This window comes from Oncorhynchus clarkii, chromosome 24, assembly GCF_045791955.1.
Source record: "Oncorhynchus clarkii lewisi isolate Uvic-CL-2024 chromosome 24, UVic_Ocla_1.0, whole genome shotgun sequence".
In the NCBI taxonomy this organism is placed as follows: Eukaryota; Metazoa; Chordata; class Actinopteri; order Salmoniformes; family Salmonidae; genus Oncorhynchus; species Oncorhynchus clarkii.
The window spans coordinates 17161482-17233570 of record NC_092170.1 but is presented as its reverse complement, the minus strand read 5'-3'; the positions used below and the strand labels follow the sequence as shown (position 1 = coordinate 17233570).

Below are 72089 nucleotides of genomic sequence, written 5' to 3'. Positions count from 1 at the left end.
GATCCAGGTCCTCTGAGAAAACAGAGAGAGAGAGAGAGAGAGAGAGAGAGAGAGAGAGAGAGAGAGAGAGAGAGAGAGAGAGAGAGAGAGAGAGAGAGAGAGAGAGAGAGAGAGAGAGAGAGAGAGAGAGAGAGAGAGAGAGAGAGAGAGAGAGAGAGAGAGAGAGAGAGAGAGAGAGAGAGAGAGAGAGAGAGAGAGAGAGAGAGATGGGTAAATTGAGATGACCTTACATTTATCTCTGATAACAGCTGCCAAAAAGGCTGAGTGGATAGAATCACCAGAACACTGGTGTTGCTCGGTCTCCAAGGTAACATGCCCTGTCTGTAACAACACAAGCTGTACTTGAATCGTTCTGAGTAACATAGAACCATCTTATTTAGGGTGTCACTTATGCCATGACGGACCTGAGGATTGCCAAGCTTACAGTCCATTAAAACACTGGCATCTGAACTTTGAGGAAGTGCAAATAAAACATGGGCAAGGTCTAAGAGGAGTCCTGGTCTTGATGAATAGACCACCTACCTGGCCTGGCCATGCTCTTGCGGACAGTGAGGGGGTCTTTGCGGCGCCACTTGTGTAGCTCCTCCTGCATCTTCTCTATCTTGGCTGGGTTGAGGGCCCACAGGCAGCCCTTACGGGAAGAGTTGCTAATCTTATTCTCCACCTTCTCAAAGCACTTATTCAGAGACAGATTGTGGCGGACCGAGTTCTTCCATCCATCTGGAGCTGTCTGAAAGACAGAAAGGAGAGGAGAAATGTACAGTAACAGTATTTAAATTTTCAATGGGATATTTTTCCACTCCAATTTTTAATTGTTCAATGTTTATAGCCACAAACTATACAGTAGTATATGTAAATAATCAAGGTATTACATTGAAGTATATTTAACATATTTATGAATTTCTTAAAGGGGCTATCTGCGATTGATGCATCCATTTTTTGACATTCCAATTAATGATATTTACCCATTCATCCTTGAAGAATATAGCTTAGAAGTTAGTTCAGAACCCAACATATACGCTTGTTTTACTCCACTGTTTGTAAACATTCAATGCAAATAAACAATATACAGCTTAAAAATATAATGTGATGTCATGGATGGTCAGTCTCTGCATCCATAGCTCTGTCCAGCCCCAACCCTCAGCTTTTTACCGAAATAGGGGTTAAAAGTAATTAAAAATCAAGTCAAAAGTCAAGAGGAACCAAAGCAGGGGTAGGGCCACATTGCACACACACACACACGCACACACGCACACAAACACACACACACACACACACACACACCCCAGAGGCAGTCTCTCAGTCATAGGTTCTACAGTATGTTCGGCTGAAGAGTAGCCAAAGCTGCTGCAGTGCCACGTTGTACATTCCTCCTCTTCCTACGCCAGACAGACAGACAGACAGACATACAGAGAGCCAGCCAGGCAGCCAGCCAGCCAGCCAACCAGACAGACAGACAGACAGACAGACAGACAGACAGACAGACAGACAGACAGACAGCAGGCCAGATAGCCAGCCAGACTGACAGCCAACAAACAGCCAACCACTTCATGGGTCTATAAGCATCTTGATGGATGGGAAGACACTGATCAAGCCCTAACGGGTATCAGCCGGGGTGGCCCACGGCTAGCCTCGATAAACACAGTCTGAGTCCCAAATAGCACCCTGTTCCCTAGTGCACTATTTTTTACTAGGTCCTAGAGGCCACGCCTGAATTCTCTATAGAATAGGGGTTGATGATGCCTAACAATTGGCTGGGGACGAGGCTAGTCTACGGCAAAGGCTGCTTCTGCTTTGGCACACAGTTGGATCTATATACACTATTATAGTATCATTCATCATTCATCTATGGAGCCTCTAAAGAAAATATATGGTTTATCTCTCTCTCCCTCTCCATGTCCTTCTATAAAGGGCTTATCGCCAGATATGAGAGGATTGAAGATCAGCAGGCGTTGATCTCTCAGTGATTGAGTCTTTCAAACCACATGTAAATACAAGGAATTTACTTTACAAGTGTGGTTAAGCCCAATGCATGTCACTTGTGTGTCCTTGTATTCATTCGTTTTGGAAAGTTAGGTGATGCAAAGTTCATACAAGGATGTATAGCAATGGTTATAACAACTCTGCCTGTGACATTTCACAGATAAAATACATAGGATGAAAATAATGAAAGAGTTATGAAGACAGAGATGACTGTTGTGTCAGCGAGAAGCCATAATGTCCTCCTGCTGTACCTTGAAGTAGGGGAAGTGTTCAGTCATGAACCTGTAGATCTCACTAACCGGGAGACTCCCTGTCTTACTGTTCCTCAGAGCCATGAAGATCAGAATGCTACGGATTGAAGACAAACATTGTAGTCAGTGTAGTCAATCAAATGTAGTCCATATTATATTATTATTGCATATGATAACATATATCATATTATTTAACATCACAGTGTTGTTTATTCATTACATATACAGTAGGGTTCCAAAAGGGTTAATCGACTGTCCCCATAGGAGAACCCTTTTTGGTTCCAGGTAAAACCCTTTTTGATTCCAGATAGAGCCCTTTTGGGTTCCATGTAGAACCGTCTGTAGAAAGAGTTCTACCTGGAACCAAAAAGGGTTTTACCTGGAACCAAAAAGGGTTCTCCTATGGGGACAGATAGCTATGATTCTAATGTACATCATTCATGACAACGATCCATGATGACATCCACAAAACAATAAAAGGAAACAAGTTGTTATTATCATATTAACTCAGCCGCTGAGGAAAACGTCAGAAAATAAGTATGGTAGATAGAAATTACATTAAAACCTCTTGAGTGTAGGGGGCAGTATTTTGATGTTTGGATGAAAAACGTACCCAAATGAAACTGCCTATTTCTCAGGCCCAGAATCTAGAATATGCATATAATTGTCAGACTAGGATAGAAAACACTCTAAAGTTTCCAAAATTGTCAAAATATTGTCTGTGAGTATAACAGAACTGATATTGCAGGCGAAAACCTGAGGAAAATCCAACCAGGAAATGCCTTCCCTCCATTTAAAGGAATATCAACCAGATTCCTTCCACATGGTGTGAACAGTCTTTAGACATAGTTTCAGGCTTTTATTTTGAAAAATGATTGAGAAAGATCACATCGCGTCATTGGATGGCAGGGTGCCAGCAGCGTTTTGCATGCTCCAACAAGTGGAGCAGACATTTTCTCTCTCTCTCCTATTGAAGAAGCTACTGTCCGGTTGAAATATTATCGATTATATATTGTAAAAACAACCTTAGGATTGATTATGAAAACGTTTGACATGTTTCTACGAACTTTACGGATACTATTTGGAATTTTCGTCTACCCCGTCGTGACCGCTCGAGCCTGTGGATTTCTGAACATAAAGCGCCAACCAAATGGAGGTATTTTGTATATAAAAATAATCTTTATGGAACAAAAGGAACATTTATTGTGTAACTGGGAGTATCGTGAGTGCAAACATCTGAAGATCATCAAAGGTAAGCGATTCATTTTATTGCTTTTCTGACTTTCGTGACCAATCTACTTTGCTGCTAGCTGTTTGTAATGTTTTGTCTGCTGAGAGAGATGTCCTAATATAAACGCTTGGTATGCTTTCTCTGAAAAGCTTTTTTGAAATCTGACATGCCAGGTGGATTAACAACAAGCTAAACTGTGTTTTGCTATATTAAACTTGTGATTTCATGAAAATTAAATATTTTTAGTAATTTAATTTGAATTTGGCGCTCTGCAATTCAGCGGATGTTGACGAAAATGATGATTAGCGGGATGGGTGCGTCAAGAAGTAAAATGAATGTAATTCAAGCACAAATGGTCTTAGTAGTGAATTTGAATAAGAGGCAGTGCTAATGTATGTGGAACCAGTGTAGAGCTTGGGTATGGGCTACCTCACACACACACTCCATCCACCTCACACACACTCCATCCACCTCACACACACCCCATCCACCCCACACACACACCATCCACCTCACAACTCACACACACCTTATTCACCTCACACACACACACACACACACACATCTCATCCACGTCACACCTCACACACATCTCATCCACCTCACACCTCACACACACTCCATCCACCTCACACCTCACACACACATCTCGGTCTTGATTAAATAAGGTCTTGATTGAATACGGTCTTGATTAAATAAGGTCTTTAATATATAATTAATGTTACGCCAAATTCCAAAACCTGATTGTACGGATTGGTAATAGATTGTGATTATGCACATGTATGGAGTATCGAAGTAGCGTGTTCACCTGTATGAGTAGATGGGCTTGGGGAAGAGGGACTGCATGCTACTGTCCTGATGGGTTGGAGTGGAGAGGCACTGGAGAGAGTACTGAGAACTTTTGGATTGTCCACTGGTAGAATACACACCTGGTGAGAACTAGAGAGAACACATTGTTACAGCAGAACTTGTATTACTTTAGTAACAGAGTGAGTACACAGTGAGGTTTTTCCAAACCGCACAGCTGTGTTCTGCCAACCCTATACTGTTACAAGTTCACGGTATGATATAACCAAGCCCTGTTGGCAAAGTGTTATTTTCCTTGGCAAGGTGTTTGACAAGTTATCTTTTCAAGGGCACTAACTCTTGAAAAGATATGCAGTACCGTAGGTAGTTTCTGTGTCAACCAACCTATACAGCACCAACATTCCACCCAAACCAACAGTTTGTAGACCTAAAAAATATAAATGAGTTTTGTTCTTTGAGAGAATATTAGTCAGTTAACCGGACATTTATGAATTATGAAGCCTTTAAGTGCTTTGTGTGCTTGTTTTGATTACATAAATGCATCAAAATTCAATATTTTTAACGTTAGCAGATTAAGATTCTCTCATAGAACAAAACATATACCATAAGATCTCCTAAACCCGTGTTACCATAGACCTTATTTTCTGTGTTTATCCAAAAACCCTACAAAATCCCCTCCATTAGTGCCTACAAAAAGACACCATTACTATTGCGCTTTATAGCCTACCTAAACCACCCTATTGAGTTAAGCTCCTCTAAGAACCTCCCCCTTAAGTTAACCCCTCCCCCTGTACTTTAGTCCTGCCCACTCACCTGCTGCAGTGGGGCTAGGGGGCTGTAGGAGGCATGGCCTTGGGACAGGAAGCAGGAAGGTTCCTTGGGTGCAGCCAGTGGTTCTGGGTAAGAGTGCTGGGAGCCCTGCTGTGTTGAATGAAGGGAATTAATGAATATAAATGCATTATACAAGTAATGAAATCTGAGGAAACACATTGGCAGCATTGTGATCAAATCAAATCAAATCAAATTTTATTTGTCACATACACATGGTTAGCAGATGTTAATGCGAGTGTAGCGAAATGCTTGTGCTTCTAGTTCCGACCATGCAGTAATAACCAACGAGTAATCTAGCTAACAATTCCAAAACTACTACCTTATAGACACAAGTGTAAGGGGATAAAGCATATGTACATAAAGATATATGAATGAGTGATGGTACAGAGCGGCATAGGCAAGATGCAGTAGATGGTATCGAGTACAGTATATACATATGAGATGAGTATGTAAACAAAGTGGCGTAGTTTAAAGTGGCTAGTGATACATGTATTACATAAAGATGCAGTAGATGATATAGAGTACAGTATATACGTATACATATGAGATAAATAATGTAGGGTATGTAAACATTATATTAAGTAGCATTGTTTAAAGTGGCTAGTGATATATTTTACATCAATTCCCATTATTAAAGTGGCTGGAGTTGAGTCAGTGTTGGCAGCAGCCACTCAATGTTAGTGGTGGCTGTTTAACAGTCTGATGGCCTTGAGATAGAAGCTGTTTTTCAGTCTCTAGGTCCCTGCTTTGATGCACCTGTACTGACCTCGCCTTCTGGATGATAGCGGGGTGAACAGGCAGTGGCTCGGGTGGTTGTTGTCCTTGATGATCTTTATGGCCTTCCTGTGATGTGTGCGTGCGCCTTTTTGCTTGTGTGCGTGTGTGCGTGTGTGTGTGTGTGTGCATGTGCGTGTGTGTGTGTGTGGATAGGAGCTGTAGGTATGATTGAGAGATCTGTCTATGGGGAACTGCTTACGGGTGGGGCTCTCCTCAATGGCCATGTACATTTGGGTATGGTACTACAGTTCAGCTGTTAGCGTGTACCATGAATGAATAGCCATTTAGAGTATGAATATCACTGTATCATACCATCAGTCTGGAAGCTTGGAAACTCCCGTTGTATGTATCCCAGCATGTCTGTTCCTCACTGGTAGATGTGTCTGTGATGCTATCTGGAGACTCCACCTCTCCGAGACTGATGAAGGGATGAGACCCAGGGGGACCAGGGGCCAGCCAACCCGTGGCAACCCCACCGTTGCTGAACTGACGACGGTAGGGGTGGAAGCGGTCAGCTGACACTGACCCTAAGTTTGACCTTTGACTCTGTGTTACCATGGCTCCATCAATGCTGTGCCTCCTGCAGGTCTCTGCAGCGGCATTGATCTGTCTGTAGGTGGCGCTTTCTTTCTCACGCTGGGCAGTGGTAAATGACACAGAACTGCTGTCATCACACTGAGGAGAGATTAATATACAAATTGTTAGCTGGTTATTTAGCAACATCCAGAATCTCCTGGCTGGCATCTGCAATCATGAAACAATGCAAGGAAATAGCCAAGAAACACATACATTTTATCTCCTGGCATTGCCTGTATCCCAAATGACATCCTATAGGGCGCTATTTGGGACGCAGTTATCATTTGGGTTTAAACACAACATGCCTGTTTTGGCGGCTATCCTTATAGATAGAGATCTCCAGTATTTACTGGCACATTGCTGCCCCAGGGGTGGGAAATTCATTAGTCCAAAAGAAGAGGAACGTGATTAATGTCAGGATAAAACTTAACACATTTCCTCCAGGGCATCTTGTCCTTGAAAAGGTCTTGTGTATGTGATAAGTAGATAGTTGACTTAAGCAATAAGGCCCGAGGATGTGTGGTATATGGCCAATATATCACGGCTAAGGACTGTTCTTAGGCACAATGCAACGCGAGTGCGTGGATGCAGCCCTTAGCCGTGGTATATTGTCCATATATCATAAACCCCCGAGGTGTCTTACTGCTATTATAAACTGGTTACCAACGTTACCAGTGGTATACGGTCTGATATACCACGGCTGTCAGCCAATCAGCATTCAGGGCTCAAACCACCCAGTTTATAAATCCTTTTAGATTCACTTAAAAACAATCTCCATGTTGCAAGCAGACCTGGGTTCAAATAGTATTCACTTTAAAAAAAATACTTTATCTGTCACAATGAAAATGACCAATGAAAAGCAACCAATGGAACCAAAAATTACTACTTGAACCGAGGTCTGGTTAGTCAAACAGCTATGGGCTTATGCACTAAGATCACAATGTGGATTCTGGAATTACCTCTGGAGGAACAGCAGCCTAATGCAGGTGCAGGAAAGGAGATGAGATGGGTAAAGCATGCATGGCTTTGGGCTGAATCAAAATGGAGGGAGTGTATTTCTAGGTGAAACTGTAAAATAAACTGTTTTCAGTGGATTCTGGTACCTGTGAGTGCACCATCTGCTGGAGGGAGGACCCTGGAGGCTCACAGGTGCGTAGGGAGGAGATCTGAGGGGCTGGTGTCGTTGTCAGGGACCTGTTGGCACTGTGAGTACACGTGGAGCTGGGAGATTCTGTAGACATGATGATGTGCCTATGAGGAAATCTGCACCTGGGAAGAATAGAAACGTGTTTGAGTTTGGGGCGTGGTATACACTGAGGTTATAAAATATTAGGAACACCTTCCTAATATTGAGTTGCACCCCCTTTTGCCCTCAGACAGCCTCAATTTGTCAGGGCATGGACTCTACAAGGTGTCGAAATCGATCCACAGGGATGCTGGCCCATGTTGACTCCAATGCTTCCCACAGCTGTGTCATGTTGGCTGGATGTCCTTTGGATGGTGGAACATTCTTGATAAACATGGGAAACTGTTGAGTATGAAAAACCCAGCAGCGTTGCAGTTCTTGACACACTCAAACTGGTGCACCTGGCACCTACTGTTCAAAGGCACTTAAATATTTTGTCTTGCACATCCATGTCTCAATTGTCCCAAGGCTTAAAAATCCTTCTTTGATCATCTACACTGATTGAAGTGGATTTAACAGGTGACATCAAAAGGGGATCATAGCTTTCACCTGGATTCACCTGGTCATGGAAAGAGCAACATACCATGTTGCTCTTGTCCATGTTTTGTACACTCAGTGTAGTTGAATGTGTGTTATGAGTCACAATCACATTTCCTGTGTTATTTGGAATTGTAAATGTGTCATGCCTAGCTTTCACAGGTTCATGACATGTACTGTATGCACAGTGGCTTGCATGATTAATCTGTGTGTGGTTGACGCTTGCCAGTGCCATCCATGCGTTACATCATATCCTTATTGTATCTTTCATAGTCTGTGTCATTCATAGTATGAATGTACCTTTCAGGTAGGCTACAGCATTTAACCCCAGTGTAACATCTCAGCGGTCTTCTGGGCATCTCTGAGTTATCATTGTTAACAGACTAGGGGCTATACAATATGTGATCATTTAGTGTACAGTTATGGGTACTGCAGGCTCGATGAAAAAGTAGCCCAGGCACAGATTAAGCCTAATCTTTGACTAAGAAGCACTTTAAATGGAGAAACATTTAGTCTAGGACTAGGTTTAAGGGATACTGTGAGATTCTGGCAATTAAGCCATTTTTCTACTTAGCTAGTTAGCATTGGCTCGCAAAACTACTGTTGAAGTCAGAAGTTCACATACACTTAGGTTGGAGTCAATTAAACTTGTTTTTCAACCACTCCACAAATGACTTGTTAACAAACTATAGTTTTGGCAAGTCGGTTAGGACATCTACTTTGTGCATGACACAAGTAATGTTTCCAACAACTGTTTACAGACACAAATACATTTAAACTCAGTTTTTCACAATTCCTGATATTTAATCCTAGTAAAAATTCCCTGTCTTAGATCAGTTAGGATCACCACATTATTTTAAGAATGTGAAATGTCAGAATAATAGTAGAGAGAATGATTTATTTCAAGTGTAATTTATTTCATCACATTCCCAGTGGGTCAGAAATTTACATACACTCAATTAGTATTCGGTAGCATTGCCTTTAAATTGTTTAACTTGGGTCAAATGTTACGGGTAGCCTTCCACAAGCTTCCCACAATAAGTTGGGTGATTTTTGGCCCATTCCTCCTGACAGAGCTGGTGTAACTGAGTCAGGTTTGCAGGCCTCCTTGCTCACACACGATTTTTCAGTTCTGCCCACAATTTTTCTATAGGATTGAGGTCAAGGGCTTTGTGATGGCCACTCCAATACCTTGACTTTGTTATCCTCAAGCCATTTTGCCACAACTTTGGAAGTATGCTTGGGGTCATTTGCGACCAAGCTTTAACTTCCTGACTGATGTCTTGAGATGTTGCTTCAATATATCCACATAATTTTCCTGCCTCATGATGCCATCTATTTTGTGAAGTGCACCAGTCCCTCCTGCAGCAAAGAAACCCCACAACATGATTCTGCCACGCCCGTGCTTCATGGTTGGGATGGTGATCTTTGGCTTGCAAGCCTCCCCCTTTTTCCTCCAAACATAACGATGGTCATTATGGCCAAACAGTCCTATGTTGGTTTCATCAGACCAAAGGATATTTCTCCAAAAAGTATGATCTTTGTCCCCATGTGCAGTTGCAAACCGTAGTCTGGCTTTTTTATGGCGGTTTTGGAGCAGTGGCTTCTTCCTTGCTGAGCGGCCTTTCAGGTTATGTCGATATAGGACTTGTTTTACTGTGGATATAGATACTTCTGTACCTGTTTCCTCCAGCATCTTCACAAGGACCTTTGCTGTTGTTCTGGGATTGATTGGCACTTTTCGCACCAAAGTACGTTAATCTCTAAGAGACAGAACCCTTCTCCTTCCTGAGTGGTATGACAGCTGCGTGGTCCCATGGTGTTTATACTTATTTACTATTGTTTGTACAGATGAACGTGGTACCTTCTGGCATTTGGAAATTGCTCCCAAGGATGAACCAGGCTTGTGGAGGTCTACAATTTTCTTCTGAGGTGTTGGCTGATTTCTTTTGATTTTCCCATGATGTCAAGCAAGGAGGCACTGAGTTTGAAGGTAGGCCTTGAAATACATCCACAGGTACACCTCCAATTGACTCAAATTATGTCAATTAGCCTATCAGAAGCTTCTAAAGCCATGACATCGTGTTCTGGTATTTTCCAAGCTGTTTAAAGGCACAGTCAACTATGTAAACTTCTGACCCACTGGAATTGTGATACAGTGAATTATAAGTGAAATAATCTGTCTGTAAACAATTGTTGGAAAAATGACTTGTGTCATGTACAAAGTAGGTGTCTTAACCGACTTGCCAAAACTATAGTTTCTTAACAAGAAATTTGTGGAGTGGTTGAAAAACAAGTTAATGACTCCAACCTAAGTGTATGTGAACTTCTGACTACAACTGTAAGTTGTCTCTATGGCACTGACAAGGTGCTTTTCCATCTTCATCAGTTTACAGTTCTGTTATCAGATCCCAGCAGAGGTGTGAGACATGTGGCAGAGGTTCCAGGAAGCGTGACCTCATACACACACTTATACACATCAATGCACGCACAGACGCACGCACACACACACACACACACACCTCAAAGCTCATTAAAATGGGCAACAGACCGTGAAGATTAGATCACTCACAACCAGCTATTGCTGAGTTGGGTTGAAGGGTGAAATCAAGACCCTTGTGTGTGTGTGTGTGTGTGTGTGTGTGTGTGTGTGTGTGTGTGTGTGTGTGTGTGTGTGTGTGTGTGTGTGTGTGTGTGTGTGTGTGTGTGTGTGTGTGTGTGTTTTGCATATCCCAACTCCCCCTGAGACACCCTCAGAGAGTGGGGTCAGGTCCAGGGTCACGGCCAGGGTCAGCCATTATTGACGGTGACCTGTTTTAGAGAAGTAGAGCGCGCGAGAGAGAGAGATTCAATACAAAAGTAAAAAAGGAAGTGAAATGTCAGAGTTGAGACAGCCTTTGTTCTGTTGCAGCAACTGCTCCTTTGCCCTGCTTGACACAAACCTCTGATTGGCCGTTTGGAGTTGCACTGACGAGGAAGAATGGTTGATCATGAGAAAAAAACACTGTGCTGTCATTTCTTTGGCCATAGAAGGTTAACTACATTCAAGGTGGAGCGGGATCTGTGGGAGGTTAAGGACTATAGTGTGACATCCCTGTTTGTGTGTGCACTGTGACCTCTGACAAAAGGGCTGGACCTTCATGGCATAGGTGAAGTGTACTTACCATGTGACAAGTACACTTTCACATTCACCTCATGTGCATGTATGGCTTTTTCAAGTTTTATGTGTGCTTGTTTTTTTAAATGGTCAAATAAAATAAAATAAAACTAAAAACAGCAGGGTCATTCGTTGGGAACTAACCAATATACTGCAATACATCTACAGAATTAACCTTAATGTCAAAATGATTTAACTCTAGGAACTGTGTATTGATAATGCTCCCCACAACCAGAAGCTAATACTGACAAATGTATGTGCCGTTCAGATGAACAAACGCTGCCATTGTCTGTGAGTTGATGTGGGAAAAGGAATGACATCATAACTCTACAGAAAACTACCATTTTAAAAATCAGATATTAAAATGTCCACAGTTTGTCCTGGGGATATTCCCACAATTTACAAGCCAAAATGTATGAATGAATGGTTCCCATCTGATTTAAAGACAAAAAGATATATGTGAATAATTTGATACACCAATGTTTAGTGGTGTTGGTTTTCCTATAAGTGTCCAGTTCCTCTTTAAAGCTTTTCTAAAGCTGAATGGTGTGTTGGTTTCTGACAAGACCTGGATTCAAATAGTATTTGACATAATTACGGGTTCTTTATTTGTGTTTGATTGAGTATGCCTGGTTTAATGGGCCAATAGAATAGTTCCAATACTGCAAAACCCACCCATCTGGCACTCAAAGCAAGCTAGAGCAAACGCTCAATGTATTTCAAAGGTTTTAAATAGTATTTGAACCCAGGTGTGCTTGTTTCTGAGCATGTTTCAGTGGTCCCAGTCCTGAGGTGTTGCCATAACTAACCCTCACCTTTACACCATTTGATTGGCAGTTCTAATGGACCAAGAACGTCTACCTTTTCACTTTCATCCATCATGTAATTAGGAAGTACTTCTTTTCATCTCCTTCTTTTCTTCTCCTTTGCTCTGTCGGTTCCTGTGTTGTTATAACTAAAGCCCAGAGTGCCAGCAGTGAGATGAGGGGAGAAAACGAATATTATCTCAAAGAACAAATACTAGGGACTTAACCCTCGTTCACTTTACTTACAGTTTTGTGACCTGTTGACATCCGAAGTCCTCCATCACAGACGTTATAAGCTTCTGTGCAGTATCTCTATGCTCCTATATGTCATGTCACAGACAGTAAGACATGGGTGGGCAACTTCTGACTCAACGCTAACACAACTGTTTCAACTACTACACGTTTAAATTGAAGATCATGATTAGTTGATCTGTTGTATCAGGTGTGTTAGAGCTGTGCTGGAACCTAAGCCTGCAAATACTGGGGCTACTGTTTCCTGCCCCTTAACTATATGCCTTTCTTGAGGAATTTAGATATACATTACATACAAAATATATATGCAGGGTGTTCCTCCAACCTGTTTACCATGAATTAGTCCTTTTGGGGAAGTTTTTCCTGGGTAACCCTATCACTGAATTAATGTCATTATTGAAACACACCATTGGGTAGGCTCATGAAACCGGGCTAAAACATAATCCCAGAGCCTCTCCTCTCTGTACAGGCTCTTATGCCTGCATATGAATGTGCTGGCTGGGCTGTTGTCAACCATGTGATACAGTAATATATGCAAATCACAGCGCTCCTGTTAGGTCTTTGTTTTACTATTATTTAGTCAAACAAACACTGGCAGTGTTCCAAAATGCATACTTGTGTTCTATCTAGAGCGTATAGCAAGTACGGAAATCAACTGTCATTTTCAAGTGCGATTCCAAACATAAGAACGTGAAAAGACAAGTATGTGCTAAGTTTACCGGATGTTCTATAAGCGTACTTGGGAGGTCTGGAAAACAAAGTACACATGGAAGCATACTTTTTTGTTCTTTTCGCCAGGGAGGCTATCCCATAACACCTTGCGACACAGCGAAAATGACAAAAACTTCTGAATGAATGGCGGACTGAATTCCCCGCTTGGGAGAAAATGTTCCAGTTCAATCTAGGCTTGCTAGACAGCCAAGTTATTTGTGCATTCTTACATGATCAGTCAATACATACATGTAGTGTCTGTTTACCTAACGTTAGCTAGCTAGATAACTTTCTTCTTGTCACTTTGCCCTCCCTTGTGTTTCACCATTGCATAGAAAGAAAATGTATGTGGAATAATGATATGATAAATTAACAGTAAATCGGTGAGAACTTGACCAAGCTTATGAATATGTAACACTGTTTACAAAGCAATTGCACATTAAAAAAGGTAGTTGTGGTTCTCAGCAACTTGAACCAGCACTGAAATTTGAGCAGTGAGGTTAATGTGTCCTCCCTTGGCCTTATGTTTCTGCTCTATTCTCCTCAGGTTGGAGCACATCCCACCCCATCACCCAGACAGATGGAAAGAACTTGGGAACCTCCCGTCCATCAGGAAAATCACCCTATCACAGGACTTTAGTCAGGAATTTATTCAGCAGTGTGCAACATTACTATGTTAGAAGTAGATCCACACATTGTTCTCTATCATGCAAAATTGTCAGCTCATGGTAATATATGACGGTCATTGTAAAATACAGACATGCGTGATTTCTGCCACAGGGTACTGCACTGTGCGCAGGTTTTTATTCCTGACCCCAACTATTCATCATCTACAATTTAGACCACAATAAGCTGAATGAGGTGTTAGTGAAAGACTGGAACAAAAACCTATAAACTCCTGTCCTGTGTATTAACAACCTGTAAACTCCTGTCCTGTGTATAAACAACCTGTAAACTCCTGTCCTGTGTATAAACAGCCTGTAAACTCCTGTCCTGTGTATAAACAACCTGTAAACTCATGTCCTGTGTATAAACAACCTGTAAACTCCTGTCCTGTGTATAAACAACCTGTAAACTCCTGTCCTGTGTAAAAACAACCTGTAAACTCCTGTCCTGTGTATAAACAGCCTGTAAACTCCTGTCCTGTGTATATACAATCTGTAAACCAATGTCCTGTGTATTAACAACCTGTAAACTCCTGTCCTGTGTATAAACAACCTGTAAACTCCTGTCCTGTGTATAAACAACCTGTAAACTCCTGTCCTGTGTATAAACAACCTGTAAACTCCTGTCCTGTGTATAAACAACCTGTAAACTCCTGTCCTGTGTATAAACAGCCTGTAAACTCCTGTCCTGTGTATAAACAACCTGTAAACTCCTGTCCTGTGTATAAACAACCTGTAAACTCCTGTCCTGTGTAAAACAACCTGTAAACTCCTGTCCTGTGTAAAACAATCTGTAAACTCCTGTCCTGTGTATAAACAACCTGTAAACTCCTGTCCTGTGTATAAACAGCCTGTAAACTCCTGTCCTGTGTATAAACAGCCTGTAAACTCCTGTCCTGTGTATAAACAGCCTGTAAACTCCTGTCCTGTGTATAAACAGCCTGTAAACTCCTGTGATGATCAAAGCTTTTGAATGTTAATCTCCTTGATGTCCCTCACTTCAGGATGCTAAAATGTTTATTCTTCTGAGCTATTTGCTTTATGTTTGTATTCTTACCTTTGGTTATTTCTTATTGTCACCGCTAAAAAAAGCATCCATAACATTTCTTGCCAATTACATTTTCAGGCTCAAGATTAATGTTATGTAAGTGTTTCAAAATAAGAAGTCTGTTTATTCTCTGTAAACTACAGAAACCTTCAGTTCCCAGGCACCATGTCATTATGTCATTATGAAACCTGTCATTCATCTGTCGTAAAGATGTCATTATAACCTTTCCCCCTTGGAGATGTATTGACAGCTGTCATGCTAACAATTCTAACCTCTCAGGACTTCTCTAGATTATCTGATTGTCTCTGCGCCTCCCTCTGACCTAGATTACCTTGTCTCTAACTTTGTTATGCTATATAACCCTAGCCTCTGTCACAGGCTTTCACCTCACCATCGGTAGCACAGCCTGGGAGTGGAGGTTAATATATCCCTAACCCCGACATGAAGCATATATTTGCTTACAAGAGCGTATCACTTAGCATTTGGCTCTACAGCACCTAATCTATATATTTGAAAATCACAGATGCTTGGATGACAGTAATGACTGAAATCTGTTAAATATTTTATCATTAATTAGTTCATCATACAGTAGGGATAGTTACTCAGTTCATTGTTGCTGACACAGGGCCAGTGGGCCACTAAAGCATGTTTAAAGTCATTAGTCGGTGTCCTTTCAACCGTTAAACATCAGAGATGCAGGTAAGAAGACAAGACTCATCTTTGTTCAACGACACAGCTTTTCTTTTGACACTAGTGTCACCCCAGCAAACACACAACCACCACACAAGGTCCCCTCCTTGTGGGCCTTAACATGCTATACATTAGGTTTTTCAATGCAATTTCACAGGCATGTCACAGGTTCGCCATACTTGCTCAAAAGTTTCCAACCTTTTCACATTCTTGACCATTTAGAGATGCTCAACTCACCCTCTTTGACTCGACAACAATCTTGTTCTGCCTTATACAGTAGGCCACAGTATCTTCTTTAAATCTCGTAGAGTCAATCAATCATTCCAGTCCAGTCTGATGAAGAAGAAGAATTTATTAAATTCACTTGGCTTAGCCTATACACTTTGAACACTTTCCAGCAGAACGATTCGTCTGTTGAAGAATACTGTTGATGTGATATTGAGTCAGAAGAGTGTGGTAGTAGGAAGCAGAGCTGAAGGGCTGGTTCCAGCCTTCAGAGCATTAATCTCATCCTCATTCTCTCTCTTTTTAACTGTGTCTCTCTCTTTTTCTCTCTTTCTGTCTGGCCCTCAGCCAACCCACGGCAGCCCAGCAGAGCGCTATGAGATACATGGAAGGAAACCTGTCACAACAAGTTCCAAAGGCCTAGCTACTGTACTGCTGAAGTCACCACTTCTGTCTCTCTCTCCTTCTCTCTTTCTTTACCTGACTCAAAGAAGGGGACTTGTGTGAATGGGACATCAAATACACCTTAATCACATCCCCTATCCACTGGCAGAGAGTGGGTAGTTATTGGTTTCAGAGCTCGCCCATGGCAAGAGGACCTGTAGGATAGGATCTGGTTCACTCTGTGTAATTGCACCAATTATAAGAGCCTGTATAGCACATTAGTTCAATTAGCTAGTTTGGTCTATTGACACTCATTTTTGCATATTTAACATTTTTGACAGTTTGATGCACCTGCATAAAAAAAATCATCACCTGCATAAAATAGCATTAGCTAACTAATGAAACCACTGGATTAGACGTACCCAGGTGTGACCAGGTGTGTCACGGACGCGGCGCCAGGCAGTCAGGTGCTGAGCAGACGGCACAGGGTCAGAGAAGAAGTGCCAGGTGTGTCACACTGTGAGGCCGGTCACATGCCAAGGGTTAGATAGACTGAGTGGCTCTGGGTAGAGGAGAGGTGTCGACCCTTTGAGCCTCTCATTGACAGAAGACCTCTCAATGAGAAAGGAAATGATGGACTGAACCGCTGAAGACCTCTTCCAAACTTTTATACTGACATATGGACCAAGATCCACACCTGAGCCTAGAGAGGGAGAGAAGGTGAGGAGGGGGGAGGGAGCTGGAGAGAGGTGGGGAGAGGGAGAGAGAGAGAAAGTAAGAGAGAGGAGTGGAAGAGGTATGTCAATACAGGTAAATTCCTATCCTACCCTTCAAGTGAACCAGGAAAGTAGCACCCTCCCTCCCTCTCCCTCTCTCTCTCTCTCTCTCTCTCTCTCTCAGCTACCTTATTATTCAAACCATGTCCTCATCAGGAGGGCAAGGCTGAGGTGAATGATAGATAGACAGAGGGATAAATTACTGATGAATAATCTCTTAGGTTACAGTGGGAGGTCTCAGCCAACCTCTCAACACAGTCAAGTAGCCGCAGGGGGCGCCTCCTGACAGAACCAGGGGTTTCTGAAGAGGTGTAATGTGGGAAAATGTTCTGAAGTGCACTTTACTGAAATTACACCAAAACCCACTACCGTCTGGGTAAAAAAAAAATGTCCTGGAGCACTGAGGCGTCCTTGTTTGCTGTTGTTTTACTAGAATGGTCTCTTTTCGGGCAATGGAAGGGGATTGGAGTGAATTCAAGTCTTGTATCATTCTAGCACATGCTCCAGACAGGCTCATCAAAACAAACTGACCCCGCAAATCTCTGAAATGATTAATGTTGCAAAATTTAAAAAAAAATTTGCCCACATGTGTAAGTGCTATGTTATTACATGGTAACAGAGTGTAGTGGGTGCTAAAGAGAAACAGACATGTCTGAAGTGAATTATACCCTGTTCCTTGTTACAATTGTATCAACCAGTTCCTAGACAACTACGATCCTTAGTTTAGAATTATATCAACCCTGGGATTCCACTTGTGTTACATATCTACAGTATGTTACAGTGGGGCAAAAAAGTATTTAGTCAGCCACCAATTGTGCAAGTTCTCCCACTTAAAAATATGAGAGAGGCCTGTAATTTTCATCATAGGTACACTTCAACTATGACAGACAAAATTAGAAAAAAAATCCAGAAAATCACATTGTAGGATTTGTAATTAATTTATTTGCAAATTATGGTGGACGGGCGGGCGACTCTGGCAGCGCCGGACGACCCTGGCAGCGCCGGATGGGCGGGCGACTCTGGCACTGCCGGAGTGAAGGGCGACTCTGGCAGCGCCGGACTGGCGGGCGACCCTGGCAGCGCCGTACTGGCGGGCGACTCTGGCTCTGCCGGAGTGAAGGGCGACTCTGGCAGCGCCGGAATGAAGGGCGACTCTGGCACTGCCGGAGTGAAGGGCGACTCTGGCAGCGCCGGAATGAAGGGCGACTCTGGCAGCGCCGGACAGGCTCTGGCAGAAGACTCTGGCAGAAGACACTGGCAGCGCCGGACTGGCGGGCGACTCTAGCAGCGCCGGACTGGCGGGCGACTTTGGCAGCGCCGGACTGGCGGGCGACTCTAGTAGCGCCGGACTGGCGGGTGACTCTGGCAGCGCCGGACTGGCTGGCGACTCTGGCAGAGCCGGACTGGCGGGCGACTATGGCAGCGCCGGACTGGCGGGCAACTCTGGCAGCGCCGGACTGGCGGGCGACTCTGGCAGCGCCGGACTGGCGGGCGACTCTGGCAGCGCCGGACGAGCGGGCAACTCTGGCAGCGCCGGACGACCCTGGCAGCGTCGGACGGACGGGCGACTCTGGCAGCGCCGGACGATCCTCTTAAAGAAGAAGTTACAGGTCTGTGAGAGCCAGAAATCTTGCTTGTTTGTAGGTGACTAAATACTTATTTTCCACCATAATTGTGATTTTCTGGATTTTTTTTCTCATTTTGTAGTCGGGTGTACCTATGATGAAAATTACAGGCCTCTCTCATCTTTTTAAGTGGGAGAACTTGCACAATTGGTGGCTGACTAAATACTTTTTTGCCCCACTGTACATAGGTATAGGGGCTACTGAGGGTAAGGTGTTGCCAGTTAACTCTGATGTCACGGTCATCATAATGAGGAGACCAAGGCGCAGCCTGATAAGAGTACATAACTCTTTTAATGAGAAGAATGAACACTGAACAAAACAACAAAACGAACCGTGAAGCCATATGACTAGTGCAAACAGCTAACTAAACATAGAATAACAACCCACAAAATATCCAAGGAATATGGCTACCTAAATATGGTCCCCAATCAGAGACAACGATAAACAGCTGCCTCTGATTGAGAACCAATCTAGGCAACCATAAACATAAAAACACCTAGACAATACAAAAGAAGAACATTCATGAGATGCAGAAAAAATGCAAAGATGCTGGAGGAGTGCTTGACGCCATCTGTGAAGCATGGTGGAGGAAATGTGATGGTCTGGGGGTGCTTTGGTGGTGGAAAGTGGGAGATTTGTACAGGGTAAAAGGGATCTTGAAGAAGGAAGGCTATCACTCCATTTTGCAACGCCATACCCTACCCTGTGGACGGTGCTTAATTGGAGCCAATTTCCTCCTTCAACAGGACAATGACCCAAAGCACAGCTCCAAACTATGCAATAACTATTTAGGGAAGAAGCAGTTAGCTGGTACTCTGTCTATAAAGGAGTGGCCAGCACAGTCACCGGATCTCAACCCTATTGAGCTGTTGTGGGAGCAACTTGACCGTATGGTACGTAAGAGGTGCCCATCAAGCCAATCCAACTTGAGGGAGGTGCTTCAGGAAGCATGGGGTGAAATGTCTTCAGATTACCTCAACAAATTGACACCTAGAATGCCAAAGGTCTGCAAGGCTGTAATTGCTGCAAATGAAGGACACAATTATTGTTTCAATTAAAAATAATTATTTATAACCTTATATTTCCTATTCATTTTGCAACTCATTTCATGTATGTTTTCATGGAAAACAAGGACATTTCTAAGTGACCCCAAACTTTTGAACAGTAGTTTACATATCCATCTCTCTTTGGTGAATGAGAACTTTCAATCAATCACAGACTCTATTGCTGTGAGTTTTTGCTTTGGTTATTTGGCTCAGGTGCTGACAGGGGTGCTCCCTGGACACACCTGCTTACCTGAGAAAACCTGACAACAGCTGCCCTGGAAATAATACAGAGCTGTCAATCAGAGCTCTGCTCTCATTCTTATAGAACAAGACTGTGGGTACTGTATTGGTAGCTTGATGATGTTTGATGCCAATGTGAGAGGCAGGTGAGAGAGGTAACATGTTGATGACCTGCTTTACTCAGAAAGAGAGGAAAAATCGTGTTCCAGATTCCAGTTATTGTGTCCTTAAATATTATGATTTATGACTTTAAACTCTGGAGAGAACATACCCAGCCCGCAGGGGAACCTATACAGATGTATAACTTAGTGATTCCACTCTTGGCTGATGGTAAAGGAATATAAATTATATACTTATTTACCCTCCCAGTGATTCAATGGGAACATCCAAAGTGGCACCCTATGTGCTTTTTGATCTGGGCCCTATCAAAACTAGTGTACAATGTAGCAAATAGGGTGCCATTTGGGACAGATGCAATATGCTATTAAACAGCAGCTGTCTACCCAGCAGACATATTATAACAATATTATGCAGGTTTCTTATTTTACCTCTCTCTTTGAAAAGAAAAATGGGCATAAAAACACACCGTAAAAATATATTGTGTATCTTGTGAATGACCTATATGCTCCACACAGGGTCAAATGGTTCAAAGGTCAAGTAAGTCCATTTATGAAGCTTGGCCACCAGAAATACGCTAAACCTCATAAAAAAGACATATATGTTACCTTTATTTAACTAGCAAAGTCAGTTAAGAACAAATTCTTATTTACAATGACAGCCTACCGGGAAACAGTGGGTCAATTACCTTGTTCAAGGGAAAAACAACAGATTTTTACCATGTCAGCTCGGGGATTCAATCCAGCAACCTTTCGGTTACTGTCCCAATGCTCAAACTAGGCTACCTGCCACCCCATCAATAATCATCATCCATCCACAATCAATTACTAATTTCATAAGCTCTATCCAGTAACACCTGCACTGTCTGAGATGACAGAGAGAAAATATATTGCATATATTGCAAACATATGGGATAAATACATGGCTAGTTAAACACCACTCAGAAGGGGGTGTGGTGGACCTAAAACTAAAATGTATATTTTGTTCATATATGAATAAATGAATGAATCAATCAAATGTATACAGCCCTTTCTACATCCGCAGTTGTCACAAAGTCATTTTCAAGTAATCCAGCCTACTAGTGGCCTTACTGACCAAAAAGTATAGAAATAAACCCAAAGTGTCCCTCTTTGGAAACAAAGTAGGAGATCTATTGAGTGAGAAAGAGAGAGAAGGAGAAAGAGAGAGAGAGAGAGAGAAAGAGAAAATGAGAGAGAGACAAGGAGGGAGAGAAAAGGAGAGAGAGACAAGGAGGGAGAGAGGGAGAGAGAGAGAGAGAGAGAGAGAGAGAGACAAGGAGGGAGAGAGAGAGAGAGAGAGAGAGAGAGAGAGAGACAAGGAGGGAGAGAGAGAGAGAGAGAGACAAGGAGGGAGAGAAAAGGAGAGAGAGACAAGGAGGGAGAGAGAGAGATCTGCTAAAAAGGTCTGAAGGACGATGATGATGACTCACCCGTTATAGGAACTGTGGTAGTTAGTTGCCCGTCACACTCCTCAATTATCCGCAATACGGAGTTGCTGGAAGGAACCACCTGACTATGCATGGAACCACCCTAACACCCGACTATGCATGGGACCACCCTAACACCCGACTATGCATGGGACCACCCTAACACCCAACTATGCATGGACCACCCTAACACCCGACTATGTATGGAACCACCCTACCACCCGACTATGCATGGGACCACAATACCACACAACTATGCATGGAACCACCCTACCACCCGACTATGCATGGGACCACCCTACCACCCTAGTATGCATGGTACCACCCTACCACCCGACTATGTATGGAACCACCCTACCACCCGACTATGCATGGGACCACCCTACCATCCGAGTATGCATGGAACCACCCTACCACCCGACTATGTATGGAACCACCCTACCACCCGAGTATGCATGGTACCACCCAATTATGCATGAAACCACTGAGTCTTTCTCTTGTTTGTTTGCTTCTGAGTGACACTACCATGGAATGATCACGGGAGAATGGTACCTAGATTATAACCCAAATGTTTTTATATCTCATTATATTACCGGCCGCCCTGATGACCCTAGGTCATGGAATGGTCATCCAAAGGTCATCCTGTCCTACTGTCCAATGAACACGGCCCCATGCCAGTGGTTCCTTGGATTCATTCTATAAATTGTCATTTAATTTGATTAATTTCCTTCTTTAACCTAATTATTATTTTGTACTGTATTTTCCTTTATTTTTTTACCTACTGCTTTGAAAAGACTCGGAATTATCTGAAAGCTTTATAATTGAAAACAACAATAATAACATTGAAATAGAAAGGATTTTCCTTCTGTACCCTTGTCTCCGTTCAAACCCAGTGGGGTCTCCGCCAGTGGGCATAATCCTATGGATGTCAATGGGATTTGAGCCCATCATTTTTGCCCAAATTCATATTCTGCAAACCTACAGGAAGTGGGTATGAAGGGAGCCCTGCCACAAAATGTATGAACCCAAGAAATTAATGTGCAAACCAAATAGTAATGTCATCATCATACATGAACTATAATACAATTACAACCAATACAAATAATAAAAACAAATTTAAAATACATTTTGATTTCGTTTGAGATGGCCTGTGATTGGACACTTGAAATGATTCTCCTATTTTGAAGGCTTGAGTTTTTTCTGTGTGCAGTATTTAATACAGTAGAAAATGATACATAAACACTGTCGAAACAATAGTAAAAATATACATTTTGTGCAGCAGCTTTAAGAACGTTTCATAATAATATGCCACTGATGCTTTTCCTGACTTCAAAAATAACATTTGTATTCCAACACAGATTGCCTTTCACATTAAATAGATGTTTGTTTGTTATTGTTTTTGATATAATAACATAATCATAGATCTCCCTCTTGTGTCCGCTCCTCTAAGCTTAAACAGATTTGACAATCCGAAAAAGGATCAAATACAACCTGCATGTTTTAGCTGTACAAAAACCATTGATTCATCTAAATTCATTTAATTCAAATCAATCTAAACTTTGACAGAGGGAAGGAGGAGTACCAGTCCGACAGGTAAACAGATACGGTGTGTATTGTTATATGGAGTGTGTATACAGTAGTAGCCTAGAACACCCTGAGTGGGTTGACCATCAGCACTGTCTTCTGTTCACAGCCTGTCCCAGATAGACGTGTACATACAGTATCTCTCCCCTCTTCCCATCCCTTCGCTCTCTTCCTCCTCTTCTTTTTGTTCTCCCCTTCCTTCCCACCTTCCTTCCTTCCTTGCCAGTGTCTCCAGATCAGGGAGTGTGTATGATGGTAACATTGGCCCAGTCAGGGAAGGTGTTGAGATTGAACATGGCTGCTCCCCAGGTGTTCAGTGCGATGTTGATGGTGATGACACCAACAATGTTCAGAACGAATCCAGCCTTCGCCTGTTGTCAGCATGGTGAAAAACAGGTAGAAACATTGGTCACAGACGGAATGATTCCCAACCATGTATTCTACGAGCCTGGATCCAAAGTGAATTGCTCCGTTTCACTTCTGGTTTCAATGATTCTATCAATGAATCACATTTACTGTATTTACAGAATTAAACTATTTTTATATCAGCAATTGTCACAAAGTGTTTTTTACAATGAAGAGATGCCCAGGCTGAAACAGTGAAACAGAACAATTCAGTTTGGATCCAGGATAGTATTTCACTCTCTACACAAAGTACTGTATGGAGAGGGGTGAGGGGTGAGGGGTGAGGGGTGAAGGGTCATAGGTCGTACCATGTCCATGACTTTGAGGTTGCCATAAGAGAAGGCGATGGCATTAGGGGGCGTGGCCACCGGCAACATGAAGGCCAGCGAGGCACAGATGGTGCAGGGCAGCATGACGTACAGTGGGTGGAGCTTAATGGCTACGGCCTGGGAACAGACAGACAGGGTCATACATGAGTCAAAGAGGTGAAATTAACATATAGTGTATGCTTAATATGCTGACCAAACCACTCACGGGCCTTTAGTTTTCCCGGTGAAATGGAACCAATGGAATGGTCCCAAAAGGAGCACCACTTAAAATCATTGATCCAGGTTTTCTAAGTGGGACATGTGTGTTACCATGTGTGTTACCATGTGTGTTGCCTGGGTGTGTGTATGTACATTTCTAAGGGATTCTGTCTTACCATAGAGGCCAGTATAGGCAGGAACAGTGTGGTAGTAGCTACGTTACTGGAGCACTCAGTGAATGTGGCAGTGAGTAGACACAGGAGGAAGGAAATGGCAAAGGGAGGGATGGACTGCAGGGGGGCCAGACTTTCTCCTAGCCACTGAGACAGACCAGACACCTGCACACAGAGAAAAACATATCCACAATTTTCATCATTTTTGTTTAAAAAAAGAAAACACAGACCGACCGATTTGGACAGACTGACCAACCTACAGACAGACGGTACCTCACTTCCCCGGGCCAGAGCGAAGCCTCCTCCCAGTAGCAGGAGAATGTTCCACGGCATCTTCTGTTGGACCACGTCCCAGTTCAGCAGGGTGGGAGGGGCCTTCAGGGGCTTTCCTATAGGGACAAGACACACACAGGAGAATGACACCAGGTTTACCATCAAAGTCCTTACAGCCTTGATTCCAGGCACTCCTACAGGAACTTGATAGTATGGTAACTCAAGACTAAAGTCCCGGAGATCTGTGTATTTACATGGTAGTTAGGAAGGTACAGTGTTATTAAAGTGTACAGTATCTCTGTCCAAATCTATATGGGCAGAGATTATACTGTTATGATGTACAGGACTCTGTCCTAGATAGAACTGTACTAACTTACTTACATTGATACTCATGGAGTAAAGGCCATCGATAACTCCTAGACACTAACATGACCACAAAAACACTCTATGCCAGGAACGGAAAACCAGAAGTCAAGGAGCCATGACAAGGCACCTCAAAGTCTGCCTCGCAAACTCTGCTGCCTCGCACTCCGAACTCGAACTCTTCACTAAGTGCCTTTAATCATTGTGACACCCATTTATTTACCAAACACATTAAGTTGCTGCCGTTTTGAGGTAGGAGCTGCATTACTGGAGCACTTCGTTTTGACCTTGTCACTTATCAGGAGTAAGAACACTAAACTCAGTTTAGGTTACAGAGGGAGAAAAGTCCATATGTATTTATATGAATGAATGAAATCTTATTTGGTGTCAAATCGCCAGTTGGCAACCCATCCCTTATGGCATTAATTGACACAAACAAACATTACAATAATTCACTGTGAAAATTCAGTGATTCTTGTCGTTCCGGTGTTCTCTGCAGTGCGCATTGCATAAAGAGTGAATTAAATGTTTTAAAGGGCAGAACAGAGAATACAGCCGTGTAGGGCAGGGCTGACCTTGAGGCTAGCGCTATCACGCTGCAGCCCTCTGATGTGTCTCGAGTATGTGTGTGTGTGTGTGTGTGTGTGTGTGTGTGTGTGTGTTTGTGTGTGTGTGTGTGTGTGTGTGTGTGTGTGTGTGTGTGTGTGTGTGTGTGTGTGTGTGTGTGTGTGTGTGCGTGCAAGCGTGTGTGTGTGTGTGTGTGTGTGTGCGAGCGTGTGCAAGCCCTGAGAAGTAAGGGTGCTATCAGGACGATTACAAAGCACTGAGTCCTGAAGATTATATCTCTATACCAGGGGTTCTTAAACTTTTTCAGCCTGGGACCCAAATAAGTCCTTCCTGGGACCCAAGCTCATGAAAACATGTGAGATTTGTTTGAGGGGCCTCCTCTCCTCGCAGGCAAAACATTTTATAGGCCTCCTTCCTGGCGGCGGAGAGAAAGGTTTTACAGCTTATTTCCTGCAATTCTACACATTTTTCCATGACTTATGCCATATTTATATGATATCTGAGCGAGAGTGATGGCTGTGGAGGTCAGGGCCCCTGGCGAGTGCCCTGCTTGGCCGGTCGGTATTCGACCATGACTACTGCAAGTTTAGATAGCTGGCTAGACTAATTTACTAATCTAAAAATTGTTAGCTGACATGGCTAATTGAGTGACTGTCAGAGACTGTTGTCACATTGTGGCTCAGTTGGTAGAGCATGGCGCTTGCAACGCCAGTGTTGTGGGTTTGATTCCCATGGGGGACCAGTATGAAAATGTATGCATTCACTACTATAGGTCGCTCTGGATAAGAGCGTCTGCTTTATGACTAAAATGTACAAAAAAATATCTGACAATAAGAGAAAAACTGCTGATGACCAATCAAATTTCAAAAGTGCACCTTGTGTATTCTACTATTCAAACTTTCAACAGTGAGTTGAGACCCTGACTGAGTTCCCCCCCCCCCCCAAAAAAAATAAATACATTTATGTCACGACCCACCATTAACATGTCCGAAAGTCTGCTCTATACAATAGTATCACAGACAGACAGGTAGACACACACACAATGTCTCTCTCAATCACACACTCGTTAACACACCAATGTACTCTCACCACTCATAGATATATTGACAAAACACACACATGCACAAACGTGCACACACTCACACATACCATCCTCAGAGTACCCGCCACATCTGGGTAGTTGCGATGGGATCATAAAGAACAGTGTTGACATCAGGATGGCCACCGTGCCATCAGTGACGTACCTGGGACATAGAAATCTACATATAAACAATGTCTCTTGGTCCCATTTCTCAATGTGTTCATATGTATTGATATGGTAGTTACATAGACATGTACTGTGTAATTACAGTTTATGTCCACATTATGTGTAAAGCTAAATTGTTAACTTACATGAGAGTAAGAAAGCGGGAAAGAGCAAAGCCTGGGATACACAGCAGAATGCTATCAGATAAAAAAAAGTGAGGGAGAACCAGGAAGAACCACAGGGAGTGACTAGCAGACACAACACCCAGGAGTTACAACACAGAACATACTGTTATCTATCACTCACGGTCTGTCCTTGTTGAAGAGCACAGTGGCCCAGCCGGGCATGAAGCCTGGTTCTCTGGTGAACCAGAGCAGGACCAGCAGGACAAACAGCACCAGGACACAGCCCTCAGCGAAGCGCATACTGCCCAGCTTCTTATACTCATTCTTTATCACCCCGTACGCCTCCTTGTCACCATCTTTATTCATCCCACAGCCAAACGACTTCTTCATGCTGTGGGTGAATGGGCCAAATAGATCTGAGACATATCAGAGATCTCTATATAGTGTCATATAGGTCTCTGGGTCTTATATAGGCGTGTATCTACTTTGTCTATATGGCAATGTCTTACATAAATGGACAATGAAGTATCTATATACAGTGCCTTGCGAAAGTATTCGGCCCCCTTGAACTTTGCGACCTTTTGCCACATTTCAGGCTTCAAACATAAAGATATAAAACTGTATTTTTTTGTGAAGAATCAACAACAAGTAGGACACAATCATGAAGTGGAACGACATTTATTGGATATTTCAAACTTTTTTAACAAATCAAAAACTGAAAAATTGTGCGTGCAAAATTATTCAGCCCCTTTACTTTCAGTGCAGCAAACTCTCTCCAGAAGTTCAGTGAGGATCTCTGAATGATCCAATGTTGACCTAAATGACTAATGATGATAAATACAATCCACCTGTGTGTAATCAAGTCTCCGTATAAATGCACCTGCACTGTGATAGTCTCAGAGGTCCGTTAAAAGCGCAGAGAGCATCATGAAGAACAAGGAACACACCAGGCAGGTCCGAGATACTGTTGTGAAGAAGTTTAAAGACGGATTTGGATACAAAAAGATTTCCCAAGCTTTAAACATCCCAAGGAGCACTGTGCAAGCGATAATATTGAAATGGAAGGAGTATCAGACCACTGCAAATCTACCAAGACCTGGCCGTCCCTCTAAACTTTCAGCTCATACAAGGAGAAGACTGATCAGAGATGCAGCCAAGAGGCCCATGATCACTCTGGATGAACTGCAGAGATCTACAGCTGAGGTGGGAGACTCTGTCCATAGGACAACAATCAGTTGTATATTGCACAAATCTGGCCTTTATGGAAGAGTGGCAAGAAGAAAGCCATTTCTTAAAGATATCCATAAAAAGTGTTGTTTAAAGTTTGCCACAAGCCACCTGGGAGACACACCAAACATGTGGAAGAAGGTGCTCTGGTCAGATTAAACCAAAATTGAACTTTTTGGCAACAATGCAAAACGTTATGTTTGGCATAAAAGCAACACAGCTGAACACACCATCCCCACTGTCAAACATGGTGGTGGCAGCATCATGGTTTGGGCCTGCTTTTCTTCAGCAGGGACAGGGAAGATGGTTAAAATTGATGGGAAGATGGATGGAGCCAAATACAGGACCATTCTGGAAGAAAACCTGATGGAGTCTGCAAAAGACCTGAGACTGGGACGGAGATTTGTCTTCCAACAAGACAATGATCCAAAACATAAAGCAAAATCTACAATGGAATGGTTCAAAAAGAAACATATCCAGGTGTTAGAATGGCCAAGTCAAAGTCCAGACCTGAATCCAATCGAGAATCTGTGGAAAGAACTGAAAACTGCTGTTCACAAATGCTCTCCATCCAACCTCACTGAGCTCGAGCTGTTTTGCAAGGAGGAATGGGAAAAAATGTCAGTCTCTCGATGTGCAAAACTGATAGAGACATACCCCAAGCGACTTACAGCTGTAATCGCAGCAAAAGGTGGCGCTACAAAGTATTAACTTAAGGGGGCTGAATAATTTTGCACGCCCAATTTTTCAGTTTTTGATTTGTTAAAAAAGTTTGAAATATCCAATAAATGTCGTTCGACTTCATGATTGTGTCCCACTTGTTGTTGATTCTTCACAAAAAAATACAGTTTTATATCTTTATGTTTGAAGCCTGAAATGTGGCAAAAGGTCGCAAAGTTCAAGGGGGCCGAATACTTTCGCAAGGCACTGTAAGTGAAATATGAGCATAAACCATTACCTTCTATTGTTTTACTATGCTTAGTCATTATATTGCATTTTTATGTTTGTGAATGTGTCACCTTTCAATATGGATTGCAGGCACACAATCATATTGCTTCGGCTTCCTGCCACGAGACGGTGTAATGGATATTGTTGGCTGTAGATAAAACATAACAGGAAAGAATGACTCACTTGCAGCCCAGGTACATAAACTGCAGCCACAGCCAGGAGATGATCAGCATCAGAACCATGTTGGGGAAGGAGAAACCAAACCAGCTGGCAAAGTTGATGATGTCTTCATTCCCTGGGAACAGCCTGTGGGGAAAGAATGATAGAATGATAGAATTAGAACTAGCATTAGTTACAGGAACATTCTAAAGGGTACTCAACTGTAGGTACACCCAATATGGCCGCCAGGCCGGTGCACATGCCACAAAAAACTGCTTTGAACGGGAATGTGCAGGGAATTCTAATGCTATGGAGGAAGTGACAAAGATGTTAGCTAACTCCCAAGCCAGGGAAGGAATTGGAAACATGATCAGAGGAGCCACTGTACAGTCAGTGTATCCATCCTTGTGCTTTAGCTGTTGTAAGTAAAGTAGACTGGGCACTACAGTACTCCCAGAGATGAACCGTTGCTTATCCGGTTTGCAATACTGTATCCACACACAATAACCATTTAATGAGAGCTACTCAGATGGGTATCTTACTGTATTTACTTGTAATACTACCCACGCATATTAAGCATTTCTAAACAGACATATAAACGTACTCGTCGACCTGTCCCTTGAGGATGAGGTTCGGGGTGGTGCCGGTGAGGGTGGCTGTTCCTCCGATGCTGGCAGCGTAACACACACTGAGACTCATGCCTTTATCTAGGTTCAGGTACTTAGCCTCCCTCTTCAGCCTCCTCTCCCTCGCCTCCAGGCTCTCCTCCACCTCTGGCTCGGGCTCTGGAGGGGGAGATCCATGGGTCAGCCAATCAAAATGTTCAGGGTTTAGAGGTCAGTCTATCAGAAGTTTTCCCAGGGGTAACTAAGGGTTTAGGGCAAAGATTTTTCACGTTGTTTTCAGGGAGAAACAGGGATTGAGAGTATCTGGTGGTGATATTGAACATGATGTTCAATGCATCCGTAAACTTTGTATTATATCTCAGCCAGATGAGACGATAAGTCCAAACAATCTTGTCTCGAACAGACAAAATCAACAAGGTCACATCCTGAATTATCATATCAATGACATATCAATATCTCTTACTTAACTGTGTTCCTCTACTAAGATGAATGGTTGAATAATTGACAGAGGGGTGTTTCAGGGAATCCACAACAGGTGTGAATGAGGTGTGTTATTCCTGGGCTGGAACAAAAGCCTGTACACCCTGTGGGTTTCAAGGAACATGATAGAGGAACACTGATGTTGAGAGAACACATACTGTATTCTACTTACCTAACTTGACCCCATTCTCCCTGGGCTTGACATCCTTTGTATATGTAGCAGCACCTCCATCATCTGCCAAATAAGGGAGATATAATTTATTACAAAAACAGAAAGATGTGGAATAGCTTGTGATTGTGAAAGCTCATGGTCAAACTAATGGACACATAATCTTGTGGTACCAGGCTGGTCACACACACACACACACCCCCCCCCCCCCCCCACCCACACCACTTTCTCCTAACAACACACGCCTATGGTAATGCTTTTTTCCTTGTCACCCATCTCAAAGGCCTGGTTTTCCTGGTCCTTAGGTATCCCAGTTCCAGTCCAGGCCCCCCTGATGGCCATCAGGTCCATCTCCCTCTCCTCTGCCTGGGCCTCGGAGTCACACAGCTGCTTCAGCACGGCGTTAGCGATGGGCAGCATCATGGCAGTGGAGGCTGTGTTACTGATCCACATGGACAGGAAGGCTGTGGTGCCCATGAAGCCCATCATCAGACTGGAGAGACAGTGGAGAATAGAGAGAGAGAGAGAGAGAGAGAGAGAGAGAGAGAGAGAGAGAGAGAGAGAGATGTGTAGTGTTTACTGTTAATTTGTATTGTTTATTTCACTTTTGTATATGATCTACCTCACTTGCTTTGGCAATGTTAACACATGTTTCCCATGCCAATAAAGCCCCTTGAATTGAATTGAATTGAAATTGAGAGAGAGAGAGAGAGAGAGAGAGAGAGAGAGGGAGAGAGAGAGAGAGAGAGAGAGAGAGGGAGAGAGAGAGAGAGAGAGAGAGAGAGAGGGAGAGAGAGAGAGAGAGAGAGAGAGAGAGAGAGAGAGAGAGAGAGAGAGAGAGAGAGAGAGAGAGGGGGGGGGAGAGAGAGAGAGAGAGAGAGAGAGAGAGAGAGAGAGAGAGAGCGGAGGGAGGGAGGGAAGGAGGGAGGGAGGGAGGGAGGGAGGGAGGGAGGGAGGGAGGGAGGGAGGGAGGGAGGGAGGGAGGGAGGGAGGGAGGGAGAGAGAGAGAGAGAGAGAGAGAGGGGGAGAGAGAGAGAGAGAGAGAGAGAGAGAGAGAGCGGAGGGAGGGAGGGAGGGAGGGAGGGAGGGAGGGAGGGAGGGAGGGAGGGAGGGAGGGAGGGAGGGAGGGAGGGAGGGAGGGAGGGAGGGAGGGAGGGATGGTTGGATGGATGGATGGATGGATGGATGGATGGATGGATGGATGGATGGGGAAAGAAAATGGAGATAGAGTGGAAAAGCAAGAGTGAGGAGGATAGAGAGGGAGATAAAAAAACATTTAAAAATAAAACATTTAAGACACTTAATATGAATAAAACATTGGGCTATCAGAACACTAGACCAAACAGCTCTGTGATAGAATCATTAAAACAGGTCTCTTACAGAGCAGGCCTCACCCCTACTAGGAGCAGTACTCTGAGGGCGATGCGTTTGTGAAGGTTCCAGTATTCCACAGCTATAGCCACCAACAGCCCTCCGACGAACAGCATGTTAGAGTCCTTCATGTACTGGTTACACACCTGGATGAGAGACAGACAGGGGGGTTCTGAACGAGTGTACTGGCCTGAGACAGGTTCTGCTTAGAAATACCATAATGTACTAATAATGGGATCAACAGTAAGAAGTTTATCAACAGTACTTAGGTGCTTTATTCATACGTCCTCAACACTGTATCTACTAAACAAAGATTTACATTTCACATTTTAGTCAACTGTTGACCTGTTTATTCTGATCATAAAACAGAATGTTGTTGTCTCCATTACTGAGTCTAATGGGTGGGTAAGAACCAGTCATTAGGTATGGAGGTGGTTGAGTAGAGAGGGGAGAGGATAGTGGTGTTGGTACCTCGCTTGACTCCATGATGCCCATCATAGGGAAGAGGATGACAGGCAGCAGACCGGTCACAGCCAGAGGCATACACTCTGTACACCAGTACAGGGCCATCAGGATGATCACATAGCCACAACTAGCCTCCTGTACACACACATGAGACAGACAGGGACTGTGAGAGTGTTGTTGAGGTAGGACAACATGTACAAATGCACACAACACACAGTCATTCCTCTCTCAGGACCAGTTTGTTCTTAGTAAATAATCATCTGAGACAACAGCCAAGAGCATCAAAGGACAGACAAGCTGTATAACTATTTTAGAACATAAAGAAGTGTCCTTGTGTGCAATTCAATAAATCTATTCAATAAGTCAGTTATAGTTCTTGCAATGCATAGTTAATAACAATCAATTAAAACAAATATCATGCCTACTCAAATGCATATTACTGTCATTTCTAAAGGTGCTCCAGTTCTCTCCAGTTCTCCATGGCCATAGTATCTCCCTTGTAACTTAACATGATCACTTTGTTGTAGGCCTAATCTTTAACCACGATGGAGACGTCAAGAGAGGTTGTGTCTGCAGGATATAAACTGTAGCTGGGCCAGCAATGAGTTGGCATAATTATGTAATTTAGTTACAATGCCCTTCAGTTAACCAATTAAAGCTAGAATTCTCAGTTGCTACATCCATTTATTGGGATTAAGTATTAATTATGTACCTGATGATTTTTGAAGAATATAACTTATGATCTTAGTTTAAGTGTCATACCCCTTCAGAACCCAAAATATAAGCTTGTTTTACTACACTGTTTGTAAACAATGTCAATGCAAACAAACACTGTATAGCCTCAAAACATGCTTAAACTTATAATTGTTATATCGTGGATGATCAGTCCTTGCATCCCTAGCTCTGTCTATGAATTTGAGAGTGGTTATACTTCTCCAGCTCCATCCCTCAGCTGTTTACCAAAAGTTTTAATCAGTGACGGGGGGGTAGTTGTATGAACTGCAGATTGCCCTTTTAATATCAATTTTGATCAAACAAATCCATTCTTAGAGGGGAGTCTTTCATTCCTGATGGTTTATTGTCCTGAAGTACAACCGTAACTCACAGCGAACTCTGAACCAGCAATGTGCATGGCTGATGAAGTTCTTATCTACAGTGTCTACACACACTAAATTACCAGTCTACAGTGGATTCCTGGATATTCTGAAATAATTAAAAATGTCACAAATACAATAGAAATGTCACATCAGGAAATACACACAGATGAGTAACCAAAACATGCAGTGAAGCTTCAATAAACATATAGAGTTTTCAAGGAATTTCAGCATTACATTTGTGTACAACCAGGACTTGAAATGCTACAGAATAACTTCTGAACTTTCAATAGGTTTAAAACAAACAAATCACAGCCTCTGCACAGTTAGACACAAACAAACAGACACACACACACATAAACACACGCATACACAAACACTCTTACCGGTCCCCCAACTATTAGGGGTAAAGGTAGAATCAACAGAGGGATGAAGAATATGATCAGGTAATTCCGATACCTCCATAGTCCACTTAGACACACCACCATGGCTGGTCCAGATATCCAGAGGGTAGCGCAGGTACACAGAGAAGAGAAATGGATATATTAAATAGAAAATCTAATTGGAGTGCGGGGGAGATGTTACGAGATAAATGAGGACACTACCACAAAGAGAGAACAGGAGATAAAGGTGCAGTATATATATCACACAGAGAGAATAAAATATTAACTTTGGAGTGAGGTGACTGGGCTGAGGAGGGAGTGTGTTGTACAACACAAGACAGTAGTGTAACTGAGTGAGTGAGTGAGTGAGTGAGTGAGTGAGTGAGTGAGTGAGTGAGTGAGATCACCTTACCAGTGAAAGTTTGAAATTACAGATTCCTATTGCAGGATATGCTGTATAAGGATGAGCATGGTATTATAAAGTGTGAGTGTACAAATCTCTACAATCCAGGGAAATATTGTGTACTGTTATTTTGTCCAAACATATTTAAGATGGATAAAAAAAGCATGAAAAGGCTAAATAAAACGACCCCCCCCCCCCACCCAGCAGAGAGAGAGAGAGAGAGAGAGAGAGAGAGAGAGAGAGAGAGAGAGAGAGAGAGAGAGAGAGAGAGAGAAAGAGAGAGGGAGGGAGGTGAGGGAGGGGAAAGGAGAGGAGAGAGAGAAGCCTACCATCAAGAGGAACATAAATTTCAACATACCAATTGGGATCTGGCTAAAAATACTTGAATCAGTTATAGAACCCATTGCCCTTTATGGTTGTGAGGTCTGGGGTCCGCTCACCAACCAAGAATTCACAAAATGGGACAAACGCCAAATTGAGACTGCAGAATTCTGCAAAAATATCCTCTGTGTACAACGTCAAACATCAAATAATGCCTGCAGAGCAGAATTAGGCTGATACCTGCTAATTATCGAAATCCAGAAAAGAACCGTTAAATTCCACAACCACCTAAAAGGAAGCGATTCCCCAACTTTCCTTAAGAAAGCCATCACCTACAGAGAGATGAACCTGGAGATGAGTCCCCAAAGCAAGCTGATCCTGGGGCTCTGTTCACAAACACAAACAGACCCCACAGAGCCCCAGGACAGCAACACAATTAGACCAACCAAATCATGAGAAATCAGAAAGATAATTACTTGACACATTGGAAACAATTAACAAACAACAAAGCAAACTAGAATGCTAATTGGCCCTAAACAGAGAGTACACAGTGGCAGAATACCTGACCACTGTGACTGATTAAACTTATGGAAAGCTTTGACTATGTACAGACTCAGTGAGCATAGCCTTGCAATTGAGAAAGGCCGCAGTAGGCAGACCTGGCTCTCAAGAGAAGACAGGCTATGTGTACACTGCCCACAAAATGACGTGGAAACTGAGCTGCGCTTCCTAACCTCCTGCCAACTGCATGCCCATATTAGAGACACATATTTCCCTCAGATTACACAGATCGACAAAGAATTTGACAAAACATACCCAATTTTGATAAACTCACATATCTACTGGGTGAAATACCACAGTGTGACATCACAGCAGCAATATTTGTGACCTGTTGCCACAAGAAAAGGGCAACCAGTGAAGAACAAACATCATTGTAAATACAACCCATATTTATGTTTATTTATTTTCCTATTTGTACTTTAACTATTTGCACATTTTTACAATACTGTATATAGACATAATACGACATTTGAAATGTCTTTATTATTTTGGAACTTCTGTGAGTGTAATGTTTACTGTTAATTGTTATTGTTTATTTCACTTTTGTTTATTATCTACTTCATTTGCTTTGGCAATGTTAACATATGTTTCCCATGCCAATAAAGCCCCTTGAATTGAATGGAATTCAATTGAGAGGTGAGAGTGAGAGAGCGGGAGAGAGAGATGTCCAATTACATAAGCCTACACTGACCACTCTGACTACACGGTAAAATCCAGAAAAAGGTGAAAACAAGATCATTTTCATGTTCCCTGTTAAGGTATACAGTCTTGCTGAATAAATGTACACTGAGTGTACAAAACATTAGGAATGTTTTCATGACCAGTTGAATCCAGGTGAAAGATATGATCCCTTATTGATGTCACCTGTTAAATCCACTTCAGTCAGTGTAGATGAAGGGGAGGAGACAAGTTAAAGAAGGATTTTTAATTCTTGAGACAATTGAGATATGGATTGTGTATGTGTGCCATTCAGAGGGTGAATGGGCAAGACAAAAGATTGCAGTGCTTTTGAACAGGGTATGATAGTAGGTGCCAGGTGCACCGGTTTGAGTGTGTCAAGAACTGTAATGTTGCTGAGTTTTTCATGCTCAACCGTTTGTATCTCCCTTTCCTTCCTTTTCCTTTCCTGACTGTATCAAGAATGGTCCACCACCCAAAGGACATCCACCCAACTTGAAGCATTGGAGTCAACATGAGCCTGCATCCCTGTGGAACATTTTCAACACCTTGTAGAGTCCATGCCCTGACAATTTTTTACAAATGTGATTTATTTTACCTTTATTTAACTAGGCAAGTCAGTTAAGAACAAATTCTTGAGGCTGTTCCGAGGGCAAAAGGGCAACTCAATATTAGGACGGTGTTCTTAATGTTTTGTACACTCAGTGTATCTCCCACCCCATCCCACCCCCAGCCCTTTAGGCACTGCTGGCTTTTCAAGTGTTACCTATTGCTCTGTTGATCTATTGGGCACCCTGTCACGTGATCATCACATTCACCTGAGGCTGCCTCACCCATCCACCTCACCCTTGTTTGGGTTGTGCCAAAGTCTATTGAAGAGAAAAACAATAAGAGCTGAGCAGATGGCCTTGTCAGCCAAATACCTGTATATGGGCCTCTCCTACAGATACCTGGGTGGTTTTCAGTAACCATAAACTAAATTAAAATGGGAGTTACAATGTGAATGTTTCTAACATGATACACTCATGTTCCTTTTCCATTGTACAAATGTCGCTACAGAATGCCCTAATGAACACAACCCATGAACTCCATCTTGCAGTTTTTTACAATCCCTAGGACCCAGTTCTCAATACTTAGGTCACTTTTTGCAAAACTATTCACACAGTTCTCCTAACCAACTTTCAGCTTGGCACAGCAGTTAATTTCACACCCAATATGCACTAAAACACTTCATACATGTCTCAAATCAACTCATTCTTCCATAACACTAGCAAAGGTTGTCACCCAACAAGCACACTTTGTCACTCATAAAACAATGACCTAAAAAACACTAACAACAGGTAACATTACACAATGTTTTATTTTGTAAAATGTCTACAAAACAAGAATGACACCTCTCTACTGTTTAGAATTCACTGCAGTATATGTTACATGAATGAATCAGACATGATGCAATATGCTCCAATATGTTTAATGTCATTTTTTGGCATTGAGTCATTCCAAAATACAAGAATTTGTATATACACCATCTACCGATACAGATACAATAGCAATGCTAGTCAACCCTGTCTTCTGCATTTGGCCACAGGTTCTCATTCACATCACATCTTATGTTGTTTTGGGCAATACAGCTACTGTAGGAAATAATATTTTGGCATGCCTGGTCCATCCCTGGCAATCTTCTGCAGATATGTCCAGGCATCCAGCATTCATTGCGGCCAAGAGGGACATTTGATCATGTGAATGGTGGTCATAAACCTTCCACCTCCATGAGTAAAATAATTCCTCTATGGGGTTGAGGAATAGAGAGTAAGGTGGGAGGAAAAGTGACACCATCCTGGGATGGGCTGCAAACCACTCTGACTGCACGGGAGTGGGGTAATGCCACATTTTCCCATACAATTAAAAACATTGGCTGATTTCACCTCACTGCAACCCTTTCCTCACCTGGTACAAGCCTTCCATAGAGGTCATCCAGGAATGAAATGAGACGCTCGGTGTTGTATGGCCCAATTAGCGGTTTGTCTAACAGCAATCCATCAGAGGATATTGCTGCACACATTGTGATGTTGGCACCCCTCTGGCCCGGGACATCCACTGTGGCTCTTTTCCCCAATCACATTCCTTCCTCACTGCCATGTTTATGTGGGGGGGTTTCTGGGGGGTTTGCCTGGCTTCAATCTCCATGACTATCTCAAATAAATCCACAAGGCAGCAGAAGAGTTAGGCTATTACGGTAGTTTACATTATACCTACAAACATGCCATTGTGTGCCTCTGCCCTGTTTGGTTTTGTTCAAAACCCGTTCTGTATTTTATAGTCATCTTACCTGGACATATTGGTTCCTGAGTTGCTTGACTCGTTCAGAGTTCCTCTCAAAGGGGACAGTGTACAATTGCTTCATCCTGACTTAATGTTGTTTCAGGACTCTAGAAATAGTTATGCTTACATTGTGAATATTTCCAAATGTAATGTGGAACTAACACCTGGGTAGGTGTTCAGCTACAATGGCAATCAGCTGTGGTTGGTCTAATTGTTTTGATTGCCAGCACTGTCCCGAATCTCTGTGAGTTTTATGCCATTGTTTCTGAAGACCATATCAACGATTGCAGTTTCCTGCATAGCATTGAAAATCCTACCTGTCCCACCTGTGGGAGGTAACCTTTGGGTCCTAAGCAGAAATACAAAAACAATTACACACAAGTGGGTTTGGAGGCTTTGCTCAATTTACTTCTGTGGTGTACAGTTCAGTCAGATGCCCTTGCAGAATGCATATATTACCTGTTGTTTTGCCCGAAATTTCTCACAATAGATGCCACTGTTGAGCATTGCAGATTTGGCTGCACTCTCAGACCAGCCTCTCTTATTGATAGACCATGATTTATTACATGATCAATTATAGTGGCCCTAATCTCATCTGAGACTACAGCTCTTGATCTTCCTCTCAGTCTTCTTCCACCACGCAAACGTACTCCTCTCCCTCTCCCTCTTCCTCTCCCAGCCACTCTTCTTCCTCTGTCAGCCACTTCTCTATCTCTGGCTCGGTCCATGTTTACATTATAGTACAGCATTATTCCTAAGATGTCCCTTTTTGTAAAGATGGTAATGAAATTGAAAGACTAACACCTGGGTAGGTGTTCAGCTACAATGGCAATCAACTGTGGTTGGTCTAATTGTTTTGATAGTATTTCATGTTTTAGATTTGGAATATATTTCAATACGGTATTACTGTAGAAATGTAGCAAATCGCTGTCTTATTCAAGTGTGTTATGTTCGGTTTTGAACTTAAGTTTAACAGTTTTGAAAAGAGTATGTAAACATGCAAATTGGCCTGTAGGTATATAGAGTTTTGGTGGTGGTTGTGTCTGAGTGAGAAAATAATTCATGAAATTTGAAAGATGTTGTCATTGAATGCATTTTGTGCCAAAACAATGAAAAATGATCCACAGTTTATCCCACATAGACTGCTGTTGTGCTCACTGTGTGAAGAGTTTTGAAAAAGTGACCTAAGTATTGAGAAATGGGTCCTAGCAATTGTAAAAAAATGTTTTTTATGTAAGAGCACCCCTCCCCCCATAAACCTTTTTTCTGACAGAGCAAATGACAGATTTTGGAATACCATCAACTTTTTCGGATAGGTTTGGATGTTTTGAAACTATTCACGCTCTTTGAAGAGATTACAAATGATTGATCCCAAAGCAAAACAAATGTTGAGCCAAATGAAAATGTAACAATTGAAATGACTTTGTATTACCTTGCATTACTTAAACATTAAGCAAGCCAACTATAACTGTAAGCTTGTAATGAACACGATGTGAGACAGAGGGCTGGTTTCAAGCGCAGGGCGCAGCAGGTGTTTATTGGAAAAGGGCCACAGGAGGAGGCAGGTAGCTGGGTCCAGGGGCAGGCAGAAGGTCATACACAGGAGGAGGCAGGTAGCTGGGTCCAGGGGCAGGCAGAAGGTCATACACAGGAGGAGGCAGGTAGCTGGGTCCAGGGGCAGGCAGAAGGTCATACACAGGAGGAGGCAGGTAGCTGGGTCCAGGGGCAGGCAGAAGGTCATACACAGGAGGAGGCAGGTAGCTGGGTCCAGGGGCAGACAGAAGGTCAAACACAGGGGGAGGCAGGTAGCTGGGTCCAGGGGCAGGCAGAAGGTCATACACAGGAGGAGGCAGGTAGCTGGGTCCAGGGGCAGGCAGAAGGTCATACACAGGAGGAGGCAGGTAGCTGGGACCAGGGGCAGGCAGAAGGTCATACACAGGAGGAGGCAGGTAGCTGGGTCCAGGGGTAGGCAGAAGGTCATACACAGGAGGAGGCAGGTAGCTGGGTCCAGGGGCAGGCAGAAAGTCATACAGAGGAGGAGGCAGGTAGCTGGGTCCAGGGGCAGGCAGAAGGTCATACACAGGAGGAGGCAGGTAGCTGGGTCCAGGGGCAGGCAGAAGGTCATACACAGGAGGAGGCAGGTAGCTGGGTCCAGGGGCAGGCAGAAGGTCATACACAGGAGGAGGCAGGTAGCTGGGTCCAGGGGCAGGCAGAAGGTCATACACAGGAGGAGGCAGGTAGCTAGGTCCAGGGACAGGCAGAAGGTCATACACAGGAGGAGGCAGGTAGCTGGGTCCAGGGGCAGGCAGAAGGTCATACATAGGAGGAGGCAGGTAGCTGGGTCCAGGGGCAGGCAGAAGGTCATACATAGGAGGAGGCAGGTAGCTGGGTCCAGGGGCAGGCAGAAGGTCATACACAGGAGGAGGCAGGTAGCTGGGTCCAGGGGCAGGCAGAAGGTCATACATAGGAGGAGGCAGGTAGCTGGGTCCAGGGGCAGGCAGAAGGTCATACACAGGAGGAGGCAGGTAGCTGGGTCCAGGGGCAGGCAGAAGGTCATACACAGGAGGAGGCAGGTAGCTGGGTCCAGGGGCAGGCAGAAGGTCATACACAGGAGGAGGCAGGTAGCTGGGTCCAGGGGCAGGCAGAAGGTCATACATAGGAGGAGGCAGGTAGCTGGGTCCAGGGGCAGGCAGAAGGTCATACACAGGAGGAGGCAGGTAGCTGGGTCCAGGGGTAGGCAGAAGGTCATACACAGGAGGAGGCAGGTAGCTGGGTCCAGGGGCAGGCAGAAAGTCATACAGAGGAGGAGGCAGGTAGCTGGGTCCAGGGGCAGGCAGAAGGTCATACACAGGAGGAGGCAGGTAGCTGGGTCCAGGGGCAGGCAGAAGGTCATACACAGGAGGAGGCAGGTAGCTGGGTCCAGGGGCAGGCAGAAGGTCATACACAGGAGGAGGCAGGTAGCTGGGTCCAGGGGCAGGCAGAAGGTCATACACAGGAGGAGGCAGGTAGCTAGGTCCAGGGACAGGCAGAAGGTCATACACAGGAGGAGGCAGGTAGCTGGGTCCAGGGGCAGGCAGAAGGTCATACATAGGAGGAGGCAGGTAGCTGGGTCCAGGGGCAGGCAGAAGGTCATACATAGGAGGAGGCAGGTAGCTGGGTCCAGGGGCAGGCAGAAGGTCATACACAGGAGGAGGCAGGTAGCTGGGTCCAGGGGCAGGCAGAAGGTCATACATAGGAGGAGGCAGGTAGCTGGGTCCAGGGGCAGGCAGAAGGTCATACATAGGAGGAGGCAGGTAGCTGGGTCCAGGGGCAGGCAGAAGGTCATACACAGGAGGAGGCAGGTAGCTGGGTCCAGGGGCAGGCAGAAGGTCATACACAGGAGGAGGCAGGTAGCTGGGTCCAGGGGCAGGCAGAAGGTCATACATAGGAGGAGGCAGGTAGCTGGGTCCAGGGGCAGGCAGAAGGTCATACACAGGAGGAGGCAGGTAGCTGGGTCCAGGGGCAGGCAGAAGGTCATACACAGGAAGAGGCAGGTAGCTGGGTCCAGGGGCAGGCAGAAGGTCATACACAGGAGGAGGCAGGTAGCTGGGTCCAGGGGCAGGCAGAAGGTCATACACAGGAGGAGGCAGGTAGCTGGGTCCAGGGGCAGGCAGAAGGTCATGCACAGGAGGAGGCAGGTAGCTGGGTCCAGGGGCAGGCAGAAGGTCATACACAGGAGGAGGTAGGTAGCTGGGTCCAGGGGCAGGCAGAAGTTCATACACAGGGGGAGGCAGGTAGCTGGGTCTAGGGGCAGGCAGAAGGTCATACACAGGAGGAGGCAGGTAGCTGGGTCCAGGGGCAGGCAGAAGGTCATACACAGGAGGAGGCAGGTAGCTGGGTCCAGGGGCAGGCAGAAGGTCATACACAGGAGGAGGCAGGTAGCTGGGTCCAGGGGCAGGCAGAAGGTCATACACAGGGGGCCAAAAAAAGGCTACAGTACAGGCAGGGAAAGGCTAGTAACGTCATCCAGGAGATCAGGCAATAGGTTGATAACAGGAAATCCGGGAAGAGGCAAAAGGCATCGTTAGTGAGGCAGGCCAAAACTATCGTACACAGGAGGATTAAATTATGGGAAAAGCAGCGCTCCAAATAGAAGTGTGTCACAAAACAAACAACACCTCACAGTGATGGGGTGCAAAGAACTGAACTAAATAGTGTGGGATAATGACATACAGGTGTGTGAACAGGTGATCAGAATTCAGGCGATTGGGATCTGGAGTGAGCTGCGTTCAGGGGATCTACGTGTTTGAGAGTGTGAGCTGGAAGCAGATGTTATAAAACTAGTCAATGTAATATGTATGAATCACCAACGGCAACAGGCACAGACATTTCCCTGCATCTGTCCCTTTTCTAACCGGTGTCTATACATTCATCAGAGAGAGAGCGACAGAGACAGTGTGTGTGGACGTGCATATGAATACTTTAAAATACAAAGTGTAAACAGATATGAGATGAGACAAGAATTCTCACCTCTTGGCAGCTCAGTTCAAGGACTGAATGTGGGTGGGTGTGTTCCATTTAAACCAATGAAAATGATCTTAAGGTAAATATATTCTCTGAGTTAAACTGAGATAGAACTTCATCTAATTACAGCTCATCCTCGTTCTTCATTGTATCCATCTTGGACAGGAGGAAAACTGCACGTACAAAAGAATACATGTTGGACATAAATCTGATTAGTGACAGACTATTATCCATAACCGTAACTAAGGAAACTAAAAAAAATGATTTGTGTTTTATGCCACTTTTCTGTTGAAGCCAGTTTATTGTGCCCTAACAACATTCATCTGCTGTACAGTAGAATAATAGTTGTTGGAACAACCCTAGGCCACTATGTTTTCCAAGTGAATACATCATATTAGACTAGAAAATGCAAGCTTCTGAGCATGTTTGGTGCTTTAACCACTGTCATTACATGGCTTTAACCACTGTCATTACATGGCTATAACCACTGTCATTACATGGCTTTAACCACTGTCATTACATGGTGTCATTACATCATCTCTGAGTAAAGTGCCCACATCACTGTTTAGAAACATGAAGGAATATTCCTCCATGCCACCCATAACTCCATAACTCAGATTCCCAGATAGTGTGTGTTTGTGTTTGTGTTTGTGTGTGTGTGTGTGTGTGTGTGTGTGTGTGTGTGTGTGTGTGTGTGTGTGTGTGTGTGTACCACAATACGTAAACTAGCATATAAACTTTATTGCCCAAGTCAGCCTTGAATTGGGTTGAGATAACTCTTCAGCACAAATTCCTGTTGAGTTATAAAGAAAAGTCTTTATATGACCTGTGTAACAATGCACTTAAGTTGCTGCAGCTGGAAGTCAAAGTTCCCTTTCTCCCAACAAGCCTTTTGTTCTCAGTAATAGTGGAATTTGAACTGCAATAATGGAAAGTACTTTTTCATTGATATGATTGATTGCTTAATTTTGGGTTATTTCTGATAGTAAACTAGCTTCAAATGATGTTCTGGAATTCTGTGCCTTTACTGTACAGATGTTTCATAGACATTATTTGGAAATATTTTGGAACGCACCTTTAATACAACAGGATATGTCAGGATATTTCTGAGAGGGATTGGTGAAACATGTGAGGACACATGCAGGATGAAAATTCCCAGCCAAGGCAGCAGCTACTCTTCTTGGGGTCCAAACACACTAAGACACTTACATTACACATAAAACCAAAGATAAAACAACACATCATATAACATTGTTACACCACTATATATTTACAACAAAAAATGTATGATACCACCATACAACAATATTACAATTACAATGTACGTGTGTGTGTAGAGTGTGTGTGCTAGCGCCCATGTGTGTGTGCGTGTCTGTACCTGTGTGTGTCTCTTCACAGTCCCCTGCTATTCCACAAGGTGCATTCTTGATACACATGGGAAGCTGTTGAGCATAAAAAAAAAACAGCAGCGTTGGAGTTTTTGACACACCAGCACGCCTGGCACTTACTACCATACCCCGTTCAAAGGGACTTAAATACTTTGTCTTGCCCATTCACCCTCTGAATGGCATACATGCCCAATCCCTGTCTCAATTGCCTCAAGGCTTAAAAATAATGATTTAACCCGTCTCCTCCCCTTCATCTACACTGACTGAAGTGGATTTAACAGGTGACATCAATAAGGGATCATAGCTTTCACCTGGATTCACCTGGTCAGTCCATGTTTCGTACACTCAGTGTATATCCATTGATTTTTGAAAATGTATTAATGCCTCATGAGTACAACTGTCACACCACATCAGAATCCAAAATATATGCTTGTTTTACTCCATTGTTAGTAAACAATGTAATTGTTTTGTTTTTTAACTCCTCAAAAACATGGTTAAAACTATTATTCTGGTATAATGGATCATGGACAGTCCTTGTGTCGATGGCTCTGTCTATGCATTTGAGAATTGTTTCCCAAAAGTTTTAAACAGTGACGGGTGAACCTTTGTAGCTGTTCGAACTGCAGATTGCCCCTTTAATATGTATTTTGATCAATTAAGTTCGTCAAATCAATTGTTAGAGTGGAAAAAATAGACTTGGATTTTATAGAAACAAATGTATTTTTAAGAAACGTTTTTTTAATAAATGTAAGTTTATCCAATGATGTAGGTCTAGAATTAGGAAACATGTGTAATAACTATCTCATAACATAAAGAGTACAGAATGTGTAATCATTTGTAGATTAAATGTCTAAATGTTTGACCATTTTTTTAAAATAATTACTTAACGAAATAAAACAAATGCATGTGGTGACATTGTGACAATTTGATGATCGGCAATTCCAAAGCAACAGTGACACAGACCCAGATTTTTCACTTTAAAATGTATATAAAACCAAAACCAATTATTGTAAAGTTAAACTCCATGCACAAGGACAAGGCCTACTTTTAGCAATTCCCACAGACATTTTTACAAAAACACATTTACTTGAAGAACATCGCAAATGCTAAATTTGGTAACAGAATGACAGAGCCACAGATGAGACAGATATTTAACCGGATGTATAAATGTGAAGCATCCGTTTGGCATTTCCACACACTACCAAATATAGTGGTGAGAGAAAGCCCAGTGGCCGGCAGTGGGAGAAGGTGGATTTTTGCCGACATTCTGCAAATGTTCTCATCGATGAAACATTTTATCTCAATACAGTTTTCTGTTTCCAAAACTAGAATATGTTACGAACAGAGTGGACTAAGTTTTGTAGACTTTACCCTTTGCCAAAGTTTCAAAAAAATGTGTTGTTTAGGAGTGCAAAGGCGAATTGAGTTACTGCATACGCGCACTTCACAGAGTAGGTGTTCCTTAACTGAAATATGCAAATACATGCTATAAATAATAGGCTCTCACTTGCTCGTGTTTGGTTCTTCCCACCTCCCTGCTTGTTCTGCCTGCTATGATTAATTTGCTCCCATTGGAAAAATCAGGCTGTGTTCTATTTTGGGTTGGTTCTAAAAATCTCTGAGAGCACCAACAGCACAAACCATCTGCACTGTTCCTAGGCCGTCATTGTAAATAAGAATGTTATCGCAACTGACTTGCCTAGTTAAATAAAGTTTTTTTTTTTAAATCTGTGTTTTTGTCAAATATTCTGAGAAAATTGTTAAAAGTAGTCATTGTGCATAGAAGTGTGTGGTTTGTTTAACTTTGCAATCATTGGTTTTTGTTTAGCATTCAGTACATTTGAAAGTGAAATCGATGTCACTGACATCGTGGAATTGTCCTGAAATGGGAGAGCAACAGAAGCTCGAAGTGCAGTTCGAAGCTTCGTCCAGATGGGGCAATCTCGAGTCCATTATGCGGACAAGACTAGTGTTATTAACTTCTAGACGTTTTACTTACAGTTTAAGTACGTTTTGTCTTTGTTTCTGATCCGAACAAGTTAATTATTTGAAGATTTTGTCCGCAAACTATTCAGTCTTGCAAAGACGAGTCTATAATAACAAAGGAACCGAAAATCTTAGTTGGGGTCTTGAATCTTTTTTTAGTATCCTACAAACTCTCAATGGAAGATTCGGACACCAGAGCAATTCTTCCCGAAGATACTCTATCGTCTGTAGACGACGAAATACGGATAAATGACACATTTTGTAATAACGAGGAGGTTGAGAATAAGGGACACATTTGCTATAGACGGCCGCCGTTCGCTTGCCCGCTTTCGGTTTCTGTTGAACCCGTATTGTTCTTATCGATGTTCTCGCTGTCTCTTCAGTGGCCGCTGTCTACGCAGTACCTATGGGACCGCATCAGTGAAGACGTAGGTTACAACGGAACAAAAGGAGGGGGATGTGCCAACACTTCTGGGCCCCCAGACCCACTTCAAAAGGTGGGGGAAACCTAGACAATCCTCTATCACTCCTGTTCTTATGTGCACGCTTTTATTCCAGCCTAGCACTAACACGGCTGGTTTAGCAAATAAAGGTCTTGAATGATGGTTAAATAATTGCTTAATTGGTTGAATACATCAAATAATAATCGAACTTCACTTTTAACATCTTAATGATTATTATGATAAATGTTAACCTTTATTCAACCAAGTTAGTCTAGCTGAGATAAAAAATATATTTTTTAAGAGAGACCTACCTACCTGTATGGGATCAATATCATGCCCAAATGTATTGTGAACTCACAGCATGCATTATTTATTCGTGTATCATGATCTGTACAATTAAGTTCCAATCCACAAATGTAAATCACTTTCCACAAATGTAAATAACCAATCCACAAACAAACACCATTACATTTGTATATCGATATATTGCATTAGATTTATTTTTATTCCTACAGATATGCAGGTCATTTCCAAGGGCCTTAAGTAAAATGACTGCCATAAGGTTTGTACATAGGAGAGATATGGCAAACATGACAGTTATGGCAAATTATGTACATTTCTTGTGTTACTTTTTGATTGATTCTATTTTTTAAAACTTTAGTTTATTTAGAAAATATTTTATTTAGTAAATATCTATTTATTGAACTGCATTGTTGGTTAAGGGCTTGTAAGTAAGCATTTCACTGTAAGTTCTACACCTGTTGAATTCGGGGCATGTGACTAATACAGTTTGATTTGATTTGATACACATCAATATTAAAAGCAGCACGTCAGTAAAGGACATGTACATGACACAATAGAGTGCAATATATCAAACGACGGCCAATAAAATAAGTATCAAAATACTTCATGTAAGACAGAATCCTTCCTTACATACTGCAACGCCAACTAGTGACATCAGGTGACAACTAGAAACAACTACATGTCTCAACAACCAGTCCATCTATTTGTCCTTTGAACTCCTCTTGGGACACCAGGTACTGGAGTTTTAGGTTGGCATGCAGATAACTGACCATGACAGTGAACTGTTTGCTTTCATCATAACTCAAACCATATCCTCTCATCATTCATCAGGAGGTAGAGACCCTGACAGCCCACTGGAACCTGTACATCAACTTGGGAGGATTTGCAGTGGGGCTGTTTGTGGTGACTCTGCTTGGCTCCTGGAGTGACCAGGGGGGGCGGCGGCCCGTGCTCATCCTGCCCAGCCTGGGTCTGGCCCTGCAGGCTGGGGTCTACCTGCTGGTCATGTACCTCAAGCTGCCCGTGGCCTGGTTCCTCCTGGGCAGGCTGCTCTCTGGCCTCTCAGGTAGGGATATGTCCTGTATTGATAAGAAGATGGGACATCATTATGTTAGCTTCAGGAAGATCTTTACTAAGATACAACCAGATAATACATCATGTCCAACTCAAGTTTTTCAGAATAAATTAGTTGCTTGGGCCAATTAACCAATTCATCCACTTCTTAAAAAACTATTTTTGATCAATGTGGGCATCCTTGACCGACTTATCGATTAATCAACTAACTCATCCTTACTCTCAGGCGACTTCAACACCATCCTGGCAGGCTGCTTTGCCTATGTGGCTGACACCAGCGACAGGGGCTCCCGGACCTTCAGGGTGGCAGTGCTGGAGGCCTGTCTGGGACTGGCTGGCATGCTGGCCAGTATCATAGGGGGGCAGTGGCGTCGGGCACAAGGGTAGGTTATATCATCTTAAGATGGCTCAAGGTAGCTAGCTATCTGTGGATGAAAAACATCTCTCATATTCTTCTTCAATTCATTTTTTGATTACAGTATGTTTGTAAGCTTCTTAACTGGATAACACTTATACCCCTCATGGGGACTTGATCCATACTGAAATAACCAAATTCTCTACCCTTTCTTTTCTTCCCCAGGTACATTAACCCATTCTGGCTGGTGCTGGCCACTAACCTGGCTGCTGCCCTCTATGCCTACCTGTTTGTACCCGAGTCCGTCACCCCTGACCCCAGTGCCAAACTCTTTACCACCCGTCACCACCGCGCCGTCTACTGCCTCTACTCTGCACTAGGCAACCCCACCGAGGCCGTCAGTTACACAAAATGGAGGAGGTACAAACTGTGGCTCTACATCTTCTGCTTCTTCCTGGTGGTGACGGTCCACTTTGGCAGCCGCGAGCTGTTTGTTCTATATGAGCTGAGCTCTCCGCTGTGCTGGGGCCCAGGGCTGATTGGCTGGGGGTCTGCAGCTCAGAACCTGGCCTACCTCAGCAGCCTTCTGGGGTTGAGGACCTTGCAGCGATGCCTAGAGGACTCCTGGGTGTCTCTGGTGGGACTGGCCTCAAACATGACCGGCCTGGTGGTCATCTCACTGGCCAACACTACTGAACTCATGTTCACAGGTGAGAGGCTATCCCAGAAAACAAAACGAGTTCAAATGTAAAAATGACATCATTACAACCAGATTACAATCAGTTTAGAGTTTACTAGATGTATTGACCCTTTTCACAGTTTATTATTAGTCTTAGTGAACATGTGCTCTTGGCTCTGCTAGCAACAGTATAAGTCAGCATTATTACCCGATGGTGTCTGGAGAACAGTACACAGGGAGAAACGCTCTAGTAGCACACAGTAAGACACATGTCTCCCAGAGTACTAGATCAATAAGCCTGCCCTGGAGGACTTCTGTTTTCTCTCTTCTCCTGTCTGGTTTCTTCCAGAGATCACACAGCTGGGAGGAGGTTGCAAAACTCACTGCTTATCCACTGTCTTCTAGTGATGGTGATAGATTATACATGGAACATCCCCATCATCATTGTTGTGTGTCCATTCCCCAAGTTAACTTCCATAGTGTACCTTTAACAGGTAAACGTGTGTCTACTCCCCTTCTCTAACAGGCTATGGGCTGTGCTTCCTCTACATGGCAGCCACTCCAGTCCTCAGGGCCAAGCTGTCCAAGCTGGTGGGGCCTGAAGAACAAGGTGAGAGAGCGCTTTCAAAAGAAAGCCCTTAGCTGGGATATATTCACAATATGTCACGCCTCTCATGTATACTGTTTCATAGTGCTCTATGACTACATCTATAAGGTGCTGTAAATGTTCATAAGGTAGCATAACACTTCATAAGAATATGCTTTAAGTGCAACGTGCTATTTCCTGTCCTGTGTGTGTTTCAGGTGCGTTGTTTGCGTCGGTGGCCTGTGTGGAGGGGCTGTGTTCCCTGGTGGCCAGCAGCCTCTTTAACTCTCTCTACCCAGCCACCCTGCACATCATGAAGGGATTCCCCTTCCTGTTCGGAGCCCTCCTCCTCCTCATACCCACAGGGATCATTGGGTAAGTCCTTCCTTACCTGAAATCCCAATTTCAGTTTTCCTCATTTAAAACACTGAGGCCATAAATACCTTGTGATTCATGCATGCTGTTGTGTGTTTAGGATAGTTGAGTGTCGGGATCAGAGGACAGACAGAAGAGAGGACTCTGCAACATCCTGACACAGACAGACAGACAGACAGACCGACAGACAGACGGGCAGTAGATAAACTTCCTCACATCACAGCTTGAGCCTGGAAGGCCACAGCCTCTGCTGCCCTACATACACCTTTTTACCAGTGTGCTGGAGAGGTAGCTGACTGTCATTAGACCACACAGAGTTTGGATTCCGTGGCTTCAACACCAAAAGACCAAGACCAAAAAGCTGGAATCACCAGCCAACCCACCATATCAGACATCACTGTGCACTACGTCATCTGAGACTAGAAGAGAAGGAGGTCTGAGTTCTCTGATGTATTTTAAACTGAAAACCTAATGTGAGCTGACATACAATTGTGGTCAAATAATAACCACAGTACTATATCAAACTATCCAAGGGCAGGCAGAAAATACATGACTCAGAAAATATGAAATTCAATAACAGTGCATCTCAATGTCACCATAGCATGCGAGCAGCAGATAGATCGACTTTAGCCCAACTTGTCCAGACTCAACCATTAGTATCTCTGAACAAACCGAGACCCATCCGCTTCTAGCAGCAGTCAGGGAGTACTGAGTTACACTGCTTACAGTTTACTGTCATCCCTCCATTCAACAGATAACCCAGTCTAACCCCTTAAGTGCCCTAACACAACAACCCTGTCACCCCTCCATACTATACAATAGATAGGCAAGTAAGTGTGTGTGTGTGTGTGTGCCAGTGTGCCAATAGTCTAAACTCCCTGCTCCCTAAAGTGTTCTCACATAGCAACACATGATAACCCCCCAGCACAAGGCCACAGCTAGCTCACACACACCACACCTGGGTTCAACCCTGAGTAGCACAGGGGGCAACCAGATATCTTATAACACATTTAAAAGGATGCAACAGAAACTGAGGGGTTGTGGTCAGGGGGAGAGTTGAAGCATTACTGTCACTCAGTATTTGGGTGATATATTTTGATTTGCTGTTAGGGAGAAGTAAGGCCTGTGATATGCCTACTGGCTTTCTGTCTTCTGAAGTCATGTAACCAATGTGTTCAATGCACTGACTGGAAGTTGCTTTGGATAAGAGTTTCTGCTCAGTATTGTGAATTGATTTTAATGTCTGCACCGTACAGTATTACTGATTTTTAAATACTGTGAATGATATTTATCATCTTTAGAAAATGGTACGAATGAATGATTGAATCATGCCAATGATATATTTGACACTTAAAGTTAAGTGGCTTCTTATGAAATATTATTGCCTCATAAAACATTCATAGCATCTTGTAGATGCTGATGTGGAAAGCCAATTATATATTTGATAACATTTAACTGGCTTCTTATGAAATGTTATTGCCTTATAAAACATTTATAGCACCTTGTAGATGCAGACGTGGAACATATGAAACTCTACAATAAAGCAAGCCACAAAAGGTCATGGTATATGATGAGTGTTTCACAACTAGGGGCCTTCTGCCTCATGCCTTACTGATTTAGTATACCGTTTCATAATACTATTGAATCTATTAGCAGCTATGAATATGTTAATCATAATAATAATAAGGCAATATAACGCTTCATAAGAATCCATTTCAAGTACAGTGTTGCACTGTATTTTAATGCACAGAAAGATTCACAGATTTACTGTATCCTTTTTATTGCGGCACTATATTGTAAAATGACAACCATGCCTAAATCTTGAAGTCCAACATGTCTATGTATACAGTATTTAATCAACATACCTATATTAAGAGCAACACATATATTAAGGCAACAGGGGAAATAGCCCAGAAGAGCCATCAAAACAGTGTCAAGATATAGCTAACAGTGCTGAGAGCAAATATGGAAGCTTGGGACTGAGGTGACATTTTTTGTTTTCCTTTCCCCCACACTGTTTAGTACTGTGTGGACACATAAGTATCTACTGTACATCACTAACAGATATGAATCCACAAAACCAACACGTCACTAATAACCTAATAATTCCATGTTTAAAGTAAAGTGTTAGCATTCCACTTCATTGAATTCTAAATAGAATAACTTGGCGATTTTATCACTTCTGTGCTCATTTTGCAACACTTGGTTAGTAATATCTAAACTGATCATCAGGAACTGCATGATTGTTTTGTTAGATGTTTTTCTGATCATGTCACAGATAATAGTATAGACTTCAAATGATTTAGGCGGGTGGTGCATGCTGGTCTAAAAAAGATCCTCAATGTGAGCCATGTATACAGTATTTAGCGCTGCCCTCAATGTGATATCCTTTATCTACTGAATTGCTTCTATCCAATAGATACAAGCCAGTTAACTAAGGCTAAATGTCAAGCAGCCAAGTCAATGACAGAATCTCTTTTGGCGTGAGGAAGGAATCAAACCACAAATCAGCATTGTAGTTACATCAGTTTAGCTGAACAAAGTAACGCAGCATGTTGTGACTGTATACTACAAGACTTTCTGACAGGCAGGGGATGGAAGTGTTTTCATGGAGTAGCTTCAGCCTTAGGTGGTAGTGTAGATATTGTTTTTGTAAACTGATTGTATCTTTGTGAACAGTGAGAGAGAGTGTCTATCCATTTTCACATGAGCAAGATACATTGATAATGGTATTTTTCATTGCCTCAAGTTTGGTTGAGAGAGAGAGTTCTTTGTGAACCCCTGATTGTCGCTGGGCAGATGAGTGTAAGTGTATAATGAGTATAGTTATTGTAGACCTCTTCTATCCTGGTCCCAGATCTGTTTGTGTAGTTTCCACATCTCATATGGTCCTTGTCACGACAATGACCATAGGAGTTGGCAAAACAGTACATAAACAGATCTGGGACCAGACTCGATCTGTATCGGTCAGAGGTCATCTCTGTTGGATTAGGCTGTTTGCCAGCACCCAGGTTACACAATCGTAAAGACACATCAAACCAATGCAATAGTCGACCACCAATGAGCTTGCAGGATTCCATTTAAGCACCATGAGAAGAAAAAAAAGATACAGGATTTCGCATACACTATGTACTTTACGCAGGAACATTACTAAAAGCCTGGTCCCAGATCTGTTTGTACTCTTGCCAACTCCAAGCCTAACATGTCAAGGAGTTGGAATGATAGCACAAACAGGCTGGTACTCAGGCTACTATAAACCCGAATGTTGTATTTTCTTTGAAAGTATGGGCTTATTTATAACAATGAGAGAGCAGTGCTATGGAGAGGAAACAGATACTCCACATTTGTATTACGTGTAATGCATGATGCCATCAACGGCTGACTTTTAAGACGGGTTATTTCCTGAGAGACAAACAATATACCTGACCATGCTAATAACAGATTATGACAGTGGAACTGCAGTTTTGGAGAGCACTACATGGTATTTACAAGTGCTGAAAAACATATGATTTAAATACTGACTATTAAACGTGTCTTCACATGCACACGGGTAGAGCTGACCAACCAGAGCGCAGACCATGCTCTGTTTGACATTATTGATTACTGATCACTAATGGTCACACTTTTACATCATCACAGACCATAGCTCCACTAGGGCACTCTGTCTTGGGACAGTCTGCCTTGGGACAGTCTGTCTTGGGACAGTCTGTCTGGTCTTGGCTGGGGTTGCCTTTGAGAAAACGCAGGATCTTCTCAATGGTGGCCTCTTGGTACTCATGGGACCACCTGTATCGAGAGAGAAAGGGAGGGAGGGAATGAAAGAGGGAGAAAGAGGAAGGGAGAAAGAGGGAGAGATAAAGAGAGTTTGAGTGATAGAAAAAGATAAGAGAGAAGGAAAGAGAAAGAGAGGGAGACAGGGGGAAAGAAAATGTAAGAAACTCCAGCGAAGTGCACTTTGGATAAGTGTTTAAACTGCTCATCTCTCTCAAACAGTCTGCCGTCTCTGTCTGACTCACTTGATGCCGTTGAAGTTGAGGATGGTTTTCATGTCCTCAGGCAGAGAGTTTGGGTCAGGCCACATGAAGTTATCAGTGACAGGGACGATGTTCTTCTTCTCAGCGAGAGCTGTGACAATCTCCTGCAGGATTTACGAGAGGTACGTTAAATCACAGACAGACACAGTGTCTACGCAGTCTAGACATGTAAGGGGCACGGGTATATGGGGAAAATAATGTCTCAACTGTAACATTGTTCTGTATGCAGTGCAGGGGCGTCAATAGGGCATGGCAGAGTATGGCAGTCGCCAGACCCTAGCTCAACACCAACAACTTAAAATAGGCTACTAAAATCCTTCCATGGCAAATGCATTATTAGTGGGCTGGCTTTAGGACCATGCACACGCCTTTGAGCGTGCGAGAAGGGTGTTTGTCTGGCTGGAAGCCTTTGAGAGAGCACATCGACGCAGTTGCAGTGAACAGTGCAACTTTTCTTTCAAAACAGTGCAGAGGTGGAAGATGGTTGTAGATGGCTAGGTAGTTACTGTTTGACTTGACATGAAACTAAACTTGAGTTTTTAATACCGGTGCTGAACTAGTGGGTACAGTAGCAGCTCATTTCTGTATGACGTGATTGTAGAACGTTAAGTCCTTTATTGACTAAGGTGAATGAAGCTACAGCAGCAAGGTGATAATATCACGCCATGACCTTAGTTATCTTTGTTTTCTTTATTATTTTGGTCAGGTCAGGGTGTGATGAGGGTGGGTATGTTAGTTTTGTATTGTCTAGGGGTTTTTGTATATCTAGAGGGTTTCGTAAGTCTAGGTATATGTAGGTCTATGGTGGCCTGAATTGGTTCCCAATCAGAGGCAGCTGTTTATCGTTGTCTCTGATTGGGGACCATATTTAGGTAGCCATAGGGTATTTGTGGGTTCTTATTCTATGTTTAGTTGCCTGTCTGCACTAGCCGTATTAGCGTCACGTTTCGTTTTGTTAGTTTGTTCAGTGTTGCATTTCTTTATTAAAAGAAGTATGTATGCATATCACGCTGCACCTTGGTCTCCTCCATACAATGAACGTGACAGATAATGTCCAGTCAATTTTGCAGTTTGTTTTTAGCATTTTTAAATTGTGTAGCAATGGAGTACATGAGCTTCAACTTCATATAAATTCCTTGGAGCTTCAACATTGCCATAACCTAAGTTCAGCTGAAATGTTTTATTTGACCTTTATTTAACTAGGCAAGTCAGTTAAGAACAAGTTCTTATTTTCAATGACGGCCTAGGAACAATGGATTAACTGCCTTGTTCAGGGCCTTGTTCATTTTGTACCTTGTCAGCTCAGGGATTTGATCTTGCAACCTTTCGGTTACTAGTCCAACACTCTAACCACTAGGCTACGCTGCATCCCCAAATGACGCCACAGGTGCAGGAGACCTCTCTATGTCTAATATTGTATATCACCAACATATAGATGGAACATCTAGACATGTAAAGGCAAGAGTGACATGATTATACACATAGAAACATTTTGGAATTCCATCTAGATACTATTGGATCTAGACTGAATTAATAAAACTTTATGAACACCTGCTTGTTCCATGACAGACTGACCAGGTGAATCCACATGAAAGCTATGATCCCTTGTTGATGTTTGTCGGGGCATGGACTCTACAAGGTGTTGAAAGCGTTCCACAGGGATGCTGCCCCATGTTGACTCCAATAATTCCCACAGTTGTGTCAAGTTGGCTGGATGTCCTTTGGGTAGGGGACCATTCTTGATACACACAGGAAACTGTTTATAGTGAAAAACCCAGCAGTGTTTCAGTTCTTGACACAAACCGGTGCAAACCGGGTAAGCATTGCTTACCGGTGCAAACCGGGTAACAAACCAGGTAAGTATTGCTTACCCCATTCAAAAGCACTTAAACATTTTGTCTTGCCCATTCACCCTCTGAATGGCACACATACACAATCCATGTCACGAGGCTTAAAAATCCTTCTTTAACCTGTCTCCTCCTCTTCATCTACACCGATTGAAGTGGATTTAACAAGTGACATCAATAACGGATCATAGTGTTCACCTGGATTCACCTGGTCAGTCTATGTCATGGAAAAAGTAATGTTTTGTATACTCAGTGTATATTGTCCTGTATGCAGAACCGATCTATGTATAGATCCGTCTATGTCTGACCTTGTGTACCCAGTCCTTCATGCCAGTGTCACCCATGCACTTGTCGAGGGCGTTGGCAGACAGCACCAGGATGAAGTTCCGTGCCCGCTGGACGCTCTGGATCAGCTTGTCAGCAAACTTCCCTGCTTCCAGCTTCTCCACGTCAATGAACACACTGAAACCTCTGACCTGCAGGTGGACCTTCAACAGACTGGGGAGGGGGGGGGGGGGGGTAACAATTGACGATCTATAGATCTTAGCCTCCAGATAATCCTGACAAACCTGATAATGTTGTTCCAAAGCTCCCTAGCTTTCCCTCTCTCCTGACTATTATTCCTCGCCCTATCCATGACTCTCCCTCTTCCTCTCCCTCTCTGCAGACCTGGCGAGCTGGGATCCGGTAGTCCTGCGGTAGCTAATAAACACATCCGGTCCAGGGGGCTGGGCATCGGTCAGACACGGCTTAATCGGCCTACGGGTGGCTGCCAGGATCTTGGCGCGATGGATGCCGTTCTCTAGAAGGAGAAAGGAATACTTTATTCTCCATTGTCTTGCAGGGAACATAAATGTGGCTTTTGGCTCACAACCCACCTATGTAACAGTCTGACTGGAGCTGTTGGTCGGTGAGGTGGAGGACGTTCTTGCGGTCCACGCCAGACTGAACCAGGCCGTAGGTGTACTGGCGGAAGCGTGGGCTCACCTCGCCCAGCCAGTCAGCCATGTTGTTGGGGTCACAGGTCGAGTAGTTGGCGTAGGTCTTCAGCACGCGCAGGTCACGGAGGAACCTAGAAGACAAAACAAAATGGAGTGGGAAGGGTTAGGTGGGGATTTTATTTCAATGCTCAATTTCACTGATGTTGACTGGTGTAACAGACGTTTTATAAGCTTGACAGATGATTGAACTAACCTCTTGCGAGTGAGTCCTGCGGTCATGCCCAGGTCAGTGCTCAGCTCCTGGTCTGTGATGTTCAGCAGTAGGTCACCATCCACCTGCAGCTCCTGAAGGATGGGTAGAGAGAGTAGAGAGAAAGACTGAATTAATTTAGTGAGTAAGAGGCTAAGGAGAAATACAGGTAACTGCTAAAACAAAGGAAACACCAACATAAAGTGTCTTAATAGGTTGCCGGGACACCACGAGCCAGAACAGCTTTAATGCGACTTGGCATAGATTCTACAAGTGTCTGGAACTCTATTGGAGGGATGCTTTGCTGATGGTGGTAGAAAACGCTGTCTCCAGAATCTTCCATAAGTGTTTAATTGGGTTGAGATCTGGTGACTAAGAGGGGCACGGCATATGGTTTACATTGTTTTCATGCTCATCAAACCATTCAGTGACCACTCGTGCCCTATGGATGGGGGCATTGTCATCGTTTGGGGGCATAGCCATGGTTGACAAAATAATGGCCAAAATACTGGCCTGCCCAGCATTTTTATACATGTCCCTAAGCATGATGATATGTTAATTGCTTAATTAACTCAGGAACCACATCTGCGTGAAAGCAGCTGCTTTCAATGTACTTAGTATCCTTCATTTACTCAAGTATTTCTATTATTTTGATAGCTACCTGTAGGTATCCATATCTAATAGATTTAAACCAAACATTCACCTTATTTGGTCACCATCTTTACAAGGACTATAGAAGAACATTCTCATTGTTTATTGTTCAAACCTTGTCTTTGCTATCGCTATCTCTATCTATCTTTCTCTCTTACAAACACACACTGAGACACAGAAACACACACCTGGAAGCGCTCAGTATAAGAGCTGAATCCAATTACTTGGAGCCATCTCTGCACCTCACCGCCCTTCCAGTTGGGCACAGAGGACAGGATACGTCGCGGCACCTCCTCCCCCATCATCCCCAGTGCCCGCTTGGCCAGGGCACAGGCCGTCCCGTTGCTGGAGTACATGACGATCCTTTTCAGGCTCTGCACCGCACCTATCTCCTGGAAGATCTGGGAGGAAGAATGTACACACATTCAATTGTATGTCCATTGATATTGTAGGGCTGGTGATTTTAATGAAGGAACATTTAAATCTCTTTTACTTCATTTTTACCTGTGCAACTAGATGAAACAAAACTTGATCACATTTACTCTACACACAGAAACGCATACAAGGCTCTCCCTCGCCCTCCCTTTGGCAAATCTGACCATAACTCTATCCTCATGATTCCTGCTTACAAGCAAAAACTCAAACAGGAAGTAACAGTGACGCACTCAATACGGAAGTGGTCACATGAAATGGATGCTAACGGACTGTTTCGCTAGCACAGACTGGAATATGTTCGGATTCATCCGATAACATTGAGGAGTTTACCACATCAGTCACTGGCTTCATTAATAACTGCATTGACGATGTCGTCCCCACAGTGACCGCACGTACTGTACATATCCCAACCAAAAGCCATGGATTACAGGCAACATCCGCACTGAGCTATAGGTTGGAGCTTCTGCTTTCAAGGAGCAGGATACTAATCCGGATGTTTATTCGAAATCCTGCTACGACCTTCAATGAGCCATCAAACACCCAGCTTGAACGCTTGTCGGATGTGGCAGGGCTTGAAAACTATTACGGATTGCAAAGGGAATCCCAGCCGCAAGCTGCCCAGTGACGCGAGCCTACCAGACAAGCTAAATGCCTTCTATGCTCGTTTCGAGGCAAGTAACACTAAACCATGCATGAGAGCGCCAGCAGTTCCAAACGATTGTGTGTTCTCACTCTCCGTAGCCAATGCAAGACCTTAAACAGGTTAACATTCACAAGGCCGCGGGGCCAGATGGATACCAGGACACGTACTAAGAGCATGTGCTTACCAGCTGGCGGGTGTCTTCACGGACATTTTCAAACTCTCCCTGACCCAGTTTGTAATACCTACATGTTTCAAGCAGATCACCATAGTCCCTTTGCCCAAGAACGCCCAGGTAACCTGTCAAAATGCCTATTGACCATAGCACTCACATCATTAGCCAAATGCTTTGAAAGGCAGGTCATGGCTCAGTTTACATACACTAAGTTGACTGTGCCTTTAAACAGCTTGGAAAATTCCAGAAAATTATGTCATGGCTTTAGAAGCTTCTGATAGGCTAATTGACATCATTTGAGTCAATTGGAGGTGTAACTGTGGATGTATTTCAAGGCCTACCTTCCAACTCAGTGAGTCTTTGCTTGACATCATGGGAAAATCTAAAGAAATCAGCCATGACCTCAGAAAAAAATTGTAGACCTCCACAGTCTGCTTCATCCTTGGGAGCAATTTCCAAACGCCTGAAGGTACCACGTTCATCTGTACAAACAATAGTACACAAGTATAAACACCATGGGACCACGCAGCCATCATACCGCTCAGGAAGGAGACGCGTTCTGTCTCCTAGAGATGAATGTACTTTGGTGCGAAAAGTGCAAATCAATCCCAGAACAACAGCAAAGGACCTTGTGAAGATGCTGGAGGAAGCAGCTAGAAAAGTATCTACTGTATATCCACAGTAAAACGAGTCCTATATCGACACAACCCGAAAGGCCGCTCAGCAAGAAAGAAGCCACTGCTCCAAAGCCGCCATGAAAAGCCAGACAACAGTTTGCAACTGCACATGGGGACAAAGATCATACTTTTTGGAGAAATATCCTATGGTCTGATGAAACAAAAATAGAACTGTTTGGCCATAATGACCATCGTTATGTTTGGAGGGAAAAGGGGGATGCTTGCAAGCACACCATCCAAACCGTTAAGCATGGGGGTGGCAGCATCATGTTGTGGGGGATGCTTTGCTGCAGGAGGGACTGATGCACTTCACAAAATAGATGGCATCATGAGGTAGGAAAATTATGTGGATATATTGAATCAACATCTCAAGACATCAGTCAGGAAGTTAAAGCTTGGTCGCAAATTGGTCTTCCAAATGAACAATGACCCCAAGCATACTTCCAAAGTTGTGGCAAAATGGCTTAAGGACTACAAAGTCAAGGTATTGGAGTGGCCATCACAAAGCCCTGACCTCAATCCCATAGAACATTTGTGGGCAGAACTGAAAAAGTGTGTGCGAGCAAGGAGGCCTACAAACCTGACTCAGTTACACCAGCTCTGTCAGGAGGAATGGGCCAAAATTCCCCCAACTTATTGTGGGAACCTTGTGGAAGGCTACCCGAAACGTTTGACCCAAGTTACACAATTTAAAGGCAATGCTGCTAAATACTAATTGAGTGTATGTAAACGTCTGGCCCACTGGGAATGTGATGAAAGAAATAAAAGCTGAAATAAATCATTCTCTCTACTATTATTCTGACATTTCACATTCTTAAAATAAAGTTGTGATCCTAACTGACCTAAGACAGGGAATTTTTACTAGGATTAAATGTCAGGAATTGTGAAAAACTGAGTTGAAATGTATTTGGGTAAGGTGTATGTAAACTTACGACTTCAACTGTATGTGAGAATGCTGTTCATTGACTACAGCTCAGCGTTCAACACTATAGTGCCCTCTAAGCTTATCACTATGCTCAGGACCCTGGGACTGAACACCTCCCTCTGCAACTGGATCCTGGACTTCCTGATGGGCCACCCCCTGGTGGTAAGGGTAGGCAACAACACATCCGCCATGCTGACCCTCAACACAGGGGCCCATCTGGGGTGCATGCTTAGTCCCCTCCTGTACTCCCTGTTCACCCACGACTTTGTGGCTTTGCACGACTCCAACACCATCATTAAGTTTTCTGACGACACAACAGTGGTAGGCCTGATCACCATCAACAATGAGGCCACCTATAGAGAGGATGTCACAGACCTGGCAGTGTGGTGCCAGGACAACAACCTCTCCCTCAATGTCAGCAAGACAAAGGAGCTGATCGTGGACTACAGGAGGGTCGAGCACGCCTCCATCCACATCATCGGGGCCATAGTGGACTTGTCAAAGACTCCAGCCACCCAAGTCATAGAATGTCCTCTCTGCTACAACACGGCAAGCGGTACCGATACACCAAGTTTGGAACCAACAGAACCCTGAACAGCTTCTACCCCCAAGCCATAAGACTACTAAACAGTTAACCAAATAGTTAACCTGACAATCTGCATTGACCCCTTTTGGACTAATTATTTTGACTCATTACATATGCTGCTGCTACTGTTAATTATCTATCATGTTGCCTATATGCACATATCTACCTCAATTACATCATACCCCTGCACATTGACTCTGTACTGGTATTCCATGTACAGTTTTTAGCCAAGTTATCGTTACTCATTGTGTATTTATTCCTTGTGATATTATTTGTATTCATTTTTCTCTCTTTATTGTTGGGAAGTAAGCATTTCATAGTTAGTCTATACCTGCTGTTTACAAAGCGTGTGACAATTTGATTTTATTTTAGATATAGTTAGGTAAGTGGGCACCAGAAGGGGTTTTAGGCCCCAAAAGGTTGTTGCGTGATATCCCTGTATCCACTACCCACTAAAGTTTTTTGTCCTAGCACTACACAGCTGATTCAAATAAAAATTAATCATCAAGCTTTGATCATTTTAATCAGCTGTGTAGTGTTAGGACAAAAACCTAAACGTGCACCCCTTGGGGCCCCGAGGACCAAGTTTGTGAAACTCTGCACTAAGGTGTAGTGGTCACCACAGGGAGGGCGTGCAGGCTTTTGTTCCAGCCCAGCACTAACACATCTGATTCAGCAAATCAACTGCTTATCAAGGTTGAATCAGGTGTGCTTTTGTTCCCTGATACTGACCTTGGTGTTCCGCTGGCGTGACTTGATGCTGGTCTCGACACACAAGTAGAAGGCAGCGATACACTTTCCCTCCAGTCTGGCCCCATCCAGTAGTGGCAGCAGCTGCTGTAGGTCTGCAGCCGTCCTCCCCTGCATGCTGTCTGCACTGTCCAGCAAGCTCCTGGCAAACTCATCAGGATCCAGAGATGCAATAAAGGGCTCCACCAGCTCCAATGTCCCGGACTTCACCACCTATATAATAATACATTTAGCAGACACTTTAATCCAGGGAAATTTACAGTGTTGTGTGCATATGTGTTTTTGTATAGGTGGCCAGTGCAGGAATCAAACCAACCACACTGGTGTTACAACCTCCATGCTGTACTAACTGAGCCACACAGGACCCACCTCCTGCTCAATCTCCCGGTTATTGGCGAGCACGGCCACCGCTAAACACGCATGGAAGCGGATGAGCTCGTCCTCTTTGGAGAACGCCAACGGAAACAACCACTCGGCTGCCTGCTTCTCGATCATCAGCCGCTGGCAGTGATGGCCGCCATACATGGCGCAGTTGGCGAGTGCCACGGCACAGTGGCGGAGGACGGTGGGGTCGGTACCGCGGCACCAGAAGAGCAGGGCATCCAGGGCGCCATTGGCGATGAGCTGGGCGGACGTCTCCTCGGTGTGTTTGAACATGTGCTCCAGGATGCCTGAGACACTGCGGGCCAGCTGGGCATCCTCTGTCTCCCTCGTCAGGTTCAGGATCACCCCCAGACCCATGTGAGCCACGTAATCTCTGAATAGGAAGAGAGAGAGGTAAAGAGGGTAAAGAAAATGATTAGTATATAACTAGGCAGGGTTGGGTAGGTTAATTTCAAAATGTAATCCGTTACAGATACTAGTTACCTGTCCAAAATTCTAATCGGTAACGTAACTTTTGGATTACTCAAACTCAGTAACGTAATCTGATTACATTCAGTTACGTTTAGATTACTTTCCCCTCAAGAGGCATTAGAAGAAGGCAAAAATGTATGTAACCAATTGAAGACATCTATTGAAGGATAAATCAATGTTAAAGTTTACATATCTGGCCATATGGATGTTAAATTTTACTTTATGGGTTGGTTATGTATGATTCTTCTAACCCATCGCTTTCTACTACATATAATAATATGATTAACTTATATCTTTACATTAAAAACCAAAGTCTATCAGAATTCCAGTCATTCCAATAAATGTTATACCCCTTGATCTTCAGGAATGGGACTTGGAAATATGGAAGTATAGATTATCCAAATTGTTTTACCTGAGCACCAAAAACTAAGGACTTATTAGCCAGCGCTACTCTATTTATGATTTTGTTGTCATGGAGGACTGATTGGGCTCATTGTTTTGAGTTGAAAAATAAATGCTGCGCTCATGGAATGGCATGCTTTGATCAATAATAAGTGATATCTGTATCGCCTAGACTACACCACTGCTGTCATCCTTACCTCCAACGGTGACTAGAAAACATAGCTTGGACTGTAGCCTACAAATGACTATTCCTGCTCTTTTCCTTCGATCCATCAAACACATTTGGTGTGTTGTCATAGTGGTCTCTGACTTATGGTCAGACTCACTCAGGTGGAACAAATTTACATTTGCTCCTTTTTTCAATGCTGATTTGAATGTCATTGAGAAAACAGAGAAGTGTCAAATATTTTTTCGCAAACATTCTTTCTGAATGTAAAACTTATCCTCAAAGTAATCATCTAGTTTTTCAAAAGTATCTGTAATCTGATTACAATATTTTGGCTGGTAACGCAACAATTACTGTAATTACCGTAACAATTACATGTAATCAGCTCCTCCCCAACCCAGTGGCTGAGTTTATAAATGTTTTTTTAACCTTTATTTAACTAGGAAATTCAGTTAAGAACAAATTCTTATTTACAATGACAGCCTACCGGGGAACAGTGGGTTTAACTGCCTTGATCAGGTGCAAAACGACATATTTTTACCTTGTCAGCTCGGGGATTCAATCCAGTAACCTTTCAGTTACTGGCCCAATGTTCAAACCACTAGGCTGCCTCTGCCTGGTCTAACCACTAGGCTGCCTGGCGCCCCAGAACGACTAAGACGTATCTGTATCTGGGTCCTGGAAACTGGCCCTAAAGGTTAGGACGGAGGTAATATGTTGTACAACTGAAAAAGTGCTTGTAGGCCTGTAGTGAATACACACCTATTCTCAGAGACCAGTATCTGCTCCAGTAGTTTGGCAGACTCATAGGTGATCTCCACAGCAGGTGTCATTAGGAGTTTCAGGAGCAGCTCCAGTCCTCCGTCCAGTCGTATCCTGTTGCATATCTCCTCCGCGACCTGCCGGCCAACAGTAGGCAGAACCCAGGCCTCCTCCACTAACTGGAACGTCTCTGCGATGGCCCTGCGGGTCTCGTCTAGATCCGATGTATCTTTGGCTGATTTCAGTGTCTTAATAGCGGAGCGCAGGGCCGGGAGCGAGGTATCCAAAACATCCTGGACGTCGGCACCGTGGACACCCGGTGAGACCGGTGGTGCTTTCGGTTCCGAGGATGAGGTCGAGCTGCCCGACCTCCGGTTCCCAATCCGAATGACATATTCCGGTACCGTGAGTCTTTCGGAGCTGAACATGGAGAGGTATCGATAGAGTCTCCAGAGGAAAACGGTTAGAGATAAGAGCATCAACCGCCAATCTCTGTCAGGGCCAAGGGGGCTTGTTGTAGGCCCTGATCAATAACAGATCAATTATCAGGCCAGTTTCTCTGGAGAAATAAACGTGTGCGTAATAACCTGGTTATAACTGAATGGGAAACAATGTTTGTCTTGCAAGCAAGTTGTTTAGATACATGAACAAACCATAATAGGTGAAATTACAATCCCATCATCTGGACTGGATGCTGAGCTATAAAATCAAAGTGACAGCTTTCACTAAATTGCATCATCATCACACTGATGTCATCTTTGAAAATAAGTGAATAAAGACTCATCTCGCATCATCATGACCAAGCCGTCACACTATGCTTGCATTTAAACCCGGATGTCCTCCGTTTTCTCCTATCATTTACACAAGGCCTTGTTGGATCAAATTATGTCTACTCAGAATAACCCGACGCCAAAAAAATGATCAAGCCTTCACTGTGTCCACTATTAGATAATGTATCACCACTGCGGATGTTTAGAGAACTCCTAGACAGGGAAAAACAATTGTCTCAAAAAGCCCATTACATATCAAATTATGTTTACCAGCTGGATGGATAAATATAAACAGCTCTGTTGTCTTCTGTCTCTCGCTTGCATTATTGAGGTGTAATCCAGACAAAGACGCACTGTCGATCAAAATTACTCTCACGGTTTTCCTTTTTCCTGTCTATTCCCATGACTATATTGAAACGACTTGTTATGCTTTAATCCATAACACATATATTTTATTTAGGCTACGTATTCTTATAATAGACTCTCTCCTTGACATCCTTGACTCAGCATCCTCGAACGTCCTCGAAGCTAGGACCGCCCATTATCTTCAGGATATATTTACAGACGGACATGTCATGCCGAGGCCCGCTCAGCAACAAAGCGCCAGTATGGTGCTCATCTCCACTATGACCCCTTGTGGATAAAGGTAGAAGTATAATCAATCAACAAGGTGGTACACACATCAACTGTGCTAAATAGGTTATTATGGAGCTACAATAAGATAAAACAGTGCACATCAATTGATACACTACATGTCCAAAAGTATGTGGACACCTACTCGTTGAACATATCATTCCAAATTCATGGGTATTAATATGGAGTTGGTCCCCGTTTGCTGCTATAACAGCCTCCACTCTTCTGGGAAGGCTTTCCTATAAATTTTGGAACATTGCTGAGGGGACTTGCTTCCATTCAGCCACAAGAGCATTAGTGAGGTCGGGCACTGATGTCAAATCAAATCAAATTGAATTGGTCACATACACATGGTTAGCAGATGTTAATGAAAGTGTAGCGAAATGCTTGTGCTCCTAGTTCCGACAATGCAGTAATATCTAACAAGTAATCAAACAATTTCACAATAACTACCTTATACACACAAATGTGTAGGGATGAATAAGAATATATACATAAGGGGCCTCCCGGGTGGCGCAGTGGTTAAGGGCGCTGTACTGCAGCGCCAGCTGTGCCATCAGAGTCCTGGGTTTGCGCCCAGGCTCTGTCGTAACCGGCCGCGACCGGGAGGTCCGTGGGGCGATGCACAATTGGCCTAGCGTCGCCCGGGTTAGGGAGGGCTTGGTCAGTAGGGGTGTCCTTGTCTCATCGCGCACCAGCGACTCCTGTGGCGGGCAGGGCGCAGTGTACGCTAGCCAAGGTGGCCAGGTGCACGGTGTTTCCTCCGGCGCATTGGTGCGGCTGGCTTCCGGGTTGGATGTGCGCTGTGTTAAAGAAGCAGCGGCTTGGTTGGTTGTGTATCGGAGGACGCATGACTTTCAACCTTCGTCTCTCCCGAGTAGGGCATGTAAACATTATTAAAGTGGTGTTATTTAAAGTGACTAGTGATACCTTTATTGAAATCATTTATTAAAGTGGCCAGAGATTTGAGTCAGTATGTTGGCTGCAGCCTCTCTATGTTAGTGATGGCTGGTTAACAGTCTGATGGCCTTGAGATAGAAGCTGTTTTTCAGTCTCTCGGTCCCAGCTTTGATGCACATGTACTGACCTCGCCTTCTGGAGGAAAGCGGGGTGAACAGGCAGTGGCTTGGGTGGTTGTTGTCCTTGATGATCTTTTTGGCCATCCTGAGACATCAAGGGCAGGTAGTTTGCCCCCAGTGATGCGTTGTGCAGACCTCACTACCCTCTGGAGAGCCTTGCGGTTGAGGGCGGTGCAGTTGCCGTACCAGGCGGTGATATAGCCAGACAGGATACTCTCGATTGTGCATCTGTAAAAGTTTGTGAGTGTTTTAGGTGACAAGCCAAATTTCTTCAGCCTCCTGAGGTTGAAGAGGCACTGTTGTGCCTTCTCCACCACGCTGCCTGTGTGGGTGGACCATTTTAATTTGTCCGTGATGTGTATGCAGTGGAACTTAAAACTTTCCACCTTCTCCACTGCTGTCCCGTCAATGTGGACAGGGGGAGCTCCCTCTGCTGTTTCCTGAAGTCTCCAATCATCTCCTTTGTTTTGTTGATATTGAGTGAGAGGTTATTTTCCTGACACCACACTCCGAGTGCCCTCACCTCCTCCCTGTAGGCCGTCTCATTGTTGTTGGTAATCAAGCCTACCACTGTAGTGTCGTCTGCAAATGTGATGATTGAGTTGGAAGCTTACATGGCCACGCAGTCATGGGGAACAGGGAGTACAGAAGAGGGCTGAGAACGCACCCTTGTGGGGCCCCAATGTTGAGGATCAGCGGGGTGGAGATGTTGTTTCCTATCTTCATCACCTAGGGGCAGCCCGTCAGAAAGTCCAGGACAAAGTTGCACAGGGTGGGGTCGAGACCCAGGGTCAAATTGGAGTGGGTCTAGTGTATCAGGTAGGGTGGAGGTGATATGATCCTTGACTAGTCTCTCAAAGCACTTCATGATGACAGAAGTGAGTGCAATGGAGCGATAGTCATTTAGTTCAGTTACCTTAGCTTTCTTGGTAAAAGGAACAATGGTGGCCAATCAAAGCATATAAGGACAGCAGACTGGGATAGGGATTGATTTAATATGTCCGTAAACACACAAGCCAGCTGGTCTTCGCATGCTCTGAGGACACGGCTAGGGATGCTGTCTGGGCCAGCAGCCTTGCGAGGTTAACACGTTTAAATGTTTTACTCACGTTGGCCACGGAGAAGGAGAGCCCACAGGCTTTGGTAGCGGGCCGTGTCAGTGGCACTGTATTGTCCTCAAAGCGAGCAAAGAAGTTGTTTAATTTGTCTGGGAGCAAGACGTCAATGTCCGCAACAGGGCAGGGCTGGTTTTCTTTTTGTAGTCCGTTATTGACTGAAGACCCTGCCACATACGTCTCGTGTTTGAGACGTTGAATTGCGACTCTACTTTGTCTCTGTATGGACCTCCCTTGGGCGATTAGACCTGGCCCGCAGTCTGCGTTCCAATTCATCCCAAAGGTGTTCAATGACGTTGAGGTCAAGGCTCTGTGAAGGCCAGTCAAGTTCTTCCTCACCGATCTCGATAAACCATTTCTGTATGGACCTCGCTTTGTGCACAGGGCATTGTCATGCTGAATCAGGAAAGGGCCTTCCCCAAACTGTTGCCACAAAGTTGGAAGCACAGACATTGTATGCTGTAGGGTTAAGATTGCCCTTCACTGGAACTAGGGGGCCTAGCTATAACCATGAAAAACAGCCCTAAACCATTATTCCTCATCCACCAAACTTTACAGTTGGCACTATGCATTCGGGCAGGTAGCGTTCTCCTGGCATCCGCCAAACCCAGATTCGTCCGTCGGACTGCCAGATGATGAAGCGTGATTCATCACTCCAGAGAACGCGTGGTGATCTTAGGCTTGTGTGCGGCTGCTCGGCCAAGGAAACCCATTTCATGAAGCTCTTGATGAACAAATATCAGCAGAAACAAATAACAATATTTTGTTCAATATAGTCATTAGGCCTTTTACTGTTGTTTAAAGGGGCAATCTACAATTTCTACATCCATTTTAGAACTTTTTAATTAATGATATAGGCTAAGTATTCATACCTATTAACTTATTCCACATTTTGATGTGTTACAGGCTGAATTCAAAATGAATTAAATTAAAAATGTTCTATCACCCATCTACACACAATACCCCCATAATGACAAAGTGAAAACATGTTATTAGCAATTTTAGCAAATGTATTTAAAAAAAAATACAGAAATATCTAATTGAAACAGTATTCACACCACTGAGTTAATTCTTTGTAGAATTACCTTTGGCAGCGATTACAGCTGTGAGTTTGTCTGGGTAATTCTACACTGTCCCTAAGAGCTTTCCACACCTGGAATGTGCAACATTTGCCCATTTTTCTTTTCAAAATTCTTCAAGCTCTGTCAAATTTTTCAAGCATATTTAAGTCAAAACTGTAACTCGGCAACTCAGGAACATTCACTGTCTTCTTGGTAAGTAACTCCAGCATAGATTTGGCATAGTGTTATTGTCCTGCTGAAAGATGAATTAATCTCCCAGTGTCTGGTGGAAAGCAGATGGAACCAGGTTTTCCTCGAGGATTTTGCTTATCTCCATTCCGTTTCTTTTTAGTCCTGAAAAACTCTGCAGTCCTAAACGATTATAAGCATACCCGTAACATGATGCAGCCACCACTATGCTTGAAAGTATGTAGAGTGCTACTCAGTAATGTGTTGTATTGGATTTGCCCCAAACATAACACTTTGTATTCAGGATAAAAAGTGAATTGCTTTACCACATGTTTTGCAGTATTAGTGCTTTGTTGCAAACAGGATGCATGTTTTTGAATATTTTTATACTTTACAGGCTTCTCTCTTTTCCTAATTAGGTTAGTAATGTGGAGTAACTACAATGTTGTTGATCCATCATCTGTTTTCTCCTATCACAGCCATTCAACTTTGTAACTGTTTTAAAGTGAACATTAGCTTCATGGTGAAATCCCTAAGAGGTTTCCTTCCTCTCCGGCAACTGAGTTAGGAAGGATGCCTGTATCTTTGTAGTGACTGGGTGTATTGATACACCATCCAAAGTGTAATTAATCATTTCACCACACTCAAAGGGATATTCAAATGTCTGTTTTTTTTTTTACCCATCTACCAATAGGTCCCCTTCTTTGCAAGGCATTGGAAAACCTCCCTGGTCTTTGTGGTTGAATATGTTTCATAAGTTCTTTAAAGGGTAAAAGCTAACTTACCAACATTTAAACAAATGTATATATATCATTTTTTTTAAATTAAACTCTTTATTTACTGATTTTTTAAACAAAAACAAGGTTGAAACAAGATTTAACTAAACACGCTGTAGAGGTGAATGACACTGGTAGCCACTGCATTGCATTGGTCATTGATTGGCAGCGCACGGTTCTCTATCCCCTGGGTCCTCTCAGTCACACACCCAGAGAGACCCAGAGAGACCGACAGCATGAGGCTCGGGCTGATACTCCTGTTAGCCGGGCTAGCTACTGTGTTTGCTGCAGAGGGTAAGTATACCATAAAAAATATATATACACTGCTCAAAAAATAAAGGGAACACTAAAATAACACATCCTAGATCTGAATGAATTAAATATTCTTATTAAATACTTTTTTCTTTACATAGTTGAATGTGCTGACAACAGAATCACACAAAAATTATCAATGGAAATGAAATTTATCAACCCCATGGAGGTCTGGATTTGGAGTCACACTCAAAATTAAAGTGGAAAACCACACTACAGGCTGATCCAACTTTGATGTAATGTCCTTAAAACAAGTCAAAAGGAGGCTCAGTAGTGTGTGTGGCCTCCACGTGCCTGTATGACCTCCTTACAATGCCTGGGCATGCTCCTGATGAGGTGGCGGATGGTCTCCTGAGGGATCTCCTCCCAGACCTGGACTAAAGCATCCGCCAACTCCTGGACAGTCTGTGGTGCAACGTGGCATTGGTGGATTGAGCGAGACATGATGTCCCAGATGTGCTCAATTGGATTCAGGTCTGGGGAACGGGCGGGTCAGTCCATAGCATCAATGCCTTCTTCTTGCAGGAACTGCTGACACACTCCAGCCACATGAGGTCTAGCATTGTCTTGCATTAGGAGGAACCCAGGGCCAACCGCACCAGCATATGGTCTCACAAGGGGTCTGAGGATCTCATCTCGGTACCTAATGGCAGTCAGGTTACCTCTGGCGAGCACATGGAGGGCTGTGCGGCCCCCCAAAGAAATGCCACCCCACACCATGACTGACCCACCGCCAAACCGGTCGTGCTGGAGGATGTTGCAGGCAGCAGAACGTTCTCCACGGCGTCTCCAGACTCTGTCACGTCTGTCACGTGCTCAGTGTGAACCTGCTTTCATCTGTGAAGAGCACAGGGCGCCAGTGGCAAATTTGCCAATCTTGGTGTTCTCTGGCAAATGCCAAACGTCCTGCACGGTGTTGGGCTGTAAGCACAACCCCCACCTGTGGACGTCGGGCCCTCATACCACCCTCATGGAGTCTGTTTCTGACCGTTTGAGCAGACACATGCACATTTGTGGCCTGCAGGAGGTCATTTTGCAGGGCTCTGGCAGTGCTCCTCCTGCTCCTCCTTGCACAAAGGCAGAGGTAGCGGTCCTGCTGCTGGGTTGTTGCTCTCCTAAGGCCTCCTCCACGTCTCCTGATGTACTGGCCTGTCTCCTGGTAGCGCCTCCATGCTCTGGACACTACGCTGACAGACACAGCAAACCTTCTTGCCACAGCTCGCATTGATGTGCAATCCTGGATGAGCTGCACTACCTGAGCCACTTGTGTGGGTTGTAGACTCCGTCTCATGCTACCACTAGAGTGAAAGCACTGCCAGCATTCAATTAAAGAATTCTATAGTAAAATGTAGCAATCTCTCCTCTCTATTATCTGACCCAGTACACAAGACGAGCCTTTAGAGGTTGGATTGACAGTGTGAAACAGAAACCCTACTACCACCTAGTGAATGACAGGCTAGAAAGACATCAACAAACACAACTGTGGACTACCAGGTCGTCATTTCCTGACTGCAGCGCTTTCAGTGGAGTATGATATGAGCTGTTTTCGGCTGCGTAGAAGGCCATGTTATGTGGGAGACAAGCTTAACAGTGATCAAGAGGACAGAGGCTTAGCAAAACCTACAGATAGCAAATAGATTATGCCAGGAAGCAGGGGGATATCTGTTACAATGAGACACTGTTCTGTATTCCTTTACATGACAACTCAATTCCACTTGAATTTGACAGTGAACACGGTCCAGACTTGTTGATTCACTGCTGATTTAAAAAACAAATCATTCAGACATTAGATTAAAGAAGATCAAGTAATCAATCATCCATTCTTACCCTGTCTGTCAACCCCTCCTTATATCCTGTACAAGCAGAGGGGGAGTGGTCACCATAGAGATCAATATTGTATCTACAGTTATGTCTATGATGGCTAATTTCCTTTCTTTGTAAATGCCCACACATAACCAAAATGCTCTCAATTCTACCGTATTGTGAATGGCAGCTGACAGACATCATAATATACAGTGCCTTGCGAAAGTATTCGGCCCCCTTGAACTTTGCGACCTTCTGCCACATTTCAGGCTTCAAACATAAAGATATAAAACTGTATTTTTTTGTGAAGAATCAACAACAAGTGGGACACATTCATGAAGTGGAACGACATTTATTGGATATTTCAAACTTTTTTAACAAATCAAAAACTGAAAAATTGGGCGTGCAAAATTATTCAGCCCCTTTACTTTCAGTGCAGCAAACTCTCTCCAGAAGTTCAGTGAGGATCTCTGAATGATCCAATGTTGACCTAAATGACTAATGATGATAAATACAATCCCCCTGTGTGTAATCAAGTCTCCGTATAAATGCACCTGCACTGTGATAGTCTCAGAGGTCCGTTAAAAGCGCAGAGAGCATCATGAAGAACAAGGAACACACCAGGCAGGTCCGAGATACTGTTGTGAAGAAGTTTAAAGCCGGATTTGGATACAAAAAGATTTCCCAAGCTTTAAACATCCCAAGGAGCACTGTGCAAGCGATAA

At 43.6% G+C, this 72089-nt stretch overlaps 4 protein-coding genes across 4 annotated transcripts in view; 1 reads left to right on the top strand and 3 right to left on the bottom strand.

Annotated features, from left to right (window-relative positions):
• LOC139382593 (forkhead box protein N1-like) overlaps positions 1–7697 on the bottom strand; it is an 8634-nt gene extending 937 nt beyond the window's left edge. Inside the window, exons 1-7 of the mRNA XM_071126711.1 lie at positions 7560–7697; positions 6193–6555; positions 5086–5193; positions 4274–4404; positions 2235–2331; positions 523–730; positions 1–12 (exon numbers count right to left, since the gene is read on the bottom strand). The exon at positions 1–12 is cut by the window's left edge and continues 453 nt beyond it. Of these exons, the coding sequence (XP_070982812.1) occupies positions 1–12; positions 523–730; positions 2235–2331; positions 4274–4404; positions 5086–5193; positions 6193–6555; positions 7560–7697 (1057 nt within the window). The remainder of the gene's footprint in view (positions 13–522; positions 731–2234; positions 2332–4273; positions 4405–5085; positions 5194–6192; positions 6556–7559) is intronic.
• A 15491-nt stretch (positions 7698–23188) lies between these two features.
• Positions 23189–33658, bottom strand: LOC139382481 (solute carrier family 13 member 2-like). Its single transcript, XM_071126558.1, has 13 exons — positions 33557–33658; positions 32083–32211; positions 31621–31757; positions 30513–30733; positions 30244–30306; positions 29570–29750; positions 28990–29112; positions 26813–27022; positions 26410–26504; positions 24331–24446; positions 24061–24222; positions 23666–23803; positions 23189–23323 (listed from the first exon to the last, which is right to left on the bottom strand). The coding sequence occupies exons 1-13, from the start codon at positions 33656–33658 to the stop codon at positions 23189–23191; spliced, it is 1812 nt and encodes a 603-aa protein (XP_070982659.1).
• Positions 33659–45659: 12001 nt separating this feature from the next.
• LOC139382577 (solute carrier family 46 member 1) lies at positions 45660–52897 on the top strand. The gene is made up of 7 exons (XM_071126696.1): positions 45660–46212; positions 47293–47527; positions 47762–47918; positions 48116–48600; positions 49096–49179; positions 49374–49530; positions 49631–52897. Exons 1-7 carry the CDS (start codon positions 45892–45894, stop codon positions 49686–49688), a joined length of 1497 nt encoding a protein of 498 aa, XP_070982797.1. The 5' UTR covers positions 45660–45891; the 3' UTR covers positions 49689–52897.
• On the bottom strand, positions 52597–64217 carry LOC139382576 (NAD(+) hydrolase SARM1-like). The gene is made up of 10 exons (XM_071126695.1): positions 63627–64217; positions 61811–62198; positions 61424–61654; positions 57442–57654; positions 56606–56697; positions 56290–56483; positions 56081–56213; positions 55720–55909; positions 53547–53668; positions 52597–53316 (listed from the first exon to the last, which is right to left on the bottom strand). Exons 1-10 carry the CDS (start codon positions 64103–64105, stop codon positions 53148–53150), a joined length of 2211 nt encoding a protein of 736 aa, XP_070982796.1. The 5' UTR covers positions 64106–64217; the 3' UTR covers positions 52597–53147.
• Positions 64218–72089: the final 7872 nt, after the last annotated feature.

Bases quoted from the DNA above. Each gene is read 5' to 3' on its own strand.
- LOC139382481 (XM_071126558.1), bottom strand. From the start codon at position 33,658: ATGGTGGTGTGTCTAAGTGGACTATGGAGGTATCGGAATTACCTGATC. The intron at 29,751-30,243 runs GTAAGTAGAATA...CTCCCCCTCCAG, and splicing joins GGAGAATGGGGTCAAGTTAG to AGCCCGAGCCAGAGGTGGAG. The intron at 29,113-29,569 runs GTACGTTTATAT...CTTTCCCCACAG, and splicing joins CTCAAGGGACAGGTCGACGA to GCTGTTCCCAGGGAATGAAG.
- LOC139382576 (XM_071126695.1), bottom strand. From the start codon at position 64,105: ATGCTCTTATCTCTAACCGTTTTCCTCTGGAGACTCTATCGATACCTC. The intron at 56,698-57,441 runs GTGTGTGTTTCT...CCCATCCTTCAG, and splicing joins CTTATACTGAGCGCTTCCAG to GAGCTGCAGGTGGATGGTGA. The intron at 56,484-56,605 runs GTTAGTTCAATC...TTTGTCTTCTAG, and splicing joins GCAGGACTCACTCGCAAGAG to GTTCCTCCGTGACCTGCGCG.
- LOC139382577 (XM_071126696.1), top strand. From the start codon at position 45,892: ATGGAAGATTCGGACACCAGAGCAATTCTTCCCGAAGATACTCTATCG. The intron at 48,601-49,095 runs GTGAGAGGCTAT...CTTCTCTAACAG, and splicing joins TACTGAACTCATGTTCACAG to GCTATGGGCTGTGCTTCCTC. The intron at 49,180-49,373 runs GTGAGAGAGCGC...TGTGTGTTTCAG, and splicing joins GGTGGGGCCTGAAGAACAAG to GTGCGTTGTTTGCGTCGGTG.